The sequence below is a fragment of the Chanos chanos genome, chromosome 9 (genome assembly GCF_902362185.1).
Source record: "Chanos chanos chromosome 9, fChaCha1.1, whole genome shotgun sequence".
Classification (NCBI taxonomy): Eukaryota; Metazoa; Chordata; class Actinopteri; order Gonorynchiformes; family Chanidae; genus Chanos; species Chanos chanos.
In genome coordinates this window covers 29927949-29999692 of record NC_044503.1, presented here as the reverse complement: position 1 = coordinate 29999692, position 71744 = coordinate 29927949, and the positions used below count along the sequence as shown (strand labels likewise).

Genomic DNA, 71744 nt, shown 5'->3' with positions numbered 1-71744 from the left:
GGACAGTAAAACAGCTCTCGTAACGGACAAAACCTAAAATTAAACTGGAAAAGATATACTTGGAAATGGCTGAAATGCCATTTGGTTAGCGGCACGGACCGAGAGTAACTAAGAGACTGCAAAAAGCTAGGAAACTGGTTTCAGTCGTCCTGAACTCAAAGTTCAGGATGGCTGCGAAACGCGTTTTCACTGATGAAGATTTTACGTGCCCCGTGTGCCGTGACATTTTCACAGATCCTGTTCTTTTGCAGTGCAGTCATAGTGTATGTAAAGCCTGTGTGGAGCAATACTGGATCACTAAACCGTTTCGACAGTGCCCTCTTTGCAGAAGTAGATCAACAAGGAATCCACCCATTAACCTGGCGTTGAAGAACCTATGCGAAGCTTTCCTTGAGGACAGAAATCATTGCGCATCTGAAGTGCTTTGCGCTGTACACGACGAAAAACTTAAGCTTTTCTGTCTTGATGATAAATTACCTGTGTGTTTGGTATGTCGAGACTCCAATAAACACACAGGCCATAGGTTTCGACCTGTGGATGAAGCAGTTCGCGACGTAAAGGTAAGTAAATGATGGTATTGGATTAGTCGTGTACCATATTGCGCATCAGTTTACTGATACCCCCTAATACGACTATCAAGGTGTTTTGACTTCTCATTTTAAGTGCCGTTACAGCAAGCTATCAGGCGTGGAGCCTGTCGGTGCAGATGAGGGACAGTATATAGGTTCTTTCCTCTGATAAAGTAGTGTCATTTCAGGAGGAGATCCGGAGAACTTTGATTCCACTGAATGAGAAAAAGAGAGTACTTCAAAAAGCGAAACAAAGGTTTATACAAAAGGAACAGTATGTCCAGGTAAAAATAATAAGACGTGACCACCCTTGTGCTGATAATTTGAACATAATCATTTTTAATATTTTCATAATTCATGCATCTGTCTTTTAGAGCCTGGCTAAGACAACAGAGAAGCTGATTAAAGAAGAGTTTCTAAAACTCCGTCAGTTCTTGTTCAAAGAGGAAAAGTCCAGGATAGTTGCTCTGATGAAAGAGAAAAGACTGAAGTGTGAGATGATTCAGAAGAAGGTGGAGACAGTGGATAGAGAGATATCTTCTGTTATTCAGATTATCAGAGAGGTGGAGAAGAGATTAGGAGCCGACAACATCTCAGTTCTGAAGGTCAACACCGACTTCTGTCTTGTTTACGGGTCTATATACATTTGTCTGCTAAGTCAAAGTCACATTTTTACTAATTTATGTTTTCATCTTGTTGATTACAGAACTTTAAGGATACCTTGAAACAGTAAGTATCCTGACTGTCTTTTTCCATGTGGATCTGAACCCAAAAGCCACAAAAGTACTGACTCCTGAATATCATTGCAGAGCCCAGTACACACTGCCAGATTCAGACATGGTTTCAGGAGAGCTGATTGATGTCGCCAGACACTTGGGTAACCTAAAGTGCAAAGTTTGGGCGAATATGATGGACGTTGTCCAATACAGTGAGTACTGTAAAATAAACATTTTTGGCTATTTTTAATAGGGATGTGCTGATACCAGTACCAGTATCAGGTATTGGGCTTACACTGTGCTCATGTACTTGTACTAGTACTCCGATACCACTTCATGGCAACATGACATTAAAATCAAGGCTGCGGTCAGGAGGTCTTCTGTCATTTTTTTGCCGCTCTATCAGATTTGCCCCCTGGAAACAGCTGGTAGCGGGATTTTATGACTGTCTGCCTTTTTTTTTTGCATATTCATCAAAAAGGAGCACTCACTTTTCCAAAAAAGGCTTAGTTCTTAGAGACAATGCCGTTGTACTGTGACATTTTGTTTAACTGAAATGTGGAGACAGTGCCAGTGTGGAGGCTGTTTGTTTACGCAAAGTTTTATATGTATTTTTCGTAGGAAATACCCCCCCCCTTTTATATATTTTTTTTTATATTCGTATTAGTATTTTTATTTTATTTTGTAACAGCCAGAGCGCATCTGATGAAATTAAAACCTGTCTTCAAATTCATTGCACTTTGATAAGCGGTAATTGTTATTTTTATAATATAAATACTGCCTTGTTAAGTACTCGTATCAGAAATTGGTATTGGCAAGTACACAAATGTGAGTACTTATACTTGAACTCAGTCTGAAAAAAGTGATATTGGTGCACCCCTAATTTTTAACTTTACTTTTAATTATTTTAGTAATACATTTATAATGCACTTGTTCCAGTAATGTTCATTAGCAGTCTACATCTGAGCTATGTATAACTGGGTACATAGTTAATGTTCGAATATTAGCTTTAAAGCATTGTTTCTGAGCAAGTAAAATTGCGCTTTCACTTTTGTTTGTTGGGGGATTGGTAAGGTTGGTATTTTAGCAACATCACAGCAAAAATGTTCAGGACTGCCTTCTCTCTACTGAGCTTCATTGCTCTTCCATAATGTGCTTGTTGCTTAACAAACGTTTGTAACAATCATCCGCTAACAGAAGAATTTTAGCTAGTATTTGTGAGCATTGTCCTTATTTTGCTGTGATGAATCTTACCGTTGTTTGTCTTCAGCTCCCGTGATTCTGGACCCCAACACCGCTCATCCAGATCTCATTTTCACTGAGGACTTAAGCAGCGTGAGAGACAGGGACGAAAGCGAAGAGGTCGAGAGTGGAGAAGAGTCTGGGAATATACTCGAGCTTCCTGCTAACCCAGAGAGATTTAATGCAAGTCCTTTCGTGCTGGGATCTCAGGGATTTCGATTTGGGATACACAGCTGGGATGTGGAAGTAGGGGATAATACATTTTGGATGATTGGTATAGCCACAAAGCCTGTTAAAAGAATGGGCCAAAGATTTTTCCCCAGCAAAGTTTGGAGTGTTAGGTGCGATCACGGAAGATTAGGTTCTCGCTCCCCGGGCCAGCCTTACGCTCCGATCTCCCTGAACGGGAAACTCGAGAGGATCCGAGTGAGACTGGATTTGCAGCACAGAAAAGTGACATTCTCAGATCCACTAACCCACACCCACTTGTACACTTTCTCAGATTATTTCACAGAGGCTGTCTTTCCATTTTTCTACACTTTGTGTAGCGACTGTCCTCTGAGGATTCTCCCCCAGGCGCCGCTTGGAATTCTAAAATAGTTAAGACGTCAGATGAGCCAGAACAGATTGGAAAGGGCTGTGGCTTCTGGAACCACTTCTATAACAAAGAAATTTATGAGGCGTTACACTTGATTTTTTTGTTGTCTCCTTTTTTTGCCTTAAATATGGCTAATGTGACCCACAGAAGATAAACCTCCACAAATCACAAATCTGCCTTATATCTTTTGGTTTTATTCCATTTTTCCTTCAAATGTCTTATACGAAAGCAACGCTGCTCCAGGCGATAAGGGACATTTTGCTCTGTGTTATTGTTATAAGTTTCGAAATAAATAAGCAGCACTTTGTTTACAACATTTGACTATGTCCGAACTATGTTTAAGTGGGTTCATGATTAATGTTCAAATATTAGCTTTAAAGCATTGTTGCTGAGCTAGTAAAATTGCACTTTCAGTTTGTTGGGGGATTGGTAAGGTTGGTATCTTAGCAACATCATAGCAAAAAAATTGTTCAGGATTGTCTCCTCTCTACTGAGCTTCACTGCTTTTCTGTAATGCACTCTTTGTAATTCTTTCACAACATTTGACTTTTTCAGGCTTTTTGGTTTGTTGACAAGTTTTTGTTAAACCATGCCTTGAGTCTGTTCTAGTGTCATGCTCCAGTTAAATATAATCATTCCTTCTTTTCCATGTTCCACTGAAATAAAGTCGTTCTGTATCATCAGAGTTAGTCTTGGGAATTGCTCATTTTTTTTTTTAAATCTAGCAGCAGTTTTTGTTTTGCTTTCTTACTGATATGCAACAATGAGGGTAGGTACAGCTGGCTAGCCAGTAACTTAAATCCAAACCTCAAATCTCAAAGTGGATGTGTGTCTTTAACACAGTTACCGGGGAACGTAAAGTTGATGTGACACACTAAAAATTAACACTCCTTTAGTTTTGACATTAGTTCTGAAGACAAAGCTCTGTTAGCCCTGAAATGAGGCTTTGGATGGGACCAGTAAACTTATTTATTGATTTATTTGAATTATTTTACTATAAAACCTTTGCCTGACTGTTTCCAGTTACATGAAACAGTGCAAATTGTGTGAGTAAGAGACTGACAGTGTTTGAAGGTATCAAACATCTAGCCATGTTAAGGTCAGAATAATCTTTTAATCATAATAATATATATTAATCTTTTAAGGCGTGTAATAATATATATTAGCGTTACGAGTGCTTTTTTGAAACTTGAAATATTACACTTCAGTGCATTCTTTTACACAATTTCTATTCCAGATTCAGGCTGAGGATACAGAGAGAAAGATGTGGGAGGAGTTTAAGAAACTCTATGACTTTTCACTTGATGAAGAGGCAGGCAGGATAGCTTCACTGAAAGAGGAGTGGAAATTGAAGAGCTGAATGGTGAAGGAGAAGATCGTGGAGATGAATAGAGAAACATCTTCTCTTTCAGCATCTATCACAGCCATAGAAGAGGCATTAAGAACTGACAACATCTCTTTCTTACAGGTTATTGTTTGATTTCACACACTTAAAAGTGAGCCATATGAATGTATAAATTCTATTTATTAACACTCATTTCTCTCTCTCTCTCTCTCTCTCTCTCTCTACAATTTACAATTTACAATTTAGTTATTTGGCAGACGCTTTTTACCAAAGCGACTTACAATCAGTGCATCAGTCGGATTTCTAATACCTTGTGAGCAGAGATCACAATAAAACTGAGCGTCAAATTGCCCCTTCGCATTGCGCCCCTGGAATACTTTGACAAACACAGATACAAGACAAAGGTTTTTTTTGGGGTTTTTTTGTTTTTTTTTTTAGGAAAGGGAGGTTAGGCATTGGGAGACAGGTGTGTTCTACAGAGGTGGGTTTTCAGTTTCCTGCGGAAGATGGTAAGAGATTCCGCAGTCTTGACTGCATGGGGGAGGTCGTTCCACCACCTCGGGGCAATGGCGGAGAAGAGGCGTGGTCGGGAGGAGCGGCTGCCGGGTTCCCGGAGTGAGGGGACCGTCAGTTGACCAGAGGTCATAGAGCGGAGGGTCCTAGTTGGGGTGTACGGAGTTATAAGAGACTGAAGGAAATGATGGGGCGGAGCCTCTTGTGGCCTGGTAGGCCAGCACCAGTGTCTTGAACTGGATGCGGGCTGCTCCCGGAAGCCGGTGCAGCGCAGTAAGCAGTGGAGTGACATGAGAGTGCTTAGGGAGGTTGAATACCAGGCGTGCAGCGGCGTTCTGCACGAGCTGGAGCGGCCTAATGGCGCAGGCCGGCAAGCCAGCCAGTAGAACGTTGCAGTAGTCCGGGCGGGAGATGACAAGCGCTTGGACCAGGAGCTGGGTCGCTTGTTGTGTGAGGAATGGGCGGATTCTCCTGATGTTGTATAGGGAGAATCTGCAGGATCGAGTGACTGCTGCGATGTGACCGGAGTAGGTCAGCTGGTTGTCGAGGGTTACGCCAAGGTTTTTGGCTGCTGTGGTGGGGAACACCACAGATCCCTGGATGGTGATTGCAGTGTCAATCGCTGGGGAATTCTTAGCAGGAAAAAACAGGAGCTCCGTTTTCTCCGGGTTGAGTTTGAGATGGTTAGCAGACATCCAGGAGGCAATGTCAGCTAGGCAGGCTGCGATGCGAGGTTGAACCTGGGAGTCAGAGGGGGGGAAGGAGAAGAACAGCTGTGTGTCATCAGCGTAGCAGTGGTAAGAGAGGCCATGGGTAGAGATAACTTGACCGAGTGATCTGGTGTAGAGAGAGAAGAGGAGTGGACCAAGTACCGAACCTTGTGGGACACCCGTGTGTAAAGGGCGGATGGAGGAGACCGATTCCCTCCAAGAGACCTGGTAGGAACGGTCAGACAGATAGGACTTGAACCATGCGAGTGCAGAACCCGCGAAGCCCAGCCCAGCAAGGGATGAGAGGACGATCTGGTGGTTGACCGTGTCAAATGCTGCGGAGAGGTCTAGGAGTATGAGGACAGAGCTGAGAGACTTCGCTCTGGCCAAGTGGAGCTCCTCTGTGACAGCAAGGAGGGCCGTCTCGGTGGAGGGCCGTCTCTCTCTCTCTCTCTCTCTCTCTCTCTCTTTACAGAACTTCAAAGACATAGTGGTAAAATGTGTAACCTTTGTTGGGACTTTTTTCCAATCCCAAACCACTCATAATGCTGATTCCTAATTGTGACATTTGTTTTTTCACCAGTTATTCCAGTGCACACTGCAGGATCCAGAGATGCTTTCAGGAGCACTGATCAATGTGGCAAAGCACCTGGGCAACCTGAAGTTCAAAGTCTGGGAGAAGATGCAGGACATTGTTCAGTACGGTGAGTTTTGCCTTAAGTTCATGTTCTGCAGTAATACCGCAGTACTACATTATTAAAATAATATACAGCAATGATACATCTTATTACGTGCAATATAATAAAACTGTGTCAGTTATTTATATCTGTACTCACCTCTCCAGCTCCTGTGATTCTGGACCCCAACACTGCGTCACCAGATCTCATCCTGTCTGTGGATCTGTCCAGTGTGAGAGACAGTGAAGAATATCACAGGGTCCTGATAATCTGAGATTTGATACAAATGCATGTGTCCTGTGCTCTGAGGGCTTTAAATCAGGGACACACTGCTGGGATGTTGATGTTGAGGACAATACATACTGGTCCTTGGGTGTGGCCACAAAGTCAAACCAGAGAAAGGGAGATACATTCTTTCACACTGGTGTCTGGTGTGTTCAGCTCATTGATGGTAAATAGTGGTCAAAGGACTTAGGTGGGTCATGGACTCCACTGAGAGTGAATAATAAACTCCAGAGGATCAGAGTGAAACTGGAGTGGGACAGAGGAAAACTGTCATTCTCTGATCCTCTAAATAACACACACCTACGCACCTTCACACACACTTTTACTGAGAGAATATTTCCATTCTTTTATAATCACTGTAAACTCTCTCCTCTGAGGGTCTTACCAGTGAAGTGTTGTGTAACAGAGAAACAGCACAAATACATCACATGTGTGACTGTAAATGAGAAGCAATTTTATTTCAGTGTAAAATTTCTGTTTGTGATGTTTGATTTAGAAGTGTGTACAGGTCAAGAACATTAATGTCACATTTTTATAAAACTCAGAGTGAGTCTTTGTGATGTCTAATATTACATATAATATTACACATTACAACATTCTTAAATGATACAAAACAAAGTCAAGTCAAATAAAATCATGCTTTGTTTTTTTTCTAAGACTTCGTCTCAAAGTCATCTACCACAACCTTCCTCTTGCTCCGTCATCTCACTGGCTCCTCATTGGTCAATAAATATGATTGTAGTTATTACAAACCCATGTCTGGAAAATCGCTTATTCATGTCTGTCAAAAACAGTGAAGATTCAAAGCTCAGATGTGCTTATTTTAACAATGTGAGTTGCTAAACAAATAACCTACTGTAGACCACAGTATGCCATATAAAACAGATGACCTCTTAAGAAATGTACCACTATAAATCATTTTCTTATTCTTCTGTCTTTTGCAAAAAAAAAAAAAAAATCTTTAAGAACAGAAACCAGAAAACACTCTCTCCTGGTTATCTAATCTCTCAGCACATATATCAGATTATATGCATCCTTCTATCTGCCCATTCATTCATCTGTTTCTCCCTCTCTTTCCCTCTCTCACACACATGGAGATCCTCTTGTAACTGTGTGGTGTGAGTGAAGCATTTAGTTCAATCTCTCTCTCTCTCTCTCTCTCTCTCTCTCTCATGTTTACTGCAGAAAAGTTGACTACTGTGATTCATGTGTCTTTGTCAAATAAACATAAATTTGAGAAATTTTAAATATTAAGTAAGTACATACATAATGTGTGTGTGTGTGTGTGTGTGTGTGTGTGTAGTATGAAGGAGAAAATTGAGTTAATAATTCAGACTGCTATACTATACAGACTGTACTTACCAACAACTCCAGCAGTATTCTCCTAGAAATGAACTTTCGTTACTGATTAATCAAATATTACTGATTTCACATTACGGATCATTGATTAATATTTTTCTAGAAGGTTTAAGTGGGATAATACCCACTTCATCATGATTAATGTATGTATGAATTACTGTGTAATGTAAATGTGAATTTTACTTCAAATAAAACGTAATATAAATGTTTTGCTCCACATCACCGATTCTTTTATACCAACAAATCAAGGGATTGTAGGAACATTTAATTATTCATCTGCTGTGTTTTAAACAGTCTTCTGCAGACCCTTCAGTCTCCATGTGGTGAATCCTAATAACACAGTCGACTTTACAGAAGAAAAGTGTTTATATATGAATATAGTATCTATAAATTATATTTTATTATTTCTGTAATGTATTTTATGCCTTATTATTTATTGTTGATATACTAAGGTGTAGTTATAGTCTAGTCAGTTATCACAGCATGTTCATAGGAGTTCCTTATCCTGAATATAATACAGTTGAATATTAAATTAAATAGTGACTGAAGACTTTAATAAACTGAGTGGCAGTATCGCTGGAGAAAAGCCTTAATGCTTGATCCTCAAGGGGAGAATGTGATATTTGAAAACACAAGACCTTATAAACCAATCAGAAACCCTCATCTGAAACCCCACACTCTGAAGAAGAGCGAAGTCAGGAAGTGTCAGTTGGTTTGAAATAGAGGAAGAGCTTTACTTTTCAAATTAAACCAAACTTAGATTAGTTTCTTTAATGTTAAACAAACAGTGACTAAAGGATCTATAGAGTCTGTAGATCAGGGTGGGATACAGGTAGAAAACAGAGGATACAATAAATTTACGGTTTGTTTTCTAATCAAAGATCAGAAAGTGAAAGTAGAGTTGAAATACAGGAAGTCACTCCAAGCGTGGAGCTTTTTAAAATATGGCTTCATTAGAAGAGGAGTTGTCTTGTCCTGTGTGCTGTGACGTCTTTAAGGATCCTGTTGTCCTGTCATGTAGTCACAGTGTGTGTAAAGGCTGTCTGCAGCAGTTCTGGGAAAAGAAGGGAACTCAGGAGTGTCCAGTTTGTAGGAGAAGATCATCAAAACCTAATCTTCCTCCCAACCTTGTGTTAAAGAACCTGTGTGAGGCTTTTTCACAGGGAAAATTTGGAAAAACTTCATCAGGGTCCGAGGAGTTCTGCAGTCTGCACAGTGAGAAACTCAAACTCTTCTGTCTGGAGGATAAACAGCCTGTGTGTGTGGTGTGTCAGACCTCAAAAAACCACAAAAACCATAAACTCCGTCCAGTGGATGAAGCTGCACATGAGAGCAGGGTAAGACAAATACTGTGGTTTTTAAACACTACATTTATTTATTTATTTATTTAGTTTGTTAGTTAGTTATTTCTTAAAGACTTTAAAAAAAGAAATAACATTTATTCTGCAAAGTACTGTGAAAATTACTTCAAATTTGGGGAACAAAGAAATCAACACACTTATGGTGTTCTGCATTGAATCACTATATATAATGTTGTATTTGGGATAAATAAGACAATAAATGTGATATGAAATAGAACAATTAGTACTAATAAAATCAAAAGAGTCAAGTCAGTTTATTGTTGACGCTATATAGAAGTAAAAGGTAAGATGAAGTGTGTGTGTGTGTGTGTGTGTAGCTCTGGATCTCTGATCTGTGGAGATCAGGTTGGTTACACTAAGGTGCTCATTCGCTTATCTTGTCAGATGACTACAATTTGCAGAGATCTGGCCATTATATCACACACTCTACAGAATCCAACTGGAAACCAGAGACTTTCTCTAAAAATCGACTTATTTATTTCAGGAAGAGCTGAAGACTGCACTGAAGCCCTTACAGGAGAAACTGGAGATCTTTGAAAAAGTCAAACTGACCTGTGATGAAACAGCAGAACATATTAAGGTGAGAATGACAGTTACAAATCCTACAGTTTCATACAAAATGGCAATTCACTAAAAATTCTACAATGCTTATATGACACACAACAAAATTAGGAAATTTTTACAAATTAAAACTAACCTAAATGAACCAGAAGACCACATCATGGCAACGATATCAATAAATTCAAAGAGTGTACGTTGATATTACAAATGTTTTAACGTTTCTCATTTCAGACTCAGGCTAAATACACAGAGACACAGATTAGAGAAGAGTTTGAGAAACTTCACCAGTTTCTACGAGATGAAGAGACAGCCAGGATAACTGCACTGAAAGAGGAAGAGGAGCAGAATAGTCAGATGATGAAGGAGAAGATTGAGGAGATGAGTCGAGAGATTTCCTCTCTCTCAGACACAATCAGAGCCATAGAAGAGGAGATAAAAGCTGAAGACATTTTGCTCCTGAAAGTAAGAACCAAAACACATCTCACACTCTCTGTCACTGTCTCCGTTTTTGTTGCTCTCTCTCTCTCTCTCTCTCTCTCTCTCTCTCTCTCTCTCTCTCTCTCTCTCTCTCTAACTGTCTGTTCCTCTTTGTCTGTTTGTCTTACAGGTCTGTCTATCTGTCTGTGCTTCTCTGTAATAAATCCTAAACTAGATACCTGGTGAATAACTCATTTAATCTTCTTTCACAGAACTTTGAGACCACAAAGAAAAGGTAAGTAACCTGTCTCTTAACTCTCTTCTTTTTCTGTGATACAAAACCCACAGCAGCACTGACTCCTGAATGTTATTCCAGAGCCCAGTGCACACTGCAGGATCCAGAGATGCTTTCAGGAGCACTGATCAATGTGGCAAAGCACCTGGGCAACCTGAAGTTCAGAGTGTGGGAGAAGATGCAGGACATTGTTCAATACAGTGAGTTTACATAAGAGATAATTAGATGAAAAAAGAAAAAAAATGAAAAGATTTCATATGTCATTCAGTATTGCACTTTGCTCATGTATTCATGATCACTTTCTGGCAGTTTTCATCAGATACTGGTCTGAATGCAAGTTAAAAGACTCTAATGAGAAATTGGAGTTAATGTGAGGCCGAGAGAGGGGGGCGAGAAAAAAAAGAGAGACAGAGAGAGAGAGTGAGAGAGAGAGAGAGAGAGAAAGAGGGAGTGAGAGAGAGAGAGAGAGAGAGAGAGATGTGACAGTGGTTTCTCCTAGTCACAGTCACATTTGTCCTGTTTTTTCCTTTTTTAAAATGTTTCCTTTTCAGATTCTAATGAATAAAAGACAGGAAGTTATGTGGAAGTGTGTAGGAAAAACACACAAATCAAAACACAGGACAAATGTAAAGACACCAGGCATTACTGCGTTTAAAACACAAACACCACACAGCTCATCTTAACATGAAATCAAATACGGTAAATGAAATACATATTGTTACAGACCCAAAGCTCACATGTAACTGAACAGGGTGGTTTTAACTCCAGAGTATAACAGGGTGGAATACGAGGAGAATCTCAGAGTGTTAGACCAGACTAAACCAACTCTCAATACACAACTAATACAACACATGCAACTAATACTAGACACACACAAGAGCCGCCTCCCTTTTCCATGGATGCAGTGCCCTTGAGCAAGGCACTTAACCCCCAACTGCTCCCTGGGCACTGCGGCTGGCCACAGCTCCTAGTGTGGGTTAAATGCAGAGGATAAAATTCGCGATCTATAGAAGTCTGATTACTGTAGAAGCCTGATTATTAACACAATACACACATCACTAATAACAACTAATAATCACTATTACAGCTAATACAACAAACACACAATACAACAATCTCAGTGATCAGTGAAGATAAATTAAAATCAACAAAAACATTACAACATACTGAATATTCAATCTCTCCCTCTGTCTCTGTTCTCTGTCTTCAGCTCCTGTGATTCTGGACCCCAACACTGCAGGACCATGGCTCATCTTGTCTGAGGATCTGACCAGTGTGAGAAAAAGGGATGAATATCAGCAGATTCCTGATAATCCAGAGAGATTTGATGAATATCCATGTGTTCTGGGCTCTGAGGGCTTTAACTCAGGGACACACTGCTGGGATGTTGATGTTGGAGAGATTACACACTGGTTTCTGGGTGTGACCACAGAGTCAAACCAGAGGAAGGGAAGGGCATTCATTAAGACTGATGCTTGGTGTGTGTTCTTATATGATGGTAAATTCTGTGTAAAGGCCTCAGGAGAGTCATCTACTCCACTGAGAGTAAATTATAAACTTCAGAGGATCAGAGTGGAACTGGACTGGGACAGAGGAAAACTCTCATTCACTGATCCTCTAAATTGCAAGCACCTACACACCTTCACACACACTTTTACTAAGAGAATGTTTCCATTCTTCTATAATAACTGTGAACTCTCTCCTCTGAGGATCTTACCAGTGAAGAGTTGTGTAACAGTTGAAAAGCACAGTTAGGTCAAATGTAAAATAAAAAATGAGCAAAAATTTCACATCAAAAGCAAACATATGAAAATTATCAAGATAATCAGTTTCATATTTCTAAGATCACACGGTGACTGTTTTTAAACTACAGTACTCTGTACTATCCTAAACTACAGTCTCTGAAAGTATCACAGATTTTCAAACTTGTGTTTGACTTTATTTTAGTCATAAAGTGCAGTAAACATATTAGTTAAGCAAAAACTCCTCTGACACAGTAATAATGTTTCCTGCATTGACTAAATTAGTGTGTAATGTATGTGTTTGATTTGGACAGTAATTGTGCTGTATGTCTCACTGACTGTACTGTATATGTTATAGTGTGTGATGAGTTTGAATAAAGCCATTATTAATCCTTCATTATGTTATCATTGGATCAGTTCTTTATACTGAGTAGTTTGCTGTAGGTTAAACCAAGAATATCAGAGTAATCAGAGTTTACAGGTTCCTGTTTTTAAGAGTAAGATGAGTCAGTGAGGGTCAAAGTTTTAATCAGTCTGTCTGTTAACACTGAGATCCAAGAGTAAGATAAGACAGTGAAGGTCAAAGTCAACAGCTCTGTCTCATCCATCTGACTGCGTCCTTTACAGAATACTCCATCACATTACCTCAACATTTTATTTTTCAGTTTTGAGGTTTACTGTACAAACACGGTGTAATTCAAAGCTCTCCAGTGTCTTATTTCAGCAACAAATAAATCAGATTTCATAGATTATGAAAATATGAAGTATTTTTAGTATTATGAATTATATTTGTACTATTTTCTCACATGACACTGTTTTACCGTGTCGCTGTGTGATTTAATAATGGGATTTAACATGTGACAAACTATTCTAATGTAGAATAGGTATAGTCACAATGGTGCAGATTCTCTACAATAACAGAAATATCAACATGTCCACCTCTCTCTCCCTGCCTCTGTTCTTTCTCTACAGTTACTCCATATGGCAGTTTTATAGGAGAAGAGTGTGAAAGCTTCACCCAGATCTGAGGAGCTCTGCAGTCTACAACTCAGACTCTTCTGTCTGGAGAACAAACAACTCGTATGTTTTGTGTGTCAGATCTAAAAAAAACCCACATCAACCACAAATTCTGTTCATCTGATGATGAAGCTGTATTTAATAAAATTTTAGGATAAATAAACTGGTAGCTCAATTTTCTTAAATGTGACACAGGGCTTTTCTTAAATCTTTTAAATGTTATGAGTCAAAACAATGTTTATGTACAGTCACTTCCAAAATTACCTAAACCCCATCACTTAGACATCAGAAAACCAAACTTTAAGCTAATCCACTAGCTTTGTCTTCTCACAAATAATAAACCAAGTAATGAAACATGGCACCATGGCGCAAAAGGTTGTACTTCCACAATACACCTGTGTGCTGATGATAGTGACACGCTGAACTTGTCAGGTATTTCTCAGAAGTTAGTTTGGTTGGCCATGTACCAAAGAAAGAGTGGAACCTTTTGCTTGAGAGGAACCTCTGGAGGACCTGCGGCCTGGTGGTTCTGATTTAGACCCTGCTGTTCCAGTACATCCGTGAACTAATCAAACTGAGAACGGGTGGTCCGAAGATGCCTGAAAGATGTCAGCCCATCCATGTGGAAAAGTATCTTCCATTCACTGCCGCTCTTGAGGATTGTTGTCGGTGGCATTACAAATTGGTCAAGTTTCGGATTTCTGAAAAATTTCAAAGAGTGAATTAGTCAAATGAATAGAATTCTCATGATGAAATGAATATTGTTTGTTTAAATTAGTAAATGATGTCTAAAACATCCCAGAGTATGCTGTATTTGTCATGGGTTGGACTATTTCTGACCTCTAGAGGTCGCCATAGACTCTTTGTCCTGGCTATGTTTTCCCTACCCTCTCGTTACCTAGTTCACTTGTACCATACTGTCTCTGTCATGTGCTTGTTAACACAGTGTATTTAAGCGCAGTCCTTTGTCTATGTCCTTGCTAAATCTTCGTGATTCTCTGTGTCTCTCAAGTCCTAAGCCTTTTGTCCATTGCGATTTTTTTGGGTTGCTCCTGGTAAGACTCTGCCTGTTCACGATACCTCTTCTGGATTGTCCCTCGTAAATGGGTTTTTGACTGATTTTCCTAACCTGACTCTGGCCTGCGTTTTGGGTTCCGATTTTGGACTTTGTTTTGGACTGGCTTGCCTGCGTACTGTTTTTTCCCCTGTTTTGGATTTGTCTTTTGCTTAGATTTTTTGTTCCTTTGGATTTTTTGAGATTTTTTTTTTTTTTTTAAATAAACCAGTTGAACCAATTCTTGTGTTGCTCTGCACTTGAGTCTCTATCAGTCTCTGGTAGCTCAGTGGATAAATGCTTAACTAACACCTTGGTGACCTGGAATCAAACAGTAAGTCTCAGAACATTTTGACTTTTTCAGGCTTTTTGGTTTGTTGACAAGTCTTGAGTCTGTTCTAGTGTCATGCTCCAGTTTAATATAATCATTCCTTCTTCTCCATGTTCCATTGAAATAAAGTCGTTCTGTATCATCAGAGTTCGTCTTGGGAATTGCACATTTTTTTTTTTTTTAATCTAGCAGCAGTTTTTGTTCTGTTTTCTTACTGATCTGCATTGTTATGTGTTCAGCAATGAGGGTAGGTACAGCTGGCCATCCAGTAACTTAAATCCAAATCATTCTTCATGTGAAACACTGTGCAAATCAAGTTAGTGGAGGTTTGTCTTTAACACAGTTACCAGGGAACGTAAAGTCGATGTGACACACTGAAAATTAACACTCCTTTAGTTTTGAAGACAGAGCTCTGTTAGCCCTGAAATGGGCCTTTGGATGGGACCAGTAAACTTATTTATTGATTTATTTTATTGTAAAACCTTTGCCTGACTGTTTTCAGTTACATGAAACTGCGCAAATTGCGTGAGTAATCTGGTTTTGCAGGTCCTATCAGACACTTCTACATATGTTATGGACCCTGTGATACAACAGTTTCTGCTCAACAGAGAAGGCAGCATATGACAACAAGGTAAGAGAAACAAAGTGACAGACCAATAGTTCAACCCAACTAAGCATTGCATTGAATATTAGTAGTAAGTTAAAGAACACAGGATATAAACTGAATGCATGTAGATTTTATTTTTGACTTCAAGATGTAAATACACACACACACACACACACACACACACACATATATATATTAGTGTAGGTTAATGAATGATTTATCTTAAAAATATTTTGTCTCTACATCAAGGAGTTATCTAGGCCTTAGTCCGAGCATGGTGTTTATATTTAAAAAAACAATGTAAACTCTGCATTGCTGAATTTTTATGTGAGTGCCAACATATAATTTGCATAATATAATCCAGGTGGAACTGAAGGTTTTTCTGAAACGCTCGCAGGAAAGACTGGCAGTGTCTGAAGATGTAAAACTTATATGTGACAAAACAGCTAGCCACCTTAAGGTCAGAATAATCTTTTAATATTTATAATAAAATATGTCAGTGTTATGCATGCTTTTTTGAAATAATTTTGAAAATGTTACACTTTGGTACATTCCTTTACACATTTTCTATTGCAGATTCAGGCTGGGGATACAGAGAGAAAAATTAGGGAGGAGTTTAAGAAACTCTATGACTTTTTACTTGATGAAGAGGCAGGCAGGATAGCTTTACTGAAAGAGGAACGGAAACTGAAGAGCTGAATGGTGAAGGAGAAGATTGTGGAGATGAATAGAGAAACATCTTCTCTTTCAGCATCAATCACAGCCATAGAAGAGGCATTAAGAACTGACAACATCTATTTCTTACAGGTTAATGTTTGATTTCACACACTTAAAAGTGAGCTGTATAAATTCTATTTATTCCCACTCATTTCTCTCTCTCTCTCTCTCTCTCTCTCTCTCTATCTCTCGCTCTCTCTCTCTCTTACTATCTCTTTCTCTCTCTATTTCTCTCTCTCTCTCTCTCTTTTTTTTTAACAGAACTTCAAAGACATAGTGGTAAAGTGCGTAACCTTTGTTGGGACTTTTTTCCAACCCCAAAGCAGTCATAATGCTGATTCCTAATTGTGACATTTGTTTTTTCACCAGTTATTCCAGAGCCCAGTGCACACTGCAGGATCCAGAGATGCTTTCAGGAGCACTGATCAATGTGGCAAAGCACCTGGGCAACCTGAAGTTCAGAGTGTGGGAGAAGATGCAGGACATTGTTCAGTACAGTGAGTTTTGCCTTAAGTTCATGTTCTGCAGCAATACCGTAATACTACATTATTAAAATAATATTATACAGCAGTCATACATCTTATTATGTGCAATATAATAAAACTGTGTCAGTTATTTATATCTGTACTCACCTCTCCAGCTCCTGTGATTCTGGACCCCAACACTGCAGCACCATATCTCATCCTGTCTGAGGATCTGACCAGTGTGAGATTCAGTGATGAGAAACAACAGATTCCTGATAATCCAGAGAGATTTGATAGATATGCATGTGTTCTGGGCTCTGAGGGCTTTAACTCAGGGTCACACTGCTAGGATGTTGATGTTGGGGACAATACATACTGGTCCTTGGGTGTGACCACAGAGTCAAACCGGAGGAAGGGAGATACATTCTTTAACGCTGGTGTCTGGTATGTTCAGTTATGTAATGGTAAATACAGGCCATGGTCCCCAGGAGAGTTATCTACTCCACTGACAGTGAATAATAAACTCCAGAGGATCAGAGTGGAACTGGACTGGGACTCTCATTCTCTGATCCTCTAAATAACACACACCTACACACCTTCACACACACCTTTACTGTCAGAGTGTTTCCATTCTTGTCTTATAACTGTAAACTCTCTCCTCTGAGGATCTTACCAGTGAAATGTTGTGTAACAGTGAAGCGTGGTGTGAAATTTCTGTTTTTGATGTTTGATTTGTATATGGGTCAAGAACATTAGCTGTGTTTTACACAGTCTTCTGCAGACCCTTCAGTCTCCATGTGGTGAATATTAAGCCTTATTATTTACTGTTGATATACTAAGGTGTAGTAATAGTCTAGTCAGTTATCATTGTCTGTAACAGCATGTTCATAGGAGTTTCTTGTCCTGAATATAATACAGTTGAATATTAAATTAAATAGTGACTGAGGACTTTGATAAACTGAGTGGAGGTATAGCTGGAGAAAAGCCTTAATGCTTGATCCTCAAGGGGAGAATGTGATATTTGAAAACACAAGACCTTATAAACCAATCAGAAACCCTCATCTGAAACCCCACCCTCTGAGAAGGCGGGAAGTCAAGAAGTGTCAGTTGGTTTGAAATACAGGAAGAGCTCTACTTTTCAAATTAAACCAAAACGTAGATTAGAGTTTCTTTAATGGTAAACAAACAGTGACTAAAGGATCTATAGAGTCTGTAGATCAGGGTGGGCTACAGGTAGAGAACAGAGGATACAGTAAATTTACAATTTGTTTTCTAACCAAAAATCAGAAAGTAAAAGTAGAGCTGAAATACAAGGAGGCACTTCAAGCGTGGATCTGTTAAAACATGGCTTCATCAGAAGAGGATTTCTACTGTCCTGTGTGCTGTGAAGTCTTTAAAGATCCTGTTGTCCTGTCCTGTAGTCACAGCGTGTGCAAAGACTGTCTGCAGCAGTTCTGGAAGAGAAAAACGTCCAAGGAGTGTCCAGTCTGCAGAAAAAGATCTTCAAGACATCTTCCTACCTGTAACCTTGTGTTGAAGAACCTGTGTGAGGCTTTTTTACAGGGAAAATTTGGAAAAACTTCATCAGGGTCCGAGGAGTTCTGCAGTCTGCACAGTGAGAAACTCAAACTCTTCTGTCTGGAGGATAAACAGCCTGTGTGTGTGGTGTGTCAGACTTCAAAAAACCACAAAAACCATGAACTCCGTCCAGTGGATGAAGCTGCACTTGACAGCAGGGTAAGACAGTTATTGTGGTTTTTAAATAATACATTTATTTATTTAGTTAGTTAGTTGTTTAGTTATTTATTTATTTCTTACAGACTTTAAAAAAAGAAATAACATTTATTTTACAAAGTACTGTGAAAATTAATTCAAATTTGGGGAACAATGAAATCAACACACTTATGGTGTTTTGCATTAAATCACTATATATAATGTTGTATTTGGGATAAATAAGACAATACATGTGATATGAAATAGAACAATTAGTACTAATAAAATTAACAGAGTCAAGTCAGTCTATTGTTGATGTTATATAGAAGTAAAAGGTAAGACGAAGAGTGTGTGTGTGTGTGTGTGTGTGTGTGTGTGTGTGTGTGTGTGTGTGTGTGTGCATGTAGCTCTGGATCACTGATCTGTGGAGATCAGGTTGGTTACACTAAGGCGCTCATTCACTTATCTTGTCAGATGACTACAATTTGCAGAGATCTGGCCTTGTGTCACACACACACACTATACAGAATCCAACTGGAAACCAGAGACTTTCTCTAAAAATATGCTTATTTATTTCAGGAAGAACTGAAGACTGCACTGATGCCTTTACAGGAGAAACTGGAGATCTTTGAAAAAGTCAAACTGACCTGTGATGAAACAGCAGAATATATTAAGGTGAGAATAATTGTTACAAATCCTACAGTTTCATACAAAATGTTAATTCACTAAAAATTCTACAATGCTTATATGACACAGAAAAAAATTAGGAAATTTTTACAAATTAAAATGAACCTTAATGAACCAGAAGACCATATCATAGCAACGATATCAATAATTTCAAAGAGTGTACGTTGATATTACAAATGTTATAATGTTTCTCAATTCAGACTCAGGCTAAATACACAGAGAGACAGATTAGGAAAGAGTTTGAGAAACTTCATCAGTTTCTACGAGATGAAGAGGCAGTCAGGATAACTGCACTGAAAGAGGAAGAGGAGCAGAAGAGTCAGATGATGAAGGAGAAGATTGAGGAGATGAGTAGAGAGATTTTCTCTCTCTTAGACACAATCAGAGCCATAGAAGAGGAAATAAAAGCTGAAGACATTTTGCTCCTAAAAGTAAGAACCTAAACAGGTCTTACACTTTCTGTCACTGTCTCTGGTATTGTTTCTCTCTCTCTATTCCTCTTTGTCTATTTATCTTACAGGTCCGTCTATCTGTCTGTGATTCTCTATAATACAAACTAGATGCCTGCTGAATAACTCATTTAATCTTCTTTCACAGAACGTTGAGGCCACAAAGAAAAGGTAAGTAACCTGTCTCTTAACTCTCTTCTTTTTCAGTGGTACAAAATCCACAGCAGCACTGACTCCTGAATGTTATTCCAGAGCCCAGTGCACACTACAGGATCCAGAGATGCTTTCAGGAGCACTGATCAATGTGGCAAAGCACCTGGGCAACCTGAAGTTCAGAGTGTGGGAGAAGATGCAGCAGACTGTTCAATACGGTGAGTTTACATAAAAGATAATTAGACAAAAAAAGAAAAAAAAAATGAAAAGATTTCGTATGTCATTCAGTATTGCACTTTGCTCATGTATTCATGATCACTTTCTTATGGTTTTCATCAGATACTGGTCTGAATGCAATATAATAGACTCCAATGAAAAATTGAAGTTAATATGAGGCAGAGAGAGGGGGGAGAGAAAAAAGAGACAGAGAGACAGAGAGAGAGAGAGAGAGAGAGAGAGAGAGAGAGACGTGACAGTTGTTTCTCCCAGTCACATTTGTCCTGTTTTTTCCTTTTTTAAAATGTTTCCTTTTCAGATTCTAATGAATAAAAGACAGCAATTTATGTGGAAGTGTGTAGGAAAAACACACGGATCAAAACACAGGACAAATGTAAAGACACCAGGCATTACTGCAAGCTTTTAAAACGCAAACACCACACAGCTCATCTTGACATGAAATCAAATACGGTAAATGAAATACATATTGTTATAGACACAAAGCTCACATGTGACTGAACAGAGTGATTTTAAGCCCAGAGTGTAACCGTGTGGAATAAGAGGAGAATCTCAGAGTGTAAAACCAGATTAAACCAACTCTCAATACACAACTAATACAACACATGTAACTAATACAACACACCCACACACAACTAATACAAGACACACACAAGAGCTGCCTCCCTTTTCCACGGATGCAGTGCCCCTGAGCAAGGCACTTAACCCCCAACGGCTGGCCACTGCTCCTAGTGTGGGTTAAATGCAGAAGATGAAATTCGCTATGGCGATCTATAGAAGTCTGATTATTGTAGAAGCCTGATTATTAATACAACACACACATTACTAATAACAACTAATAATAACTATTACAGCTAATACAACAAACACACAATACAACAATCTCAGCTAAAAAAAACAAAAACAAAAACAAAAGCAAACAAACAAGCAAAAAACATTCAAACAACTAAATAACGCACACAACTAATAAAACACACACACAACTTATCTGAGTATGGTACTCTTTAACACATTGTCTGAATACTGTGAATCTCAGTAATCAGTGAAGACAAATTAATAAAAATAAAACCAATTTTACATTATTACAACATATTGAATATTCAATCTCTCCCTCTGTCTCTGCTCTCTCTCGACAGCTCCTGTGATTCTGGACCCGAACGTTGCTCATCCATGTCTCATCCTGTCTGAGGATCTGACCAGTGTGAGATTCAGTGATGAGAAACAGCAGATTCCTGATAATCCAGAGAGATTTGATGAATATCCATATGTTATGGGCTCTGAGAGTTTTAACTCAGGGATACACTGCTGGGATGTTGATGTTGGGGGGAATACACGCTGGTTTCTGGGTGTGACCACAGAGTCAAACCAGAGGAAGGGAAGAACATTCTTTAGCAGTGGTGTTTGGTGTGTGTGGTTATATGCAGGTAAATACAGGTCATGGGCCTCAGGAGGGTCATCTACTCCACTGACAGTGAATAATAAACTCCAGAGGATCAGAGTGGAACTGGACTGGGACAGAGGAAAACTCTCATTCTCTGATCCTCTAAATAACACACACCTACACACCTTCACACACACTTTTACTGAGAGAATGTTTCCATTCTTCTATAATAACTGTGAACTCTCTCCTCTGAAGGTCTTACCAGTGAAGAGTTGTGTAACAGTTGAACAGCACAGTTAGATCAAATGTACAATAAAAAATGAACAACAATTTTACATCAAAATTAAATATATGACAATCGTCCTCATCAGTTTATGAGATCTAATTGTGAAAGTGTATGAAGGTCAAGATAATCAGTTTCATATTTCTAAGACCACACAGTGACTGTTTTTAAACTACAGTACTCTGTACTATCCTAAACTACAATCTCTGAAAATATCACAGATTTTCTTCAAATCCAAGTTGTGTGTTTGACTTTATTTTAGTCATAAAGTGCAGTAAACATATTAGTTAAGCAAAAACTCCTCTGACACAGTGATAATGTTACCTGCATTGACTAGATTAGTGTGTAATGTATGTGTTTGATTTGGACAGTAATTGTGCTGTATGTCTGACTGTACTGTACTGTATATGTTATAGTGTGTGGTGAGTTTGAATAAAGCCATTATTAATCCTCCATTATGTTGTCATTGGATCAGTTCTTTATATTGAGTGGTTTGCTGCAGGTTAAACCAAGAACATCAGAATGATCAGAGTTCACAGGCTCCTGTTTTAATAAGTCTGTCTGTTAACACTGAGATCCAAGAGTAAGATGAGACAGTGAAGGTGAAAGTCAACAGCTCTGTCTCATCCAAGTGACTGTGTCCTTTACAGAATACTTCAACACATTACCTCAACACTTTATTTTTGAGTTTTGAGGTTTACTGTACAAACATTGCACAACCATATCTCATCCTGTCTGAGGATCTGACCAGTGTGAGATGCAGTGATGAAAAACAGCAGATTCCTGATAATCCAGAGAGATTTGATTGGTATCAGTGTGTTCTGTGCTCTGAGAGTTTTAACTCAGGGACGCACTGCTGTGAAGTTGATGTTGGAAACAGAACAGTCCTGGGGTGTTACCACACTGTCAAATCAGAGGATGGGAGATACATTCTTTAACACTGGTGTCTGCATAACTACTGTAAACTCTCAGTGAAGTGTTGAGTAACAGTAGAAACAGCACAGTTAGAGCCTACACTGTCTCTGTTTAAAGTGAAACATTTCTACTGTTATTGTCAGCTGTACATGTTCCTCATATGAGGCTTTCTTTGAGACTGCTCTTTGTGTTTGAGAGTTCCAGGAGTTTGACAGAGTGGGCATGCTTCTCCAAATCACTGGCTTGGGATTTTTGGAGTGAGTCAAACATCATAGGTGGTTGTGACAGAGTTGGTAAAGCTAGAGTCCTGTCTCCTTTAAGACATAATAGAAAGAGAGATCTCTGCATTGTGTTCCGCATCAATGCACTCACTCCACTACTTGTGACTTTGACACGACTGAACTAAGAAAGCGTTTCTACTGTCAGACAATCCAGTCTCTCCAAGTACCTGACTGTTGTGTTACACGAAACATAACACACATTTGAAATATGTGCTTCACACTTAGTAAAGGGGAGCAGTCAGTCAGAATTACACGTAACCTAAGCTCCGCTTTGCAACATACGATACCTGAGAGAAATCAGTACCTCTAGATACACACATTTTCCATCATAGGGCCAAGTTTGACTTTCGCTCTTTCCAAATATGTACAAACTGGCAGAAACATGTAATGTAGAGCGTCAGCAATGTCTGGGACTCCACAGATCAATAAAGACGGAACACAGAAAGTTCAGTCACCCCCCCCCCCCTTTTCTTTTAAACATCAAAATTTAGGAAGTGAAAGTAAAGTTTTCATTAAGGGAACAGACAATGTGCACAACACACCCAGCTACCTAAGCAACAAAGGCAAAAACTGTAACTGTCAGCGAAAATGGCTTTTAAATTATCACTAAAAGAGAAGACCTTCTCCTGTCCAGTATGTGGTGACATCTACAAGGATCCTGTCCTACTGTCGTGTAGTCACAGTGTGTGTAAAGTCTGTCTGCAGCAGTTCTGGGAAAATCAAAGGATCTCGAGAGTGTCCAGTTTGCAAGAGAAGAGCTTTAATGGATCTTCCTGTGAATCTAGCCTTAAAAGACTTGTGTAGGGCAGTTTTACAGGAGAAGAGTGTGAAAGCTTCACCCAGATCTGAGGAGCTCTGCAGTCTACAACTCAGACTCTTCTGTCTGGTAGTTCTGATTTCGACCCTGCTGTTCCAGTACATCCGTGAACTAATCGAACTTAAAAACGGGTGGTCCGAAGATGCCTGAAAGATGTTAGCCCATCCATATGGAAAAGTATCTTCCATTCAGTGCCACTCTTGAGGATTGTTGTCTGTGGCATTACAAATTGGTGAAGTTTCGGATTTCTGAAAAGTTTCAAAAGTGAATTAGTCAAATTAATAGAATTCTCATGATGAAATGAATACTGTTTGTTTAAATTAGTAAATGATGTCGAAAACATGCCAGAGTATGCTGTATTATGTTTAATATACTAAACTGATATGTTTTATTTCTGTTAAGCCTTTATATCCTCACAAATTTATATCTCTGTCTAAAGTTAATACTTGTCCTTAATTTATTTCATTTTACATTTACTTTGTTTTCAATGTCATGTCATTTATTTCCTCTCTTGTACAGTTCAACCAATAGGGGGGAGGGGTAGGATGTATTTGTAGACAACTGCATTTGAATTAGTGAATAGAATTTTTAGACACGTTCCCAAGTGTAAAAGTGCCGTAAAAGAAAATGTATAATACATCATGTGTCGTTTTTCCTCCTCTGTTTCGTTCATATGTGTGCAAGGAGGCTGCACTGCTGACAGTTCAATTGTCTATACCAGGGGTGGGCAAATCCGGTCCTGGAGGGCCAGTGACCTGTCGGGGTTTTGTTTTCACCTCTTAGTTACCTGTTGATTTTCACCTTGAAAACAGGTGTGCCCTCTCTTCAGCCAATCACAGATTGTATGTAGTTAGCTGACAAGAAAAACAGCAGGACCATGGCCCTCCAGGACCGGATTTGCCCCACCCCTGGTCTGTACACTTTCCAAAAAAACAAAAACAAAAAAAAAACAAAACACCACCAGCACCACCACCACCAATAACAGTAAAAACACCAGTTTGTCATGGTCAGCAACGTTTTTTGTTTACGTTTGTTTTGTTTGTCGTGCACCTGGAACGCTTGGATGTCGGAAATTGGAAATTTCATCTGGGAAATTCGGATTTCGGACTTTGAAGGGAACGCAGGACAAAAGCCCGGTCCTTTGGGAGGAGAGCAGCACAAACCAAGCGTACAGTATTTTGTATACTTTCACTTTAAACGTACGTCTCTGTGATCCTTGAACATTCAAGGGGAATTCAGTGCGCATGGTATCATCTGCCTTGCGATTCTGCTGGTTCATGATCACGATATTCACATTTCTCTGAAAATGTAGAATGATGAGCTGTTTCTGGATGAGCTTAAAATGTGCCCTCTGCTGCACGGCTCAGAGTCGTCAACTGCCATGCGTCAAAACTTCCGGAACACAAAAGGGAGATTTTCATTACTGTGACAACAACGGATGATGGTGCCAGGAACAAAGAATATTTGCCTCGCTAAACGTTTGCATGGACATAAAAACAGTTCTCGTATTGGAAGAAACCTAAACTGGAAAAAGTATACTTGAAACTGGCCGAAATGCCATTTGGTTAGCGGCACAGACTCAGGAAGAATAACTGAGAGACTTACACGAGCTAGGAAACTGGTTTCAGTTTTCCTGAACTGAAAGTTCGCCAGGATGGCTGCAAAGCGCATTTTCGCTGATGAAGATTTTACGTGCCCCGTGTGCTGTGACATTTTCACAGATCCTGTTCTTTTGCAATGCAGTCATAGTGTATGTAAAGCCTGTGTGGAGCAATACTGGATCACTAAACCGTTTCGACAGTGCCCTATTTGCAGAAAAAGATCAAAAAGAAATCCGCCCATTAACCTGGCGTTGAGGAATCTATGCGAAGCTTTCCTTGAGGATAGAAATCAACGCGCATCTGAAGTGCTTTGCGCTTTACACGACGAAAAACTTAAGCTTTTCTGTCTTGACGATAAAGAACCTGTGTGTTTGGTATGTCGAGACTCCAGTAAACACAAAGACCATAGGTTTCGACCCGTGGATGAAGCAGTTCGCGACGTAAAGGTAAGTAAATGTTGGTATTGGATAAGTAGAGTACCATACATCGCATCAATTTATTGATTCCCCCTAATACAAGTTTTAACTGTCAGTGCGTTTTGACTTCTCATTTTAAGTGCCGTTACAGCAATCTATCAGTTGTGCAGCCTGTCGGGCGATGCAGATGAGGGACAATTTCTAGGTTCTTTCCTCTGATAAAGTTGTTTCGTTTCAGGAGGAGATCCGGAGAACTTTGATTCCTTTGAATGAGAAAAAGAGAGTGCTTGAAAAAGCGAAACAAACGTTTATACAAAAGGAACAGTATGTTCAGGTAAAACTAATATGACGTGACCACGTTTATGCTGATAATTTCAACATAATCATAATTGATATTTTCATAATTCATGCATCTGTCTTTAAGAGCCAGGGTAAGACAACAGAGAAGCTGATTAAAGAAGAGTTTCTAAAACTTCACCAGTTCTTGTTCAAAGAACAAGAGTCCAGGATGACTGCTGTGAGGGAAGAGAGAAGAATAAAGTGTGAGATAATTCAGAAGAAGGTGGAGACAATGGACAGAGAGATATCATCTGTTATTCAGATTATCAGAGAGGTGGAGAAGAGATTAGGAGTGAACAACATCTCAGTTCTGCAGGTCAACACTGACTTCTGTCTTGTTTATGGGTTTATATACATTTGTCTGCTAAGTCAAAGTCACATTTTTATTAGTTTATGTTTTCATCTTGTTAATTACAGAACTTTAAGGATACCTTGAAACAGTAAGTATGCTTTATCCTGACTGTCTTTTTCTATGTGGTTCTGAACCCAAAAGCCACAAAAGTACTGACTCCTGAATATCATTCCAGAGCCCAGTACACACTGCCAGATTCAGACATGGTTTCAGGAGAGCTGATTGATATGGCAAAACACCTGGGTAACCTGAAGTGCAAAGTCTGGGCGAATATGATGGACGTTGTCCACTTCAGTGAGTACTATAAAATAACTGAACTGTTTTAGTAATTTTTTTGTAATACGTTTGTTCCAGCATCTACATCCAAATCACGTTCAAGTGGGTACAAGATTAAATTCCACTTTCAGTTTTGTTTGCTGGGAATTGGTAAGGTTAGTATCTTAGCAACATCATAGCAAAAATGTTCAGGATTGCCTGCCTGAATCTTATTGTTGTTTGTCTTCAGCTCCCGTGACCCTGGACCCCAACACCGCTCATCCAGATCTCATTTTCACTGAGGACTTAAGCAGCGTGAGGGACAGTGACGAAAACGAAGAGGTCGAGAGTGGAGGAGAGTCTGGGAATATACTCAAGCTTCCTACTAATCCGGAGAGATTTAACGCAAGTCCTTTCGTGCTGGGATCTCAGGGATTTCAATTTGGGATACACAGCTGGGATGTGGAAGTAGGGGATAATACATTTTGGATGATTGGTATAGCCACAAAGCCTGTTAAAAGAATGGGCCAAAGTTTTTTCCCCAGCAAAATTTGGAGCGTTAGCTACGATCACGGAAGATTAGGTTCTCGCTCCCCGGGCCAGCCTTACGCTCCGATCTCCCTGAACGGGAAACTGGAGAGGATCCGAGTGAGACTGGACTTGCAGCACAGAAAAGTGACATTCTCAGATCCACTAACCCACACCCACTTGTACACTTTCTCAGATTATTTCACAGAGGCTGTCTTTCCATTTTTCTACACTTTGTGTAGCGACTGTCCTCTGAGGATTCTCCCCCAGGCGCCGCTTGGAATTCTAAAATAGTTAAGACGTCAGATGAGCCAGAACAGATTGGAAAGGACTGTGGCTTTTGGAACCGCCTCTATAACAAAGAAATTTATGAGGCGTTACACTTGATTTTTGTGTTGTCTCCTTTTTTTTGCCTTAAATATGGCTAATGTGTCCCACAGAAGATAAACCTCCACAAATCACAAATCTGCCTTATATCTTTTGCTTTCATTCCATTTTTCTTTCAAATGTTTTATACAAAGGCAATGCTGCTCCAGGCCATGAGGGACATTTTGCTCTGTGTTATTGTTATAAGTTTCATAATAAATAAGCAGCACTTTGTTTACAACATTTGACTACATCTGGGCTATGTTGAAATGGTTTCATGACTTATGTTCAAATATTAGCTTTAAAGCATTGCTGCTGAGCAAGTAAAATTGCACTTTCAGTTTGTTGGGGGATTTGTAAGGTTGGTATCTTAGTGTGACCAAGTGATAATTGCACAGAATAATTACCACAGAATATTTAGAGTTTATTTTATTTCTGAGGGCAAAGTTTTTGTTGTTTTTGTGTTTGTCACTAGGGGGGCGGTGTAGCACGTTTAGATATGGGCTTGCCTAGCAGAAGTTGTTTTTTGTGGATTGCATCAGCTGTGAAGTAGCGTGCAGATGTTCATGCGATGCGATGTTTAAATAAAGGCCACTGCCGTATTTCGGTTGTTACAACTTTTATTTTACTTTATAAAGCAAAGGTTTTGCCATCGCCACATCCGAACTCAAAGTAAAGAACCCAGATGAAAATTTTTTGCCTCCTGAGTCTTCCTGAGATCCGCGGGTTACATTAGAAACATCACAGCAAAAATTGTTCAGGATTGTCTCCTCTCTACTGAGCTTCACTGCTCTTCTATAACATGCTCTTTGTAATGCTTTCACAATATTTGACTTTTTCAGGCTTATTCATTTATTGTAAAATCTTTGCCTGACTATTTTCAGTTACATGAAGCTATGCAAATTGCGTGAGTAATCTAGTTTTGCAGGCCCTAACAGACACTTCTATATATGTTATAGACCCTATGACACTTCTGTAACACGCTAAATGAATTACAGTGCAGCAAACAGCTTTAATCACTGTTGGGATATTACATTTAAATGTTAAATATATTTAATCACTGTATGAATTATAATTAAACTCTGTTAAAGGTACATTCCTGACACATTAGTACGGCTTGTGCGAGTGTTTTATGGATAGCACAAGATACGGTCTGCACTCTGCCCATTTATTACTCTATCAACTGATCAGAGATCAGTAATAGAAATTTTCTTAAAATAATTCAGTTCTTGAGGTAGACAGCAGAAACTGATCTTGGATCTGCAATGAAAAGAAGCAGATAACTGGAGCCAGGTTGTTGAGGAGACGTACCTTATAAAAATCTTAAAATAAACTGGGGATACATGATATGATACCAAACATACACACAGAGGCACAACCTCTCGTAGATAAAGGGAGACCCTCACTGGATTAAACAACAACATGCTCAATGTTTGCCACTGTAATGAAGAAAAATGAAGAACTTTAACTGCCACTAAGATTATATAAAGGGTTTTAGCTCCATTTGTTTTTTTTAAGGCTTTTATTTGAATATTTCAAAGCTAAATAATGAGGTGTTAGTTACTTTAGTTAAGAACATGGCCTCCAGAAATCCTTTTTCTGAAAAGGATTTGACCTGCATCGTATGTCAAGACATATTCAGGGATCCTGTTCTTCTCCAGTGTAGTCACAGTGTTTGCAAATCCTGTCTGCATCAGTTTTGGAATATCAAAGGTTGTCAAGAATGTCCAATTTGCGGCGAAAGATCAACAAGTCATCCAACGAGCAATCTAGAACTAAAGAAAAGGTGTGAGTTCTACTTACAGAACAGGAGACCCCTTGAAAGTTCTGAGGATCTCTGCAGTCTACACAATGAGAAACTCAAACTCTTCTGTCTGGAGGATAAACAGCTTGTGTGTGTGGTGTGTGAAACTTCCAGAAAACATATAAATCACAGTTTCTGCTCAACAGAGAGGGCAGCACATGACAACAAGGTAAGAGAAACAAAGTGACAGACTGGTACTTCAACCCAACTAAGCATTGCAGAACACAGGATGTAAACTGAATGCATGTAGATTTTATTTTTGACCTCAAGTTGTGAACACACACACACACACACACACACACACACACACACACACATATATATATATATACACACACACACACACACACACACACACACACACACACACACACACACACACATATATATATATATATATATATATATATATGTGTGTGTGTGTGTGTGTGTGTGTGTGTGTGTGTGTGTGTGTGTGTATATATATATACATATATTAGTGTCGGTTAATGAATGATTTATCTTAAACATATTTTGTCTTTAGATCAAGGAGTTAACTAGGCCTTAGTCCAAGCATGGTGTTTATATTTAAAAAAAAAACAATGTAATCTCTGCATTGCTGAATTTTTATGTGAGTGCCAACATAAAATATATGTAATATAATCCAGGTGGAACTGAAGGCTTTTCTGAAACGCTCGCAGGAGAGACTGGCAGTGTTTGAAGGTGTAAAGCTTACATGTGATAAAACAGCTAGCCACCTTAAGGTCAGAATAATCTTTTAATATTTATAATAAAATATGTCAGTGTTATGCATGCTTTTTTGAAATAATTTTGAAAATATTACACTTTGGTACATTCCTTTACCCATTTTCCAATCCAGATTCAGGCTGAGGATACAGAGAGAAAAATTAGGGAGGAGTTTAAGAAACTCTATGACTTTTTACTTGATGAAGAGGCAGGCAGGATAGCTTTATTGAAAGAGGAACGGAAACTGAAGAGCTGGATGGTGAAGGAGAAGATTGTGGAGATGAATAGAGAAACATCTTCTCTTTCAGCATCAATCACAGCCATAGAAGAGGCATTAAGAACTGACAACATCTCATTCTTACAGGTTATTGTTTGATTTCATACACTTAAAAGTGAGCCATATGAATGTATAAATTCTATTTATTAACACTCGTTTCTCTCTCTCTCTCTCTCTCTCTCTCTCTCTCTCTCTCTCTCTCTTTTTTTTTTCTTTTTCTTTTTTACAGAACTTCAAAGACACAGTTTTAAAGTATGTAATCCTCTTTGGGACGTTTTTCCAACCCCAAACCACTCGTAATGCTGATTCCTAATTTCTTTTTCTTTTTTTCTTTTTGCCAGATACTCCAGAACCAAGTACACCCTGCAGGATCCAGAGATGCTTTCAGGAGCACTGATCAATGTGGCAAAACACCTGGGCAACCTGAAGTTCAGAGTGTGGGAGAAAATGCAGAAGACTGTTCACCACAGTAAGTTTTGCCATAAGGTCAAGTTCTTCAACAAGTCTGTAATACTAGAATGTAAATTGTAAATGTAGAATGTAAATCTCTGTGATCACAAACACACACACTGTGCACAGCCAGCAGTGAGTTTGTCCTCTGCATTTAACCCATCCAACACACCAGTCATGAACACACACACCAGACACATTCCTTGCGCGTGGGGGGCATTGGGGTTTAGTGCCTTGCGCAAGGGTACGCAGGTGTGGATCCTGGGAATCGAACCGGCAACCCTTCGGTCACGAGCCCGGTTTCTAACCTCTAACCTCTGATTTTATGATATGATGATCTTATTATGTGAAATATAATAAAACTGTACCAGTTATTTATATCTGTTCTCACTTCTCCAGCTCCTGTGACTCTGGACCCCAACACTGCAGAACCACAACTCATCCTGTCTGAGGATCTGACCAGTGTGACAGACAGTGAAGAGTATCAGCAGATTCCTAATAATCCAGAGAGATTTTAACACTGGTGTCTGGTGTGTTGGGTTCTGTGATGGTCATAGAAGGTCCCTGGTTTCAGGTAGGACATCTGTTCCACTGAGAGTGAATAATAAACTTCAGAGGATAAGAGTGGAACTGGACTGGGACAGAGCAAAACTCTCATTCTCTGATCCTCCAAATAACACACACCTACACACCTTCACACACACTTTTACTGAGAAAGTGTTTCCATTCCTCTGTAATCGCTGTAATCTTCCTCCCCTGAGGGTCTTATTAGTGAAGTGTTGTGTAACAGTGAAACAGCACATGTATATGACATGTATGAGAAACAATTTTATTTCGGTGTAAAATGTCGGTTTGTGATATTTGATTTAGAAGTGTATGTGGGTTAAGAACATTAATGTCACATTCCTTGTAGTGTCTAATATTACATCAAGATTAAAACACATTATACCATTCTTAAATGATATAAAACAAAATAAAGTCAATTAAAATCATACTCTTTTTCCCTAAGACTTCATCTCAAGTCATCTACAACAATCTTCCTCTTGCTCCACAATCTCACTGGCTCTTCATTGGTCAATAAATATAATTGTAGTCATTACATTATTTTCTGAATGCTTAAACACTAACAGTGATTCTTGAAGCACTATCGCGGAAACCATTAACACTTGCAGCCAACACATTTACCAAGTGTGACAAACTAAATGCATGCTCTTTGCTTTACACTCAGTTTGTAATTTTATAATGTGATATGAGTGAAGTCTTATGGCCAGACCCACAAAGAAGGTCAGATTTAGCCTCATTTCTTTCTTTCTTTCTTTCTTTCTTTCTGGCACAAATGTTTTTATTTTCTTTTATTGCACTTTTGTTGTTTTAGGAGAGCTAGAACCTTTTGAGAAAAAATAATTACCTTTCCCCCTTATTTGTACTGATAGTGTGTTATGTCTGGAATACACATCCATTCTTTACACATTTGGATAACTGTGTGTAAGTGTATTTACTACATGTATGACAAAACTTTACTGTAAACTGTTATGCCCTGCACACAGAAAAAGCTAAAGCCACAAGTGTTTTTCATTTATATTATCAGTGTGTAGTTGGTGCTTTGTGTGCTTATTTGTAGTTGGTTGACCCAAAAACATCATTTTTACAAGAGTTTGAAGAGTTTTGCAAGAACTGTTTGCTTTTGCTAGAGATGTATACTGTTTTTCTGGTTCGGTGTAAGGTTTTGTGGTTAGTGTGTAGAGTTTTGCAAAAACAGCCTATAGTTTCAAAGATAGGAAGCAATCAGAAAAAAACTGTCAAAATCCATGTCTGGAAAACAGCATGTTCTTTTCTGTGAAAAATAGTAAAGATTCACAGCCCATATGTACTTATTCTAACAATGTAAGTTGTTAAACATATGACCTACTGTGGACCACAATATGCCATATAAGATAGATGACCTCTAAAGAAATGTATCATTTTAAATCTTTTTCTTTTTCTTGTTTCTACTGCAAAGAATTTATTTTTTCTAAGAACAAAAACCAGAGAACACTTTGTCCTGGTTACGTAATCTCAGAGCACATCTGTCAGTTTCTATCCATCCTTCTATCTATCTGCCCATTCATCCATCTGATTCTCCCTCTCTCTCGCTCTCACACACTCATGGACATCCTCCTTTTTACTGTGTTGTGTGAGTCAAGCATTTCGTTCAATCCATCTCTCTCCTATTTACTGCATATATGTTGACTAATGTGATTTGTCTGTCTCTGTCAGATGAACCTAAATTAGTGAAATTTTAAAAATGAAATAAATACATGCATTGACTTAATGTATGTGTGTGTGTGTGTGTGTGTGTAGTATGAAGCAGAAACTGAGTTAATAATTCAGACTACTATACTATACAGACTATACCATTAACTCCAGCAGCGATCAACATTCTTCTAGAAATGAACTTTTTGCTGAGTGGATGTACAGTTGGAAAAAAGGCTTAACGCTTGATCCTCTAGGGGGATATTTGAAAACACATGAACCAATCAGAATCCTTCATCTAAAACTCCACTCTCTGAGGAAGATGAAAGTCAGGAAGTGTCAGTTCATCTGAAATGCGTGAAGAGCTCGACTTCACACATTAAACCGAACGTACGTTGGAGTTTATTTATTGTTGAACAAACAGTGACTAAAGGATCTACAGAGTCTCTACATCAGTTTGGACTACAGGTAGAAAACAGAGGATCCAGTGAATTTGCAGTTTGTTTTCTAACCAGAACTCAGAAAGTGAAAGTAAAGTTGAAATAGAAGGAGTCGCTTCAATCTATTAAAACATGGCTTCATCAGAAGAGGATTTCTCCTGTCCTGTCTGCTATGATGTCTTTAAAGATCCTGTTCTCCTGTCATGTAGTCATAATGTGTGTAAAATTTGTCTGCAGCAGTTCTGGAAGAATAAAACTTCCAATGAGTGTCCAGTCTGCAGGAAAAGATCTTCAAAATCTGATCCTCCCTTTAACCTTATGTTAAAGAACCTGTGTGAGGCTTTTTTACAGGGAAAAATTCAGGGAACGTCAGCAGGGTCCGAGGGGTTCTGCAGTCTGCACAGTGAGAAACTCAAACTCTTCTGTCTGGAGGATAAACAGCCTATGTGTCTGGTGTGTCGGGATTCGAAAAACCACAAAAACCACGAATTCTGTCCAGTGGATGAAGCTGCACATGATAACAGGGTAAGTTATTGTGTTTTTTAAACACTACATTGATTTTTGTTTATTTTATTTATTTATTCATTTATTTATCTATTGCTTAAAGACTTTTAAAAAAAGAAATAACATTTATTTTACTGACTACTGTGTACTGTAAAAATTAATTCAAATTTGGGGAACAATGAAATCAACACGCTTAGGGTTTTATGTCAAATCACTATTTAAAATGTATTTTGGTTAGACAAGACTTAACACAGGGGATCCACAGTGGTGCAGTGGGTAGTGCTGTCGCCTAACAGCAAGAAGGTTCTGGGTTCGATTCTCCAGCTAGGGATCTTGCTGTGCAGGTGTTTTATGTCCAAAGACATTCAAGTCAGGCAAATTGGAGAACTGCCCCTAGGTGTAAATGTGTTTGCCTGTGTGTCTGCCCGATGGATTGGTGACCTGTTCAGGGTGTTTCCCTGCCTTTCGCCTAATGAACGCTGGGATAGACCCTAATTAGGATAAGCAACTTTGAAAATGAGTGAATGAACGAAGACTTAATACATTTGATATGAAATAGAACAAGTAGTAGAAATAAAATGAACAGAATCTAATCACTCTGCTGCTGACATTAAATAGAAGTAAAAGGTAAGATAAAGTGTGTGCGTGTGTGTGTGTGTGTGTGTGCATGTATGAATGAGTATGCCTGATCTGTGCAGATCAGGTCAGTTCCACTAAAATGCTCATTCATTTATCATGTCAGATGATTGTGTAATTTACAGAGATCTAGTCATTATATCACTCATATACACTCTACAGAGTCCAACTGGAAACCAGAAACTTTCTCTAAAAATCTACTTATTCATTTCAGGAGGAACTGAAGACTGCATTGAGGCCCTTACAGGAGAAACTGGAGATCTTTAAAACATTCAAACTGACCTGTGATAAAACAGCAGAACACATTAAGGTGAGAATAATTGTTATAAATCCTACAATTTCAAACAAAAATATATAAAATATTTTAAAAAATGTTTTAATGTTTCTTATTTCAGACTCAGGCTAAACACACAGAGACACAGATTAGGGAAGAGTTTGAAAAGCTTCATCAATTTTTACGAGATGAAGAGACAGTCAGGATAACTGCACTGAGAGAGGAAGAGGAGCAGAAGAGTCAGGTGATGAAGGAGAAGATTGAGGAGATGAGTGGAGAGATTTCCTCTCTTTCAGACACAATCAGAGCCATAGAAGAGGAGATAAAAGCTGAAGACATTTTGCTCCTAAAAGTAAGAACCTAAACAGGTCTCACACGTACTGTTACTGTCTCTGTTTTTGACCCCCCCTTCTCCCTTTTTTAAAAAAATTCAAATAACACCTGATGATCAAGGCATTTATTTATTTATTTATAATCTCTTTTCACAGAACTTTGAGGCCACAAAGAAAAGGTAAGTAACATGTCTCTTAACTCTCTTCTTTTTCTGTGGTACAAAACCCACAGCAGCACTGACTCCTGAATGTTATTCCAGAGCCCAGTGCACACTGCAGGATCCAGAGATGCTTTCAGGAGCACTGATCAATGTGGCAAAGCACCTGGGCAACCTGAAGTTCAGAGTGTGGGAGAAGATGCAGCAGGACATTGTTCAATACAGTGAGTTCAAATATTAGATTGAGACAAAAAGAGGGAAAATTCAAACAACTTAAGCGGACATTTTACCACGGCACGTACGGTCACTAAAAGTTTTCATCAGATATTGATCTGAACGTAGGATGACAGAGTCTATTCCTTAAAGAAACTGGGATTGAGACAGTCAGTTTGTGGAATACGAGAGAAACAGATGTATTCGTAATATACATATATTATAATGTAGACAGAAAGAGCAGGAGACATTTACCGGAAAGTACAGGGGGAAAATGATTGAAGGAGGATTCTGATGACAGAAATAAGGGAAAGAACACAGGTAACTGATCACACCACACATACTTGTGTCCTAGATCATAAACTATGCAAATAAAGTGAGCAAAAGCTGTTTTTGTCATACAACATGCAAGTGACAAAGGAAAAGACACAATGCTGTCAACCCCCTCCACCAGTATGGCCAGACTCTACTCAGAGCCTGGAGTAAAGAAACACACTGGATCACGACAAACAGTAATAAAAAAAGGGATGAGACAGAACATACCCAAAGATGACATAAAGATGACAGGTTACTGAAGACCTGGGGACACAATGGGCCTGCATTAGGACCACATAAGTGCCAGTGACTCAACAGGCAGTTTGTGGCAGGGTTCCTGCATGAACTGGTTTCTCTGTTGTGACCCTGCTGGTCATTTCTGGTGTTGGCTGTCATTTGTTTTGTTTTTTTTTTGTTTTTTTGTCATGTGCTTTTGTTTATTTTGGTTTTCAATGTGTTCTGGCCCCGCCCCTCACTTGTTGTGTCATTGTGCTCACCTGTCTCTTGTTGGAGTATTAGTCTGTCTGTTTAAACCCTGCCTGTTCTACCCTTTGTTTGTCAGTTCGTACTGCTTTCCCTCCAGTATTAACCTTCTGTTATTCTGATAGCCTTCCGTGTTTGACCTCTGCCTGTTTTTTGACTGTTTTTTGCCTGTTGGATTTTGCTACCCCTGCCTTCCTGTCTTGCCCTGCACCTGTTTTTTGAACCCTCTGCCTGTCTCTGGAATTTGCCTTTGTCTGTTGTTTTGGATTGTTCTCCTGCCTCTGACTGCTCTGTGGTATGACCTCTGCTTGTTTTTTGGATTCCGCTTTCTGTCAAGTGTATTGAAAGACTGTTGCCTGGCAAAATAAACATCTCAGACTCATTCATTGGTGAGTCTGCAACTGAATCCTAAGTTTTCCCTGACAGTTTGGGTCCTCTGTTATGAAGGTATTTGGAAGAAACTAAATCAAACGTAACTAACATAAAACGATGATGGGTAATAACAGAGAAAGAAAGAAAATACAAGTGAATGAGCAAAACTGGACTTAAAACTAGTAAAAATAAACCACTTCTGATTATAAGCAATATAATTAGAAGTAACATACCTCTATGCAATGCAAACACCTCCTGTTTGGAAGAGGCACAAATACACAGAACGTGTATATGCAGCACAGTAAAATAAATCAGACCAATATGAATAACCTGACATGTTACCTTTGGGAGAGTTTTATACTGACTCTTCAAGGACATCTCTGCTTTACCAGACAGTCCCTCCTATTCCAAAGTAATATGTGAAGGTAAGTTAAAGGAGAGAAATTAACAACAGCATAGACATATAAACATACAGAATATTCGATCTTTCCCTCTGTCTCTGTTCTCTCTCTTCAGCTCCTGTGATTCTGAACCCCAACACTGCAGCACCATGGATCATCCTGTCTGAGGATCTGACCAGTGTGAGATTCAGTGATGACAAACAACACATTCCTAATAATCCAGAGAGATTTGATGAATATTTATGTGTTCTGGGCTCTGAGGGCTTTAAATCAGGGACACACTGCTGGGATGTTGATGTTGAGAACTGTACAGACTGGACCCTGGGTGTGACCACAGAGTCAAATCAGAGGAAAGGAGAGACATTCTTTGACACCGGTGTCTGGTATATTGAGATAGATGATGCTGGTAAATACAGGTCATGGGCCTCAGGAGGGTCATATGCTCCACTGACAGTGAATAATAAACTCCAGAGGATCAGAGTGGAACTGAACTGGGACAGAGGAAAACTCTTTTTCTCTGATCCTCTAAATAACACACACCTACACACCTTCACACACACTTTTACTGAGAGAATGTTTCCATTCTTCTATAATAACTGTGAACTCTCTCCTCTGAAGATCTTACCAGTGAAATGTTGTGTAACAGTGAAACAGCACAGTTAGATCAAATGTGTGATGTTGAATGAGAAAAAGCTTCATATTAATGTGAAACTTAAAAGTGTGTACAGATTTAGAGGATTTATTTCAGAAAAGACACAATGAGCCTCTCCTTGTGTAATGTTTTACAAATAAGATTAAAATTACATTCTAACAAATATAAATGATCCACAGCAAAATCAAGAAAAATAAAATCATACTTTTTCTATAACTTTATTTCAGTTCATTTACCACAACCATTTTCTTGTCCCACCAACTCACTTGCTCCTCACTGATCAATAAATATGACTGTAGTGACTAAAAACCCACGTCTTGAACTCTATATATTCACATCTGTCAAAACGATAAACTTTCGGAGTCCAAATATCTTTATTTTAATATGAAATCTGCCGCCCTTTCCATGTCTCTTCATCAACCCCTGCAGAGAGAATGTCTGAGACGAGAAGCCAATCTTGTATCTGTGCACAGTGCAACTGAGCAGAATTTGCTTAGGCATTGGGCAAACCTTCACCGTGGCCACTTCTGGATAGGAGCGCAGGATGCTTCTAAGGTAAACCATGTGCTCTTTCTGACCCTTTGTAGGCATGCTCTTTTTAGTTTAACTTTAGTTTAGCTCTAACTTGGACTCTAACTTGGACTGAACTCTATTACTGAATAAATTAATTGTTCATACTCACTGACAATATACAAACTCAGACACAAAGAACTAGCTAGGGTGTGGTTAATATTAGTAGGTGTTTCTACTGGTCATCATCCCTGACAATCATTTCACAGGAGGGAGTGTGGCTGTGGAGTGATGGGTCCAACCTTGATTACTCTGGCTGGCATAGGGGTGAACCTAACAATGCTGGGGGCCGCGAACATTGCATGGGGATCCATGGAATGGGTATGATTTAGCAACAATTTTTTATAATCACTCAGTAAGAACAATAAACACAAACTACAGATGTGTCAGTCATGTGTGATTTGCTGACATGCAGGGATCTACATGAGCATTTATTAAAGTGACATCTGAATAAATAATTCAGAGGTGCTGATAGTAAACTGTGAATATTAAAAAAAAACTTTAAGTATACACCTTGCCATGACAATTTGTACACTCAGTAGGCTCATTTAAAGGAACAAATTAAAATTCCAATATTTTCATGTGCACTGTTATTTCTTTCTTTCTTTCTTTCTTTCTTTCTTTCTTTCTTTCTGTCTTATTCTGGTTCTTTTATTTCTGGAGTGTGCCTTTGTGTTGTTATTTTCCTTTAAGTTAAATTTGACCATTTCTTTTGCAGGCTGAAATGATATCCCTTGTTCAGTGAGACTCCCATTTGTGTGCAGCCTGAAGATGTAATGGGGAGATCTTGGCAGCCTCTAATAACCTTCAACAGTTGATTGACTATGATTGTATTTCACCTCCTTTTCTATCAACAGAAAATCACAAATCAAAACTGTAAACGAAAATGAAAAAAAAAAAAAAAAAAAAAACCCCAAAAAAACAAAAAACAAAAAAAATGAACTGTTGTACTGGTTCCCAAAAAAAAAAAAAAAAAAAAACCCTCATGAAAATGACTCCTGATTTTCTTCTCTTTCAATTTTTGTCTTTAAATCACATTTGAAATCAATAAAAGCATCAGCAAATTTAGATTCCCTGTTTTGGTCTCTGTCTTTTTCCGCAACATATGTCTGTGTATGTGTGCCTGTGCACACGCGTGTGTTTGTGTTTATTTAGAAAGATCAGTAAAAAGTGTAGTGTTCATTAAATATCTAGTTAGTAAGAAATAATTCATAGCAGAGTTCCTGTGCACTGGGGGAACAATGATTAATGTAACAGAGTCTACCAACACAGATTCACAACTAATACGAAAATACTGTTGTTTTCAAATGGCCGTATGAGACTGTCCATAGGCATCATTTTGAGACAGCTGTCATATCATGTGCTATGATTCAATTTCTGCCTGAATTGACCACCTCAAATCTCTCAAAAATTAGGGTGACCATACGTCCTCTTTTTCAGACCCAAAAAATGCGCTCGGCCGGGATTTCTAAAACGCCAAAAATATCCGGGATTTGGTTTTTACTTTCCTCAGTCACCATTCATTGTGTGTGTATTTGCATTTGCATCGCTTTGACCCTTTTCTTTAAGTTCTGCCCTCTCGCATGCCACCATCTGATGGTCATGTACACTATCACGCCATAACTGCATCTCATTCATTACTGTTAACACTGCAGCAACAGCCAAGAGACCTTAAGAGTGCCGTAACGCCACCAAAAGTTGAATGGAAAGAAATAAGGTCATCTTGCCACTGTTTTATGCTAGCAGTTATTTGTGTTATTAAAGACTAACCGGCTATGCATTGCAACCGTTAAGTACAGACGCAGTTTTACATTGCATTGTCAACCATCAGCCTTACATGTGCAATGACTGGAACCAAAAGTGACATACACTTGAATTTCCCCGTAAGTTAGGAGTGGAATGCATCACATATCACATATGAATCAATTTTAGGAAACATAATGGCTCACGCACAGACATGTTTTTCCCGAATAATAACAAGCGACCTTGGATAAGAGAAATATCTATTTCCATTGCATTATTCGTGCTTTCCCGAGTAACGTATTTGGATTCGGGTACATCCCAAGTACTTGCAGTCCAAATGTCCTTACTTTAACAATGTTAAAAGCTTTAAACCATATAATCTGCTTAATACTTCAATATGCTATATAACTGAGATTATCCCTAAAGAAATCGGTCATATATTATGTTCTTTTTCCTATTTTCTTTTCCTTTTCTTTCTTGAAAATGAAACAGGAAGCCTTGTCTTTGGAACAGACTCTATTATCAAAAAAGATGTTGCCAATACATAGTGCGTGTGTGTGTGTGTGTGTGTGTGTGTGTGTGTGTGTGTGTGTGTGCATGCTCATGTGTTAAAACTGACTAGTTGTCACAAATACCAGATGAGATGAGATGCATGTGCCAGTCTTTATTACAAAATGTAATCCAAAACCAGAGTGACTAAACAGGCCAGCTTAAAAACGCAATAATCAAGCTACTGATAGCAGGACTATGAATCAGTGACAGTAACAGTAATAGGCAATTGTCAACGCACAACAAAGCTAGACAGAACAGCTAAGCTAAAAGGGTCAGGGAGGCTAACAGGAACAAGGTAACTAACAGAGTACAGTAAATCTAAACAGGGCAACTACAGCTCAGTGCACTACGAGCAGTAAGAGACTTTGCAAGGAAGACAGAAAAACAATGGGTTTATATTTACACAGGAAGACAAACCAAAGAAAATGATTAGATAATGAGACGCTTAGTCAACAATCAGGTAAAAACAACATCTTGAGAGGTTGGTGCAGAGAGGGAGGTGCAGTTGAAAGCACCACAGCACATTCAAATTGTAATGTGATCCTAAAAACACACTGTACTGATCTCTTGCATCTTCTCCCAGACTCTAAATGCCACATTGGCCAGTACTCCTGAAACCATTTCTGGATTCTGCAGCATGTACTGGAGTCTATAATACCATTATGGAGTCAGTCCTGCTGTGTTCAGAACCACAGAAAGGAAAGACATAAAGAGAATGGAGGCAACTTATGTACCTTTCCAGTGTGACCTTAAAGTTCAGAGAGGGGAGCACAACACTGCTGGGATGTTGGGGAGAACACACACTGAAACATGGGTGCAACCACAGAATCAAAGCAGAGGAAAGGCAAGACATTCTTTACACCTTCACACACACTTTTACTGAGAGAATGTTTCCATTCTTCTATAACTACTGTAAACTCGCTCCTCTGAGGATCTTACCACTGGTGTGTGGTGTAACAGTGAAACAGCAAAGTTAGAGCAAATGTACTACAATTATTGAGCAAAAATTTCACATCAAAAGCAAAAATATGGCATTCATCATCATCAGTTTATGAGGTCTAATTCTAAAAGTGTTCGAAGGTAAAGATAATTAGTTTCATATTTCTAAGATCACACAATGTGTGTTTTAAACTACAGTATCCTAGCAACAGTGTCTTTGATTTTCATTCACATCATACCAGGACGGACTTCTGCACTTTAATAATTTAGGACTTTCCTTATTCTCTCTTTATGTTTAAGTTGACTGTACATACCTGAACTAAACCCGAACTAGCCCTTATCAGGGCTAAACTGACTGATCTGTTTGACTTTATTTTGATCATAAAGTGCAGTAAGCATATCAATTTTTTCAAGCCATATCACATTGATAATGTTACCTGCATTAACTGGATTAGTGTGTAATGTATGTGTTTGATTTGGACAGTAATTGTGCTGTATGTCTGACTGACTGTAAACACACTGTATATGTTATAGTGTGTGGTGAGTCTGAATAAAGCCATTATTAATCCTTCATTATGCTGTCATTGGATCAATTCTTTATATTGAGTGATTTGCTGCAGGTTAAACCAAGAACATCAGAATGATCAGAGTTCACAGGCTCCTGTTTTAATCAGTCTGTCTGTTTACACTGAGATCCAAGAGTAAGATGAGTCAGTGAAGGTCAGAGTTTTAATCAGTCTGTCTGTTAACACTGAGATCCAAGAGTAAGATGAGTCAGTGAAGGTCAAAGTCAACAGCTCTGTCTCGTCCAACTGTCTGTGTCCTTTACAGAATACTCCATCACACATCTCAACCAGACAATGTATCGGTTTTGCCAATATATTGGCCATTATCGGCCCCTTTTGACGTTTATCGGTCCAAAATCGGAATCTGCCTCCTCATATCGGTTTTGCCGAGATTACATCTTGGTTCTCCGAAAGTAGGATTATTGAGAAGTGTTATGTGATGTCTGAACACGTTATAATGGCTCGACAGTGCACTTGCATTTGCAACTAAAAACAGATGTGTGCAAACTGCAAAATGTATTTAGGAGTATAAAAAGTATTACGAAATTCAGCCCAAGCAGCCTCTACTTTTTTTCTCAATAACAAAAAAAAAATTGATAACACAACTAGGGCTGCATCTAATGCCATTTTTTTGCCAATTGAATTTTAGCAAACCTTTTTTGAACAAAGCTTTGAATGTTTGTGATGTGATGTCATTGTTCTGGCCTGTTGTTTTGGGAGACTCTACTTTCTATTCAGTAATATGAATGAAGAGATGGTGGGTATGGGAAACTGCAAGTCACACTCTTTTTTAAGTTTAGCAATCTTTAACAGACACTTTTTACATCATTTGATCCAGAGTTCACTGTCTTTGCGGTGTCGACGGTTGGCATTCCTTGCAACTGAGGATGCACCTAAACATTCACAAATAATACAGTGATTATCTGCCAGTAGGCTAAATTAAACTTACACGTAACCAACGATATTGTAGACCTCAATTTACGAACATAGCCATTTTACAAATTCAGAAATAAACTTACACTTTTCAAATGGTTTCCCAAATTTGCTGTTGAGTGATGGTACGCAAGTTTTATCTTGCATATCTGGCACTCCACTTTTTATCAGCTTCCAGTGTCACAGCCTGCACCTCCATTTTGGACTCTTGTTTTGTTCTGTCTTTTGTGCTCCTGTTCTGTGTCTGTGTCCGACCCTCACCTGTTCCTGTTTGTCTCATTTATTAACCTCATTAATTTGTACCAATCATGTTTTGCCCTGTTTAGTTCTCCCTCTGCATTTAAGCCCTTGTGTTTGCTTTGTCCTTTGTCTATCGTTGTTTGTGTTTATACACACTGTTTTGCTGCACCTTTTTGTTATCGGCTTGGTTCCTATTTGCACCTGTATTTTAATCTTCATTTTGTAAGTAAAGTCCTCCTTTTTGTCACCTTCATCAGTGTCTTGCACTTGGGTCCTGCACCACTCCACCAGCGTGACATCCAGACCGGAGACTTTTTGGACATGTTTTGTCCAGGACTGAGAATCACAAAAGAAAGCTATTCCTAGCTTATGCACGAATTTATGACGCCTTGATGGAGAGCAACAGAGGCTTTCATTACTGAAATTCAAAAAGTGTAATTGCGTTTATTGGCAAAATTGCTTCTGTTAAATGATAATAAAAGCAGGCCGCTTTAACATCTGAATTTCTTGTATTACAGTAACAATAACTTTAAAATTGCAACCGAGCACCCATCCTAATAATTGAAAGCTTAATTTCACAATCGAATACCAATTCAATAACATTGATGATGATACTGTTGCTGCGATGAACCAATGCTGTACGTTGAAAAAAATCACATGGTCCACTCGTCTGCACAAAGGGCTCTTTGGACGCCACTTTTTTCTAGACCGCTGGTTGAGCTCAAAACAGGCCGGATGACTTGCTTAGAAAAGCTGCTGGACCAGTGATGTCCTTTGTTCCTAAATGGACTGAACAGACTTTTTTTTGGCATTTAAAACTAAGAATTACTTTATTGTATAGGTGTTCATACCATTTATACTGTTTATACAGTTGATGGTGTAAAATACAAATAATTACATAACTATTAAATAAATACAGTTTGAGGCAGAAATACTTTAAACCTAGTATACTTTTTGTATTCAAATAAATGAAATCATTTTGCTTGTAAATGTCTCCACATACCCTTTTATTTAGTAAAAACACATGATCTGATCAATTTTCATTGCTCCTTTAAAGTTCTTTATGCACTCCTAAATTTTTCAAGTTAGGAGCACATGTGATCATTAGGGGGGAAAAAGTAAGTGTCAAGCCCTGATTCTTAGTTTAAACAGTTTTTTTTCTCTCTTTAGGTTTTTTCCACATTGCGTAGGCAGATTTTTTCTATTTTTAAGTTTGTTAAAGAATATTTACTCAATAAGTAAACAGGTATTATTAAATAGGTATTATAGGTATATTGCCTGTTGTTCCTTGTAGGAGGTATTTGAAAACAAATTCATTATAATTCCCTTTATTTAGTTTTCTTATTAAAACAGCCAAATATGATAAATGAATATTGGCCCAAAATATTGGCCAGATATCGGTTGTTTGAGTTTTGAAGTTTACTGTACCTTCTAGCTAAAGTCTGAGGGTGTCTGTTTTGAGATGACTGTTCCATACACATTATGTCCCCTTTAAAGCATGTGATTTTGTTTGTGTATACAGGTTAAGGGAGTGAAGGACAGATGTGACATATGATTGTCATACCTCGCTATGACAGAAGAGGGCAGAGCAATGCAATGGAAAACGGGGGGAAAATGAAGTGAATGTGCAATTTTTATAGCAAATTCTTATGGAACACACATTGTCTCATCCCTTATCCAATGAGTGCACCTGCTGGTTACATCTTGCAAATTCTGTAACGCCCCCTATTTCCGTCATGCTCATTATTTTCAATGAAAATAATCAGAATCTATCAACAATCTTTATCGCTCTATTCCTTCCTATAATGAACGGGAAAACAAACCATGTAGCCGTCAAATTTAATTTTTCTTTAAAAAAAGAACTTGACCATTTACTTTAATACGAACGATTATATATCTAAAAATTCTTAATACAAACAATTGCATCAATTAACTCACATAAAAAATGGCTACGCAACTGTTACAGTGATCTTCATAAAACTAAGAAACAATTTTTTTCTCCAACACTACCGCTGTGTGGAGACACTGAACCAGTCCCTCTGTTCCACTCTGTTTAAGATCAGCCTTGAGTGAGGATGTCATTCGACTGTTCTGTCTTCCTCATACCACATGAATAATGCAACACGCAGTTAACTCATTTCCCATTCACCAAAAAAAAAGAAAGTTCAGTTCAGTTGTTGAATGAAACAACTGGTAAAGGTAAAACTGTAACAGAAAATAATATGGAAATATAAACCAAAAGAACCCAATGTGTACAGTAAATTATAGCTGTTAAAAAAAATTACTGTTATGTGTTAATACCACTACTATCATTATCTGGGACCTAATATACAGACCATTTCAAAATTACATGGGAATTTCAATTGTAGCAAACTCCTTCAGCCATGAATAAATACCCTATCATACAATAAGATGCGCACATAAGAAATCTAAACATGCTAGCCATGCTTAGACAGGCTTGAATGAATGACAGAGGGAACAAGATGAACAAGTGCATGCAACCATGCTTTTCTTAGGGTGTCTTTACACAAGCTGCTTCTGAGGACATCATCAAAAGGTGACAGGTCAAAGGAAGGTCAATTAGCCATACAAGCCGCTATGCCACAGAAGTCCAACAGGGGGGAAATAAAACTCTGTTAAACTACAATGAAACACTAAGATATTTCTCTCATGATGTGCGTATTAGCGAGACAGCATAATAATGCATGATATCATATCAGTCAAAGTCCATTTCAGACCAAATATGTGATTAAGCAATAAAAGATCAGAAGTTGATCCTGCTTAGACTTTGACTCTTCCGTCACCTAAGAGACAGACCTGTCAAAGTGCCTTAGGGAGTCCTCGCGGTTTTCCTCATTTACGTTTTCACATTTTTAAAAGAAAACCATGGCTTCCAAATTTTCAAAGCGAGAAGAGGATCTCTCCTGTCCTGTATGCTGTGACATATTCAGTGATCCTGTTGTCCTGTCCTGCAGTCACAGTTTGTGTAACGTTTGCCTGAGGCAGTTCTGGGAGAGTAAAGGAACTCAGGAGTGTCCATTGTGTAGGAGGAGATCTTCAAGAACTGAACCACCTATTAACCTTGTGTTAAAGAACCTGTGTGAGACTTTCTTACAGGAGAGAAGTCAGAGATCTTCATCAGGGTCTGAGGAGTTCTGCAGTCTGCACAGTGAGAAACTCAAACTCTTCTGTCTGGAGGATAAACAGCCTGTGTGTCTGGTGTGTCGGGATTCGAAAAACCACAAAAACCATGAATTCTGTCCAGTGGATGAAGCTGCACATGAGAGCAGGGTAAGACAAATACTGTGGTTATAAAACTCTACACTCAATCTTTTGTTTGTTTGTTTGTTTGTTTATACAAGACCATATAAACAAAGACATGATATCAATTTTAAAAGATACTGTGAAATCGGGGATATAACATCTGCACATACAAAACATCTGTTTTTGGGTTGTTGTTTTTTTTTTTTTAGTTCAATGCTTTAAAATGTGTGGAGCATTAAAATCAACACACTTAAGGTGTTATGTTATATTGTTATTTAAACCACTGTATTTGGGTTAGATGTGACTTAATGTAATTTACAGAGATATGGTTATTATGTCACACATACACACTCCACAGAATCCAACTTGAAACCAACTGGAGACTTTCTCCAAACACATACTGATTTATTTCAGGAGAAATTGAAGACTGCACTGAAACCCTTACGGGAGAAACTGAGGACCTTTAAAAAAGTCAGACTGACCTGTGATGAAACAGCAGAACACATTAAGGTGAGAATAATTATTACAAATCTAGAACTTCATTCAAAATGTTAGTCCCACAAAATGGCCAGACCCACAAAGAAGGTGAGATTTAGCCTCATTTCTTTCTTTCTTTCTTTCTTTCTTTCTTTCTTTCTTTCTTTCTTTCTTTCCTTCTTTCTTTTTGATATGTTTACTGCACTTTTGTTGTTTGAGGAGAGTTAGAACATTTTGATGAAAAAAAAAATCACTTTTCCCCTTTATTTGTATTGATAGTGTGTTATGTTTGGAATGCACATCCATATTTTACACATTTGGATACCTGTGTGTGTGTGTGTTTACTACATGTTTGACAAAACTTTATTGTAAACTGCTATACCCTGCACACAGGAAAAGCTAAAGCCACAAGTGTTTTTCATTTATACTATCAGTGCGTGTTTTGTGTGCTTATTCGTAGCTGGTTTGTGTGTTCTGTATTGACGCAAAAAACAACGTTTTGAAGAGTTTCGCAAGAATTCTTTGCCTTTGCAAGAGATGTATAATGTTTCGCTGATTTGGTGTAAGGTTTTGTGGTAAGTGTGTAGAGTTTTGTAAAAAAAATAGCCTATAGTTTCAAAGATAGTGCTTAAGCAATCAGAAAAAAACTAATAAATTCAAACAGTGTAGAGTGATATCAAACATGTTTTAATGTTCCTCATTTCAGACTCAAGCCAAACACACAGAGACACAGATTAGGGAAGAGTTTAAGAAACTTCATCAGTTTCTACGAGATGAAGAGACAGTCAGGATAACTGCACTGAGAGAGGAAGAGGAGCAGAAGAGTCAAAGATGATGAAGAATAAGATTGAGGAGATGAGTAGAGAGATTTCCTCTCTCTAAGACACAATCAGATTTATGAAAAAGGAAATAAAAGCTGAAGACATTTTGCTCCTAAAAGTAAGAACCACTCTCTCTCTCTCTCTCTCTCTCTCTCTCTCTCTCTCTCTCTCTAATACGTCACAAACATTCAGTTGATACCTGATGATCAAGGCATTTATTTATTTATAATCTCTTTTCACAGAACTTTGAGGGCACAAAGAAAAGGTAAGTAACCTGTCTCTTAACTCTCTTCTTTTTCTGTGATACAAAACCCACAGCAGCACTGACTCCTGAATGTTATTCCAGAGCCCAGTGCACACTGCAGGATCCAGAGATGCTTTCAGGAGCACTGATCAATGTGGCAAAGCACCTGGGCAACCTGAAGTTGAGAGTATGGGAGAGGATGCAGAACATTGTTCAATACAGTGAGTTTATGTACTAATAATGAGATATCAGGTAACAAGACGAAAAAAGACAGTGAGAATGTCTACTGTTATTCATTCTACACACACACACCCTGGCTGAATAAGCCCAGTAATGGCATAACTGTACTTACACAATTGACTTATTATTATACAAACCGCTACTCTATTAATAATGTTTTCAGTTTAGGATTGGTTTCATTGGCTCTCATTTACGAAATGAAGGTACGACAGAAAACTGAGCATACGGTCATTTCCATGCAAAGCTCGGCATTTATCAGTATGGACGTGAGCAAACCTCTCGTCAAGTCTCAACTTGTGTACGCGAGAGTCTGAGTCATGGATTTGCGGTGCAGCATAGTGACGAGTCTGAGAATTGTTAAAAGATATATCTTCTGACTGGCATCTTAAACATATGCAGGCACTTATTCATCACTGAAAAATATGCAGCCTATGGGAAAATATTTTATTCTATAAGAGCCTGCATCGACTAGTATGTTTCATATATCCTGACATAAATAGGTTTCCAATGAACGGGGTTTACAGTTTATTTGTTGTAAGATTAATTTGTCTTTTACTTTGTTTTCTCGATATCTTGAATTAATTATGTCATTATCTCGAGAAAACAACGTTTCGTTATTTCATGATGATGACATAAATGAGTCGAGATCTCGAGAAAACAGAGAAAAATAACATGAGAAAATGGAATTTAAATTAAATGTAAATTCATGGCATCTTTGGGCTTCCATAGGTAACCGATTTGCAATGTGATTGGTTCAATTGGACTTGCGATGTCATAGTTTTTATTTTTCTTCATCTTTATCTTTATCTTGTTGGATGTATTACACCCCTCCATGTCGTAAACTCAAGGTGTGAGGCCTTGTAGGGGTGTGATATTTAAGAGAGCTTGTAGGGGTGTGATATTTAAGAGAGCATGTAGGGGTGTAATATTTAAACGATGATCGTTTTCGGCTGCCACATTTATCAACGCCCAATCATTCTTTCGCTGTAATTTGCGAGATACGAATGTTTCGTGAACTCTGTTGTAAGATGATTTCTGCGCTTGGATCTGCGCTATTCTCTGCATTAGATTGATAAATGATGGCCATTTTCTTTCTTTTCTGTTTTCTTTACTAATCAGTGTCTCAACAACAATCCATGTAGATACACTAATAACAGTATAAACATGTAAACACACTGAATATTTAAATTCTCCCTCTGTCTCTGTTCTCTCTCTTCAGCTCCTGTGATTCTGGACCCCAACACTGCACAACCACGACTCGTCCTGTCTGACGATCTGACCAGTGTGAGAGACAGTGAAGAATATCAGCAGATTCCTGATAATCCAGAGAGATTTGATAAATATTCGTGTGTTCTGGGCTCTGAGGGCTTTAACTCAGGGACACACTGTTGGGATGTTGATGTTGGGGAGAATACATACTGGTCCTCAGGTGTGACCACAGAGTCAAACCAGAGGAAGGGAAAGACATTCTTTAAAACTGGTGTCTGGCGTCTTCGGTATATGGATGGTCAATATGAGTCACAGGCCTCCGGTGAGTCGTTAACTTCGCTGACAGTGAATAAGAAACTCCAGAGGATCAGAGTGGAACTGGACTGGGACAGAGGAAAACTCTCATTCTCTGATCCTCTAAATAACACACACATATATGACTTCACACACACTTTTACTGAGAGAATGTTTCCATTCTTCTATAATCACTGTAAACTCTCTCCTCTGAGGGTCTTACCAGTGAAAAGTAACAGCGAGACAGTGGAATAGCACACTTAGATCAAAAGCACAATAAAAAAAATTCCACTTCAAAAATAAAGATGTGAAAATCATCATCATCAGTTTATGAGGTCTAATTCTAAAAGTGTATGAAGGTCAAGATAATCAGTTTCTTATTTCTAATACCAAACAGTGAGCGTTTTTAAACTACAGTATCATAGCAACAGTGTCTTTGATTTTCATTCACATACCAGGACAGAGATCTGCACTTTGATAATGTAAAAGTTTCCTTATTCTCTCTTTATGTTTTAAAGTTGACTGTACATATCTTAACTGAAAAGAGGAACAATTTCCTTATCGGGGCTCTCTGAAAATCTCACAGATTTTATTTAAAGTTGTGTTTGACTTTATTTTAGTCATAAAGTGCAGTAACCATATTACTTAAAAACTCCTCTGACACACTGAGAATGTTACCTTGGCTGGATTTGTGTGTAATGTATGTGTTTGGTTTGGGCTGTAATTATGCTGTATGTCTCACTGACTGGCTTGTAAACACACTGTACGAGGTGTGGCGATTAAATAACGAGACTTTGCTTTTGTCAGTCAAACCACAGCGCACATGCGTGAACCATGTGGTATACGTTGACCCCTGAATAAATATAAGCAAAGTTTCCTGAAAGTTTCATATTGCTCACATCTTTGGTTCACTGTTACGCATCGCTTGAAGTAGACATGTTTTTTCTGACGTGACGTAAAAATGGTCAGTTCAAAAATCGAGCGAGGCATCAATTTGACATTTTTGGTGAAATTGAACAAAACATCAACTGAATCTTTTCGTACGCTAACTGAGGTTTATGGGGAATAATGCATGTCACGGTCATGTGTGTTCGAGTGGCACGAGAGATTTTGTGAAGGTAGAGAGGATGTTGAAGATGAACGTTGTGGACGTCCCTGCACATCAAGAACCGGCGTTCGAAATCAACAAATCCTTCAAAATAATCAACGACTCACCATCAGAATGACTGCAGAAATGGTCCTCATCGATAAAGAGACTGTTATTAAACAATCATTGCAACTCAGTTGCAGCATTACACCTTGTATATGTTATAGTGTGTGATGAGTCTGAATAAAGCCATTATTAATCCTCCATTATGTTGTCATTGGATCAGTTCTTTATACTGAGTGGTTTACTGCAAGTCCAAGAACATCAGATAATCAGAGTTTACAGGTTCCTGTTTTAATCAGTCTGTCTGTTAACACTGAGATCCAGGAGTAAAATGAGTCAGTGAAGGACAAAAAGTCAATAGCTCTCTCTCATCCATCTTTCTGTGTCTTTTCCAGAAAACTCCATCACACAATCTCAACTCTGATGGTGGATCCAGGGTGTTCTCTGATTGGACACATTAGACATTGCACCTTGAGTTTTCAGGTTTACTGTGCACAAGTCTGTGTAAATGCGGTTGTTTTTGAGATGGCTGTTCTGTTCACATTTTGTCCTCTATAAATGTATGAGATTGTGTTTGTGTTTACAGGTGAAGTGAGAGAAGCACTGATGTGAAATATGATTGTCATACCTCATTACGACAGCAGAGGGCAGAACATCCCAGTGAAAAAACAGTGAGGATGAGCAGGGATTCTACTGTAAATTCTCAAATAAAAACCAGGTCTCAACTAATGGCCAGGTTTCAAATCATAGTCAGGGCTGCTGCGTGTTTGAGCAAATAAAGTCTGGTTCCAAATATAGGCCGGGTAAAAAAAAAACAAAACGAAATATAAATTACAGAAAGGCTCAGGAGCTTTCAGACTCAGGCTAAAAACACAGAGACACAGATTAGAGAAGAGTTTGAGAAACTTCCCCAGTTTCCACAAGATGAAGAGACGGTCAGCACCTGGCAAAGCACCTTGGTAACCTGAAGTTCAGATTCTGGGAGAAGATGGAGGAGATTTTTCAATACGGTGAGTTCAAATATTAGATTAAGGCGAATAGCGAAAATTCAGGTGACACTTCAGGTGACATTTCACACATGCAGAGTTTTTTTTTTTGGTCTGCCTTAAAGATAATGGAGTCAGTTTGTGAAATATTAGAGAAAGAAACAGATGTATTTATAATGTAGACAGAAAGAGCAGGAGATGGGAAAATTGATTAAGGGAGGACTGTGTAGAAGTAATGGAAAGAAGCCCAGTGAATTACCGCACCACATGTATTTGTGTCCTAGATTACACACTCAAAAATTGAGCCCAATGAGAACTCGCATTCTCTGATCCTCTAAATCACACACACCTACACAACCTTCACACACACGTTTACTTCTGTAATTGCTATACTTACTGTACTCTCTGTCCTCTTAGGATCTTACCAGTGAAGTGTTGTGTAACAGTGAAACAGCGCAGTTAGATCTGATACAGTCTCTGTTTAAAGTGAAATGTTTGAACTGTTATTGTTTCTGTCATTACTGTTATTTCTGATCAATTATGTGATTTTCTAAAATCTGATGTAAATCTATTTATCTTGTTTGCCTTGATGATATTTCTGCAGCACATATCTCTCATACCATAAGAAGTATTGTATGTAGTGACATATGAATCTTATATTTTGAATCTGCTTTTCGTCTAGTTTTGAAATGTTGGAATGGAAGGATGTTTTAAAACAATTTACTCTTTGATACTAACTAACCTTTGATACTTAACTCTTTTATTGAGAGCAGGTATATCAGGAGCACAGTCAGGGCCCTGGAAACACTGACAAACAGAAATACACCAGACAGGACTGACAGACAGGTTCACAGGTAAATACAAGTGAAGGGTCTGTGTAACAGTGGAACAGCACAGTTAGATCAGAGGTGTAATAGTAAATGAGAAACAGTTTTATACAAGTATGAAATTTCTGTTTGCAATGTCTGATTTCTTGGTTATGTATTCTCACATCACATATATCAGTTTTTATTCATCCTTCTGTCCACCTGTCCATTCATCCATCTGGTTCTCCCTCCCTCTCCTTCCCTCTCACACAATGAGGTCCTCTTTGTTACTGTGTGGTGTGAGTCAAGCATTTAGCTCAATCTCTCTCTTTCATAGTTACTGCAGAAATGTTGACTTGTGTGATTCAAGCGTTTCTATCAGATGGACATAAAGAAGTGAAACTGAAAATGAATAAAAAAAAAGTGTGTGTGTTTGTGTGTGTGTGTGTGTGTGTGTTTGTGCTGTTCTGAGATCAGTGAGGTTCCTGCTCTCTGCCCCCATGTCTCTGCACACAGGGTTAATGACTTCTGACTTATGAGGAGCAGTACTGAAGTACCAAACCTGTCTGAACACCTGTAAAGGAGATTTCTCATTCTCTCCTGATCCAATCATCACTGGAGCTTTATGTCAGATGGTCCAGTATGACTGCACACTGTATATTAATTCACTCTTTTATTGTGTGGAGAATGGGTTAAGGACGTCTAGAATTGTTGGGTGTCTCCCATTCTCACCTTATCCAATCATGTCTGTCTATCTGGATCACACACTACCGGGTGATTAAAAACTGTCCATTGATTTTCTTTGTTATCACATGGAGGATGAGGGAGAGGATTTTGTGAATACTAGTGTGATGTCTACGTCACTGTAGACTTAGTAATGGCCAAAGTTTCAATAAATAATTCATTCATTCATTTAGCAGACGCATTTATCCTAGGCAGCTACTGAAACTGGCAGAATACATTCAGGTCACCTTCCACCCTGAAACACTGACTCACTTGAACCCCCATGGAGAAAATGAGCAAGAGATAAGCAAGTCAAACATCTCACATGTACGTTAGGTATAAGATGGGAAAACAACTAGGAGATTTTCAGTGTTGAGGGTGGCAAGGTAACAACCCAAAAATAAAGGTATGAACCCTATAGAACCCATAGGACCAATGGAAGACACACATAGAGGACTTATTCACACATCATTAAGAACAATATATTTATTGTGAGTTGTTTTGTGACTTTTTTTTTTTATCTATCAGTCCATCATAAAAAAGAACGGTTAACTCGAAGTGTGAAGTTGTCGCACCAGTTTTCATCAAGAGGAAACAACACAATAGAACAAAAACTGAGCAAAAATAATATTTCCATTAAGGGTTTTCGACTTGTGTGAAGGTTTCAGAAAAATCCAGACTGGAGGCTCATTCATGTGAAAGTCAAGTTCTGTGTATCACATCATGCAATATAACCCTTGCCACCATTCAAATGTGTAATTATATTTATTTATTTATTCATTCATTTGTTTGTTTGTGAGTCATTCAGATGACTACACAGGTTAAATTGGCTTAAAACACGAGACCAAATTAAGTTCTTTCCAAGCCTTGTGATATCAACTTAATTTCAGTTTACTCCCTCATTAGATCCATACATACATTTACATAGTCAATACTGTATATTTACAACATATCATAATAGTGTCTTTTGTGTGATGAGAAAAATTCCTTTGGTATGTAGGTTTTAGGTTACATACATAATAAACTAGGAAACAGGAGATCCATGCTAATACAGACAAATTTGATCTGATGTATCTGTAGTGTGCTGGGCTCTGACAGCTTTAACTCAGAGACACACTGTTGGGTTGTGGTCAGAGAGACACTGCTGAGTTGTGGTCAGAGAGACACTGTTGGGTTGTGGTCAGAGACACACTGCTGGGTTGTGGTCAGAGACACACTGCTGGGTTGTGGTCAGAGACACTGCTGGGTTGTGGTCAGAGACACACTGTTGGGTTGTGGTCAGAGAGACACACTGCTGGGTTGTGGTCAGAGACACACTGCTGGGTTGTGGTCAGAGACACTATCCATTAGATCCTGGAGGTGATAACACAGTGTGTTCAAACAAACACTGTGTGTTCAGAGGATGGGATGGTCTCTCTGGAGTTTGTGGACAATGATGATGAAAAAATTTCGCATTCTCCAGCACAGAACTGGACTCACCTCACAGTAAATAATACACTCCACAGGATCACAGTGGAGTTTGGACTGAGAAATATTGTCGTTCTGTGACTTTCTACATAGCACACAGAGACATTTTCAAACACACATGTTTGTAGAAAAAGTCTTTCCATGTTTCTTTGATGAGTGTAAAGGCTGTCCTCTGAGGATTATACCAGTAAAATTTTCTGTAGTGTTTATAAAGAGTCATTGTCAAATACTGAACTCTGAACTCTAACAGGACTGAATCTCATTACATAAACCTCAGTGATTTTTTTTTTACTGCTCTGACATCTTCATCCTTATTCCAGTCAGAGAAATTATAATTTGGGACAGTTTTACCTTCATGATTTATCTGATTACTCTATAACTGATTTTAAGACATACTGTTCACAACAGAGTCTTATTTCTAACACAACACAGATGTCCTTGTTAATTAATTAAGTTATGAAAGGCCAAATCAAAATGAACTAGCTGCCCTCTGGTTTCTTTTGCAAGTCTACAGTTTTTCTTTAAGATTCATCCTTAGAACTATTTATGAAGGTTATTTTTCTGATTGGATGACAGTGTAAAAATGACTTCATTTAAATGAACTCTGATATCCATATGAAAATATGAGAGGGGTTTTGTTTTAACCATGAATGTTAATATTTGATTTCTGTAAGAGACTTTCTTTAAAATAGTTGTTGGTTTTATTAGACATGCTCGCCATTTTACTCCAGCAGGGGTCAGCATTCTTCAAAAAAACTTTTTGTCACAGATTAATCAAGTATTACTGATTAAACAGTACAGATCAACGATTAATCTTTTCCTAAAAAACTACAAGTGATAAGCAACTAACAGGATAATACCCATTTCATCTCGATTAATGTACAGATTAATTTCTGTGTATTTAATGTAAACGTTTTGCCCCATACCACCTGTCCTTTTATATCAATAGACTTATTTTACCAAATCAAGGCATTGCAGAAACATTTGATTATGTATTAGCTGTATTTTAAATGGCCTTCCATGTGGTGAGTCCTCATAACACAGTAGAAGAGAGCCTGTAACTGTGAGAGTTCAGACCATAATGGTTACGATGGAAATAACACAAATGATGAAGACAGAGAGGGATGTGATTATGAAAGCAGTGAAAATGAGGATGATGGTGAAGAAGATGAAGATAAGGATCTTGCTGGAGAATGTGAAGATGATGTTGGGAAAAAGACGAAGATGAGAAGACTGATATTGGAGATGAGGGTGATGAGTAATATGGAAATAATGACATTAATAAAGATGGAGAGGACTGTTTCAGTGAATCAGCGCACTTTAAATATATGTGTCCCACATGGTCAGAACAAAACCTGTTCTAATTGCTGTGAAATGGTAATCACTGTACTGATCTTAAACAGGCATTTAATTCTGCAAGGTTCTAGTCCCAAGCGTCTGCTCCCAGAATGAGGCCTATACACTTCTGTCCCTCCTGCCCGGACCTCCTGCAGGCCCCTGTTCTGAGCCAGCAGCCCACCTGTGATGCTACTCAACTTGACTATGAACCAAGAACAACCTGTATTTTAGCCATTTCAAAATCTCAGTTTTAACTATAGCAAAGCTAATCGCTCTCAGCCATTATATGATTGGTCTTTAAGATAAATGTATGGATCTGAATACTGCTTGGTTATCAAAATAATATCTGATACCACCTGGAACTCCTATAACCCTGTATCTTAACTCTTTTATACTGTAAACAAATCACTATGTACACTGTATACTCACTCACTATCTAAGCCGCTTATCCCAACTAGGGTCGCGGGGGGTGCTGGAGCCTATCCCAGCGGTCATAGGGCAAAAGGTGGGCAAACACCCTGGACAGGTCACCAGTCCATCGCAGGGCAGACACACAGACAATCACACCTAAGGGCAATTTAGTGTCTCCAATTCACCTAAACTGCATGTCTTTGGACTGTGGGAGGAAACCGGAGCTCCCGGAGGAAACCCATGCAGACACGGGGAGAACATGCAAACTCCACACAGAAAGGACTCTGGCCACCTGGCCGGGAATCGAACCCGAGACCTTCTTGCTGTGAAGCGACAGCGCTACCCACTGTGCCACCCACACTGTATACTGTAAATAACTGTATAGACTATTGAATCTGTTTTCCCTGGACTGTAAATGTCAATGTGTTCCTTGTGCTGGTCAGAGGAGGATGGGCTCCCCCTGTTGAGTCTTGGTTCCTCCCAAGGTTTCTTCCTCCTATTCACTGCATTAAGGTATTTTTCCCTGCCACTATCACCTTGGGCTTGCTCACTGGGGGTTTGGGCACTGATTGCTGTAAAGTTGCTTTGAGACAATTTTTGACTGTAAAAAGTGCTATACAAATAAACTTTAACTTGAACATTTAAAAATAGCTTTAAAAAACTCTTTCTAATAGCAAATGTCCAGTGAACTCCAGCTCTGACTAGAATTGGTAAAATGCAATATAAGCATCAGAAGTTTTGTTGTTTTCATTGTTTTTGCTGTTTTTGTCATTTCAAACTTCTTTTCTTTTTTTTTTTTTTAATTCATGGATGAATGTTAAAGTAAGGGTGAAGTATGTTTTGCATGGTTCTAAAGCAAGCAAAATAAAGTCAATCGGTTTCAAAAGTGCTGATATAAGTATATAATGTCTATAAAGTATACTATAACATATCTGTAATCGATATCATATTTTGTTATTTACTGTTGATGTACTGTGGTATGTAGTAATCTAGGCACCTGTCATTGTCTATAACAGTATTTGTATAGGATTGTTCCGTCCTGAATTTAATACAGTTGAACATTAAATTAGAATGTGACTGAGGACTTTGATAAGAGTGCAGCTGGGGAAAAACCTTTTCACTTCATCCTCTAGGGGAAGAATTGGAGATTTGAAAACACAAGAACTTATGAACCAATCAGAAACCTTTCATTTAAAACCCCACCCTCTGAGGAAGAATGTAAATCAGGAAGTGTCAGTTCGTTCTGAATGCAAGAAGACCTCGACCTTACAGATTAAACCAAACTTATGTTTTAAGATAATTTATTGTTAAACGAACAGTGATTTAAATATTTACAGAGCCTGCAGATCAGAGTGGACTACAGGTAGAAAACAGAGGATCCAGTAAATTTACGGTTTGTTTTCTAATCAAAAATCAGAAAGTGAAAGTAAAGTTGAAATACAAGGAGTCATTCTGAGAGTGGATCTGTTAAAACATGGCCTCATCAGAAGAGGATTTCTCCTGTCCTGTGTGCTGTGAAGTCTTTAAAGATCCTGTTCTCCTGTCCTGTAGTCACAGTGTGTGTAAAGTCTGTCTGCAGCAGTTCTGGAAGAATAAAACTTCCAAAGAGTGTCCAGTCTGCAGGAGAAGATCTTCAAAGTCCAATCCTCCCCTTAACCTTGTGTTAAAGAACCTGTGTGAGGCTTTTCTACAGGGAAAATTTGGAAAAACTTCATCAGGGTCTGAGGAGCTCTGTGGTCTGCACAGTGAGAAACTCAAACTCTTCTGTCTGGAGGATAAACAGCCTGTGTGTCTGGTGTGTCGGGATTCAGAAATACACACAAACCACAAATTCCGTCCAGTCAACGAAATTGCTCCTGTTTACAGGGTAAGACACATTTTCTGGTCTCTTAATCTTAGCAAATTTTTTTTAAAAGAAAAACAAGATTTTCTTGCACCCTTTTTAGAATAAGATTGGTGTTGGTCTCACCAAAACTTTAAGTTTTTTTGTTGTGGTGCCTCTGTGTTATGGAGCATATTAACATGTGTAATGCATTAGCACCTATGACTTAAGCCCCCACCCTCCTGTATCTGCACTGGGGTCTTTTGAAGCTTGAAGATGATAAAGGAACTTCATTGACTCAAATAGGATGAAAACAGGGTTTAAAATGCACAGATAAAGTGTTTTCTATCCCATTGCTTGACCCCACCTTCACCTGTGCTGTCTATAAGAAGAGCAGTAACACAGCAACCACCAAAAATCCACTGTCCACCAACATGAATATTACTCCATCACAGATAATCAAAGTATATAAATAGGTCCAAATGAAAGAGAAATCATTTTAACACATTTCACATGGGTGTCCCTCCAGTCTGCATATAGAACAGAGACAGGGTGAGCGGTGCACCCTGAACATATGAGAGACGTGGAATAAGCAACACTGTATATACTTTGATACTATCTATACTGTCAAAATACCAGTGACTCAAACAGCAATTACAGTTACATAGTAGACTAAATCTATTGTCTGTTTACAAACACTATGGAGAAATGTCCGGTACCAATTACCTTTAAAAAAAATTAAATGAAAAAAATTCAGAATGAACTCATAGTTAAATATCTGTAGTTGAAAACACACCATTTTCACTATGGCCTCACTGTTCATACTTTACACTGAGCTTCTCCAATACAAACACCTGATAAGAGGCTTACAGACCAGTCAAGAGCAGTGTTTTAGTTCCGACAAACCGGCATCTTTTTGCTCCTCAATTCTGCTTGGATGAACACACATGACACCTCACGGTCCATGACAACAACTCCCAGTCTCACCCAGTTTACAGTTATTATTCCCACATTCCCAAATCCCAACAACAGCAACATCAGTGTCAGAGGAGATGTGCTCATCTTAAGAGTCTGAAAAACAAAGCACATATAAAACCATCCATTTACGCACATACACACACACAAGCACAGAATGCACAGACTAATGTGCACACACTGTAAATAACTGGACTAATCACTAGTAGATCACTCCATAGTGGCTGTTACCTCCTTGACCAGGGGTGGCAGTACAATCAGATTACCACACTTACTTTACCTGTTAGTGGTAGTGTTCCTTAATCAATTACAAGTTAATGTTGCTGATAGGGCCTACTGAAAGCCAGTGCAGAAATTTTAAAGACTTACATTTTTATCTGTACAATAAAATAGAACTTTTTGAAGTCTTGAGAACACATCTACTATCAGTCAAGGGAACACTGTATGTAAGGAGAGCACACATCTAAACAGCTGAAATTTAGAGACATTTTTCTGTAAATTGTTGCTTTATTCCAGGAAGAGCTGAAGACTGCATTGAAGCCCCTGCAAGAGAAACTGGGAATCTTTCATAAAGTAAAACTGACCTGTGATAAAACAGCTGAGCACATCAAGGTGAGAATAATGATAAATTAAGGATGAATGTGTATTGACGTTATCTAATGACTTAAAGGAGTTAAACATCAGCAAAACTAACTCAAATCTAAATATTTCTTATTTCAGACTCAGGTTCAGCATACAGAGAGACAGATTAAGGAGGAGTTTGAGAAACTTCACCAGTTTCTACGAAATGAAGAGACAGCCAGGATAACTGCACTGAGAGAGGAAGAGGAGCAGAAGAGTCAGATGATGAAGGAGAAGATTGAGGAGATGTGTAGAGAGATTTCATCTCTTTCAGACACAATCAGAGCCATAGAAGAGGAAATCAAAACTGAAGACATCTCATTCCTGAACGTGAGAAACTCTTCACCCTCCATCATTACCACTTTCTCTATCTGTGTCTCTAACACACACAGGCAGTGACACACACACACACACACACACACACACACACACACGCACGCGTGCACACACTACAATACAACACATATGTCTAATACAACATACACGCAGTGAGTACAACACACACACAACTGATGCAACACATATACACACACACACACACAGACTGAGAGAGAGAGAGAGAGAGAGAGAGAGACATTAAAAACATTCAGAAGGTGCCTACTGATTAACTCATTTGATCTCCTTTCACAGAACTTTGAGGACACAAAGAAAAAGTAAGTAACCTAACGCTTAACTCTCCTCTTTCCCTGTGATAAAAAACCCCACAGCAGCACTGACTCCTGAATGTTATTCCAGAGCCCAGTGCACATTGCAGGATCCAGAGATGCCTTCAGGAGCACTGATCAATGTGGCAAAGCACCTGGGCAACCTGAAGTTCAGAGTGTGGGAGAAGATGCAGGACATTGTTCAATACAGTAGGTTTATGTACTCATTATGATATACTGAATAACAAGATGAAAAAAGACAGAATGAATGTCAATCAGTAATGTGTTTTGCATGTGTACTTATCATCACTCTTTTACAGTTTTCATCAGGGAGAGAGGGAGAGAGACAGAGAGAGAGAGAGGGGGAGATGGAAAGACGGACAGAGAGAGAGAGAGAGAGAGACAGAGAGAGAGAGAGAGAGAGCGAGAGAGAGAGAAAAGTATTTGCAAGACAGATAGAAAAACACAATCACAACTCTGTACTGATGTGACTAATGTCTCAAGGTAGATTAAAATGAAATCTTATACAGAAAGTGAAATTCATATCAGTAGAAGCACAAATCTTACATATGAGAATGGATTTAAACCCAGAGCGTAACAGGGTGGAAAAAGAGGAGAATCTCACCGTGTTAGGCCAGATTAAACCAACTCTCAATACTAATATAACACACACACACACACACACACACACGCACACACACACATAGACGCACATGCACATGCATATGCACACGTTCACACACACAAAGCAGTACTCTTTAACAAATTTAGCAGAATAGTCTCAGTAGTGTTATCACTGTAGTTAATATGTATTTACACAATTGACTATCAATTTACAAACCACTATCTATATGAGTGATGCTTTGTTTAAAGGAATGGTTTCATTCACTGTGTGACGGAGGGCTCTGTCGGTAACCACGGCGGCACTTTTGATTGACACCCAAACGCATTACATTCCCCTCCCCGTTTGTAGTTAGACGCTTCTGTGAGTGCACGCACAGAATTAGCGGCTAAATATGTTCCATTTGCATACACGCAATCACAACCACAACATAATTCATCCCGGTCCTACATAACACAAATCTACACAGACACAAAAATCCATTTAAAGCCTTGTTTATTGTCTTATCTGTTCGTCGTTTTTGAAGATCTTCTTTTGTCGTTGTTTGTAAATGCGCGTTATGTTTGTCCACTGTCTTCCGTGTTGGCTATGGCTATGGATGCTGCAAAAGGCCAAACTAAGTCACGATTTCCCGGACGGTTTTAAAGCTTGGTGGGTAGCTCTTTCGCGCCACGAGCTGGTGGGGCAAACCATGCCCGAGTATTAGAACATAAAACATATTAAAGAAATGGCTTGTGGAAATGGTTATTTTAAATATTATGACCTTTTTATCATCACCGTGGGATGTGTAAATTGAATGTGATTTTTAGAAATGCCTCAAATTATAACAGGGGGAAAAAAGGAGGAAAGATGTATTTGGTGATCCAGCCTCCAATATGGTATGAGCTAGGGGCGGGGCTTAGGATAGAAGAAGAGCCCTGGGGTACCTAGAGGGGAGAGTAGTTGGGAGAACTCGGTCATGGTAGGACCATTGAGAGTTGAGTACATTAAATCGCATTTGTATATACCTGTAAATTTGGATTCCTTTTGTTTTTGCTTTGTCTTTTGTTTTCTGAAATTTAAAAACGTACCATTGCACCGAAGTGCTATTGCGGCGGAGCCAGTCATTTTTTTGTTCAAACCACCCACGAATCACGTCACTCCACGACACACTGTTTTCTTTGTTAATCTTGATCTCAACAGCCATCTAGACAGATTACTGTAATGTCAGTGTAAACATGTAAACCTACTGATTTCATTTTCTTTTCTTTTCTAATGTAGTGAAGTAACCCATGCAGATAAATTAATAAAAAAATAAACATCTCTCTCTCTTCATCTCCTGTGATTTTGGATCCCAGCACTGCTCACCCATGAGTGATGTTTTGTTTTTGTGACTGAATTCATTCTCTCTCTTTTCTGTTCTCTCTTTTCTCTCTGTTTTCTGTAAATAACAAAATAAACGTGTAAACATACTGTATATTCAATCTCTCCCTCTGTCCCTGTTGTCTCTCTTCAGCTCCTGTGATTCTGGATCCCAACACTGCAGCACCACGACTCATCCTGTCTGAGGATCTGACCAGTGTGAGATACAGTGATGAGAAACGACAGATTCCTGATCATCCAGAGAGATTTGATTGGCATCCATGTGTCCTGGGCTCTGAAGGCTTTAACTCAGGGACACACTGCTGGGATGTTGATGTTGGGGACAATGCAAACTGGATCCTGGGTGTGACCACAGAGTCAAAGCAGAGAAAGGGAAAGACGTTCTTTTACACTGGTGTCTGGTGTGTTGGGTGTACGGACGGTAATTACAGGTCATGGGCCTCAGGAGGGTCATCTACTCCACTGAGAGTGAATAATAAACTCCAGAGGATCAGAGTGGAACTGGACTGGGACAGAGGAAAACTCTCATTCTCTGATCCTCTAAATAACACACACATACGCACCTTCACACACACTTTTAATGAGAGAATGTTTCCACACTTCTATAGTCACTGTAAACTCTCTCCTCTGAGGGTCTTACCTGTGAAGTGTTGTGTAACAGTGGAACAGCACACTTAGTTCAAACAACTACACAATGAGTGTTTTTGAAGTACAGTATCATAGCAAGAGTGTCTTTGATTTTCATTCACATCATACCAGGACACAGTTCTGCACTTTGATAATCTAGGAATTTCCTCATTCTCCGTGTATGTTTCAGTTGACTGTACATATCTGAACTGAAAAGGGGAACATTTTCCATATCGAGACTAAATCTCTGAAATGTCAAAGATTTTTCTCAAATTAAAGTTATTTTTGACTTTTTTCAATCTTAAAATGCAGTAAAAATATTAATTAAAAAAATGTTAGCTGCATTGACTGGATTAGTGTGTAATGTATGTATTTGATTTGGACAATAATTGTACTGAATGTCTGACTGACTGTACTGTAAACACATTGTATATGTTATAGTGTGTGATGAGTCTGAATAAAGCCATCACTAATCCTTTATTATGTTGTCATTGGATCAGTTCTTTATATTGAGTGGTTTGCTGCAGGTTAAACCAAGAACATCAGAATGATCAGAGTTCACAGGCTCCTGTTTTAATCAATCTGTCTGTTAACACTGAGATCCAAGAGTGAGATGAGTCAGTGAGGGACAAAGTCATCATCTCTGTCTCATCCATCTGTCTGTGTCCTTTACAGAAAACTCCATCACACTATCTCTACAGTGACTGTGGATCCAGGGTGTTCTCTGACTGGACACATTGGACATTGTGTTAGAGTTTTGAGGTTTATTGCACAAACACAATCTAATTTGAGACTCTCCAGTGTCTTGGCTCTGAGGGTGCCTGTTTTGAGCTGACTGTTCTCTCCTGTTGGGGAGGCTATGGGAATGCTGGCTTGATAGTCGTGATCACTGAGTGGGTATCGGTCAGAATGTGTTTTTTTTTTTTTTTTTTTTTGAAAACAGGATAACAAAAATACGAAGTACAACAATGCTTCACAATGAAAACAAAACAAACAAACTATCACAGAAAAAAAGCAATAACAACAATAAGATCAACAACAAATAAAGTCAAAAAAGAAAGAGCAAGGGGAAACAAACAAGAAAAAAAAGAAGGGAAAAAAGAGAGAGAAAAAAAAATTACAAAATAATAATAATAGTTAAATTAATAAATAAATAAAATAAATAAATACATCATTCTTTGTATATATGTATTTATGTATGAAGAACAGTCAGACTGAGATAGAGAAAGACTTTCTGTTACTCTCTCACCTTCTAAATAACATGTGCTAACACGTGCACACATACACAAACACACACACACACACAAGATAATTCTCCTCTTACATGGCAAAGTTCTCAAAGTTCTCATTTAAACAGCACATTTATAACTCAAAACATCTTTAACTCAGTGTTGCGTTTTTTGGTGCTGTCATACCAGATATTCTTTGTAGTCACCCCTGTCCTGTCCTCTATATTCATTGGCATATTTAATCTAAACACTGACAAAACTCCGCTATATCCACATAAAGACAAACTAATAATACACAGGATACTGATGTGTGAATCAAACAGTACATTAGTTCTGATATAATATAACTCAAACCCAAACATAATCCAGTTTTAAACAGGCACTGACATGTGTGTCTACACTGTACTGGATCTGGATTTGTCATTATACTGAACTCTGATGCTTTGGAATAAGGAGTGGCTGTTGGTTTGACAGAATTTTATTTATGTATTTTGCTTTGTACAGGCTCTTTAGACCAACACCATCATGAGCCATAGAATCATAAAATGAGACAGTAATAAAGTCAAGCACATTTACTGTTCAGAGGATATTATACAGTTTTAAAACACATACGTGTCTCTTATTGGGGGTGTGTATCAGTCAAACACTGTAGTAATGTGTAATATATCTGTTTTGAACAGACATGGTTTGTGCCTAATGAGAAATCTACGAGATGCTGACATTAAACAGAACATGAGCGACTTTACACACAGGACCCTGAATATCCATATTGAGGGGAAGAGGTTGTGTTAGTCTGAGTGTATATGAATCAAATGGAGTCTTGTGTTCAGTGTTCTTATATGAGTAAGCCTTTTACCTACAGCTTTAGGTTTAACTATCAGGACTGATTCTTTAACGGTTCTACTAATCAAAGCTTTTCAGTTCACATTACTGCAACACTCAGAGAAAGAAACCTCAGACAGTAATGCACCATAAAACACAGATATTGAAGTGAACTGTGTGTGACCGAGTGAAAGAGGATGTACCCAGTCAAAGTCCATTTCAGGCTGAGTGTGTGATTAAGCAATAAAAGAACCTGCTTAGACTTTGACTCTTCCACCACCTAAGAGACAAGACCGCTCAAAGTGCCTTAAAGAGTTCTCGCGGTGTTTTATCCGTTTACCTTTTCACATTTTTACGAGAAAAAAAAAAAAAAGTATGGCTTTCAAACTTCCAGAGCAAAAAGAGGATTTCTCCTGTCCTGTGTGCTGTGACGTCTTCAGGGATCCTCTTGTCCTGTCCTGCGGTCACAGCGTGTGTAAGCTTTGTCTGCAGCGGTTCTGGGAAAAGGGAATTCAGGAGTGTCCACTTTGCAGAAGAAAATCTTCAAGAACTGAGCCTCCTTATAACCTTGCGTTACAGAACCCGTACGAGACTTTCTTGCAAGAGAGAAGTCAGGGACCTTCATCAGGGTCTGAGGAGTTCTGCAGTCTGCACAGTGAGAAACTCATACTCTTCTGTCTGGAGGATAAACAGCCTGTGTGTGCGTTTTGTCAGGATTCAGAAAAACACAGAAATCACAAATTTAATCCAATAGATGAAGCGGCTCCTCATTACAGGGTAAGAACCTCTTCAGTCGCATGACTTTTTATATGAAATTGGTTGTACTCTTAACTGTAATCTAGATCCTCTGTTGTGGTGTGTCAGTGCTGTGGAATATATTAGCATACATGTAATATATAGTAGCACCTGGGACTTAAGTCCTCATCCTCCTGTATTGATGGTTGTGTCATGTGGGTACATTTTCAGCCAAACTGTGTCTTCAAACGAAAACAAACATCGATAGACAAGAGACAGGTTAAACACAAGGGCTTAAATACAAGAGGAGAACTAAACTGGAGAAACATGATTGGTGGAACTTCACGGGGTGAACGAGGTTAATAAATAGAATAAACAGAAGCAGGTGAGGGGCGGAGACAGACATGGAATAGGAACACAAGACATTTCAAAACAAAAGTCCAAAACAAGGTGCAGGCTGTGACAGTGGTTTATGGGCCAGTCAAGAGCAGTGTTTTATCTCTCACAGACCAGCATCACTTTACTCCTCAACTCTGTGTGGATGAACACACAGGATACCTCACAGTCCATGACAGTAATTCCCAGTCTCAACCAGTTTACACTTATTATTCCCACATTCCCAAATCCCAACAACAGCAACATCAGTGTCAGAGGAGACGTTTATTTTAAAAGTTTGACAACAAAGCACATATAAAACCTCCTCTGTATAACCCCCCCCCCCCCCTCCCCCGTCACACACACACACACACACACACACACACACACACACACACACACTAACATGCACACATGCATGTTTATCATTGTTCCTGTTGGTGCCTACGGACAGCATTACAGAAATAATAATCATCTTAATATATGACAAAGGACACTGTTGTCAATCTATGAGGTAAAATACAAATTTTAGAAACATTTCTGTGTGTTGATTAAATTACTACAAGAAACATGTCTTGCTTATATCTCAAGGAAACTTCAAAGCATTAGGAAATAAAACATTTTTTTTTTCTGTTATATTGCAGGAGAAACTGAAGACTGCACTAAAGCCCTTAAAGGAGAAACTGAAAGTCTGTAACAAATTTCAACAAAACTGTTATGAATCAGCAGAGTACATTAAGGTGAGAATAGTGAGAAATGAGGAATGGATGTGTATTGACAATATCTAATGACTTAATACAGAAGGAAGAGATATGTTTAAGAAAATCTCACACAAATCTAAATATTTCTACTTCCAGATCCAGGCCCAACACACAGAGAGACACATTAAGGAAGAGTTTGAGAAACTTCACCAGTTTCTACAAGATGAAGAGACAACCAGGATAACTGCTCTGAGAGAGGAAGAGGAGCAGAAGAGTCAGATGATGAAGGACAAGATTAAAGAGATCAGTAGAGAGATGTCATCTCTTTCAGACACAATCAGATCTATAGAAAAGGAGTTAGGCACCAGTGATGTTTCATTCTTAATGGTAAAAATCACAACTCTCTCCCTCTCCCCCTTTCTGTGTCTGTTTCTCTGTGATCTCTTAAAATACACAGCTGTATACCTAATCATTACACACTCTTTGGTTTTTCCACAGAACTTCAAGAACACAATGAAAAGGTAAGTTTTATCTCTCTCCTCTGTGATTCAGTACTCAAACCCACATCCGCACTGACTCCTGAATGTTATTCCAGAGCCCAGTGCACACCGCAGGATCCACAGATGCCTTCAGGAGCACTGATCAATGTGGCAAAGCACCTGGGCAACCTGAAGTTCAGAGTGTGGGAGAAGATGCAGGATATTGTTCAATACAGTAAGTTTAGGTACTAATAATGTGGTATAAAATAACAAGATGAGAAAAGACAGAAAGAATATCATTCAGTAATGTATTTGACATATGCACTGATGATCACTCCTTTACAGTCTTCATCAGATACTGATCTGAGACCAGGCCAGAGTTATTATGAGACAGTGTAGTCATTATGGGACAGACAAAATGTGAGTGTTAGAGAGAGACAGACAGACAGACAGACGGACAGAGAGACAGAGAGAGAGAGAGAGAGAGAGAGAGAGAGAGAGAGATGTTTTTGTAATATATATAGAAAAATACAATCACCACACAGCTAGTCTTCATGTAAAATAAAATCATATACAGTAACCGTAAGATATATCAATAGAGAAACCAATCTCATGACTGAACAGAATGGATTCAAACCCACAGTGTAACAGGGTGGAATAAGCGGAGAAGTGTTGGACCAGATTAAATCAACTCTCAATACACGACTAATACAACTGACACACAACTAATAAAATACACACAACTACGAGAACAAACACACAACTATTACAACCCTTACAACTAATATAATACACATATACAAATAATACAATACACAAAACTAATACATCAGACACAACCAATACATCACACACACACACACACACACACACACACACACACACACACAAGTAATACAACACACACACAACTAATCTAACAGATATTAACAGACAGGGAATAGCCATGAGATCTGTGTTTCGCCGCTAATGTTATTCATTCTTTATATACCTGTACACCCAAACACACATACACACACACACACACACACACACACACACACACACACTGAGCTGTCCTCTTTGACAAAGTGATGTCATTACTGAGATTGCAGAATAATCTCAGTAATGACATCACTGTAGTTCATATGTATTTACACAATTGACTTTATCATTATACATTTTGTTTATAGGATTGGTTTCATTCTGTCTATTTTCTGTTTCCTTTACTGATCTGGGTCTCAACAACATTCTATGTAGGCACATTCATATTAGTGTAATCATGTAAGCATACTGGTTTAATTTTCCTTTCTTTTCTCTTCTTTCCTTTCTTTTCCTTTCTTTAATGTGAGTCTCGGTAATCAGTGAAGATAAATTAGTAACGCTATAAACATGTAAACATATTGAATATTCAATCTCTCCCTCTGTCTCTGTTCTCTCTCTTCAGCTCCTGTGATTCTGGACCCCAACACTGCAGCACCATGGCTCATCCTGTCTGAGGATCTGACCAGTGTGAGACTCTCCGATGAGAGACAGCAGCTTCCTGATAACCCAGAGAGATTTGATTGGTATACGTGCGTGGTGGGCTCTGAGGGCATTAACTCAGGGACACACTGCTGGGATGTTGATGTTGGGGACAGTACACTCTGGGACATGGGTGTGGGCACAGGGTCGATCCCGAGGGGGGGAAAACTACTCTATAACACTGGGTTTTGGTGTGTGTGTTTAAATGATGGTGAATACAAGTCAAAGGCCTCAGGAGAGCTATTTACTCCACTGACAGTGAACCATAAACTCCAGAGGATCAGAGTGGAACTGGACTGGGACAGAGGAAAACTCTCATTCTCTGATCCTCTAAATAACACACACATATGCACCTTCAGACACACTTTTACTGAGAGAATATTTCCATACTTTGCTACTGCCTGTAAACTCTCTCCTCTGAGGGTTTTACCAGTGAAGTGTTGTGTAACAGTGAAACAGCACAGTTAGATCTGATACTGTCTCTGTTTAAAGTGAAATGTTTCTACCGTTATTGTATCTGTCATTCATGTTATTTCTGATAAAGTACAATGTCTAAAACCCAATATAAATTTTGTTAGCTTGTTTGTGTCACTCCTTGGTGCTCTCTTTCCCCCTCTGCTGGCCATTTTATGTTAGCTTTGTTTTCGTTCCTGTTCTCCTTTGTTTCCTCTTGTTTATTGAATCATTAGTTGCACCTGTTTTTGGTCAACCTCGTTCTGTTGTGTTTTGTATGAAAACCCCTAGGACCCCTGACATGTTTTTTTGGGAATTTTGTTGTTGATGAGTTATGAATGAATCACGTTGGGGATATTCCTACAGCACATGTCCTATAATATTAGAAGACAATGTCAGTTGAGAATTAACTTAATAAAGTAGAATAGATAATGAGCTACAGAGTGTAGGTTTAATGCAGGTGACTATTAATCTTTTTTTTTTTTTTTAATCTGTTTTCAGTGTTGTTTTGAAGTGATGTTGGATTAGAAGGATGTATTTAGTTCATGTTTATGAAATTTCCCCTCTGATACTAGTTAATCAGGATCTTTTATTAAGAACAGGCATGTCAGGAACACAAGCAGGGCCCAGGAAACACTGACAGATAGTAATACACCAGGCAGGACTGACAGACAGGTTCACAGGTAAATACAAGGGCCAGGGATCAAGGCTCTGAAACAGAGGGAGACAGACAGTCCTTTACAGACGCAATATTTTAGAGCACAGGTGTCAAAATCCAGCCCTGGAGGGCCATGGTCCTGCTGGTTTTTCTTGTAGACCAACTAAATGGAATCCCCGACTGGCTGAAGAGTGTCCACACCTGTTTTCAAGGTGAAAATCAACAGGTAACTAAGAAGTGAAAACAAAAATCAGCAGGACCCCGGCCCTCCAGGACCGGATTCTGACACCCCTGTTTTAGAGTAACAGAGTCTCGGTCTCAATTTAACCCAAGACTTCACAAAAAGCCGAAACAGAAAACAAACGTGAAAACCATGCTTGAATGATTACATTAATGTGATCAGACCAGTGACCAGTGGGACTGGATGGAGGTGGCGCTGGTGAAGCTTCAGACATCACTGAAACACCAAGAAGGGTTTGGCCGAGTCGATGGTTTGGTGTTGTCCCATACCCCAGAAGGTAGCAGTGAGCTGAGAGATACTGAGATATAAAACATGGAGATTACAAGTAGAAACAGGTGATTGCGAGTGTGTCAACATTTCGATCTGTTAGTCACCAACAAATACTATTTTCCTTTAGTATTAGGACTTTTGAAACAAATATCAGTAGTTGTTGTTGACTTTTTATTCTTTATTTTGAAACCGAGACACCCTCAACTGAAAAACGGGCATAGCAAAAACTGTTAATATGGAAACATCATGACAAATTTCAAACTTAATGAAGTGTAGGATGAGCATAATGTTTGTGTGGTGTCATAACATGTGTTCCATTAATAGGTCAAATATGATTTGAGGGAATGGTTATGTTGTAGTAAACTGAGACATATAGCAACATATACAATTCTGGCAGCACTATAATGAATGACCAATGGTTACTAGAAGATGCTGTGGGGCCCAGCTGAATGTTCTGTACCATCACCGGCCGTCTCTAGGCTTTCAGAGTGGTGTAGGGGTAAACATGATCACAATATATCTTGTTAAGTGCTGTGTGGACATACTCTTTCATCTTATGTTACAGACATGCGTTCGCCTTCTCTCGCTTCTCTCACACAGCTTGTCTCACACACCTGCCCCACAGTTTAGAAGTTCTCATTATCTATGGGCGTCAAGGTCAAAGGCCCTTGGCTGCACGGGTGTATCTGTATGTGTGTGTGAACTTGTGGTCTAGTCTTCCACCATCAAGACTCTGTCTGGGTGCCTCTGATGACCTCCTCTCTGCTTTTGCTGTATGCTCTACCTTTTGTTCAGTAAAGACAAAAGAGCTGCCTTAAGTCATCATCATGCCTGTTTATTATTTTCAACACTTTTAAAAACATTGATGCCCAACAATGCAAATGAACAGACATGGCGTTCTTAGACTTTAAGTGTACACATCGTATCGAAACTCGAATTAACAAGGCATTGTATGTGTTCTCTCTTCACAATCTTGAGTTCATGGCTGCTATAATCTCTGCAAACCACCAGAT

At 38.7% G+C, this 71744-nt stretch overlaps 5 protein-coding genes and 3 pseudogenes across 6 annotated transcripts; all 8 read left to right on the top strand.

Annotated features, from left to right (window-relative positions):
- LOC115821609 (zinc-binding protein A33-like) overlaps positions 1-3127 on the top strand; it is a 9306-nt pseudogene extending 6179 nt beyond the window's left edge.
- Positions 3128-6303: 3176 nt separating this feature from the next.
- Positions 6304-7177, top strand: LOC115821608 (E3 ubiquitin-protein ligase TRIM39-like; annotated as a pseudogene).
- Positions 7178-8958: 1781 nt separating this feature from the next.
- On the top strand, positions 8959-21497 carry LOC115821607 (uncharacterized; annotated as a pseudogene).
- A 3650-nt stretch (positions 21498-25147) lies between these two features.
- On the top strand, positions 25148-26293 carry LOC115821606 (E3 ubiquitin-protein ligase TRIM17-like). Its single transcript, XM_030785415.1, has 4 exons — positions 25148-25540; positions 25749-25844; positions 25935-26165; positions 26267-26293. Exons 1-4 carry the CDS (start codon positions 25148-25150, stop codon positions 26291-26293), a joined length of 747 nt encoding a protein of 248 aa, XP_030641275.1.
- A 111-nt stretch (positions 26294-26404) lies between these two features.
- LOC115821605 (zinc-binding protein A33-like) lies at positions 26405-27278 on the top strand. Its single transcript, XM_030785414.1, has 2 exons — positions 26405-26495; positions 26707-27278. Exons 1-2 carry the CDS (start codon positions 26405-26407, stop codon positions 27276-27278), a joined length of 663 nt encoding a protein of 220 aa, XP_030641274.1.
- Positions 27279-33411: 6133 nt separating this feature from the next.
- Positions 33412-49966, top strand: LOC115820224 (tripartite motif-containing protein 35-like). Its single transcript, XM_030783709.1, has 7 exons — positions 33412-33804; positions 34634-34729; positions 34815-35045; positions 35182-35204; positions 40791-40796; positions 48071-48189; positions 49428-49966. Exons 1-7 carry the CDS (start codon positions 33412-33414, stop codon positions 49964-49966), a joined length of 1407 nt encoding a protein of 468 aa, XP_030639569.1.
- An 8100-nt stretch (positions 49967-58066) lies between these two features.
- LOC115820223 (tripartite motif-containing protein 35-like) lies at positions 58067-63316 on the top strand. Of its 2 annotated transcripts, XM_030783708.1 has the most exons (6): positions 58067-58459; positions 59906-60001; positions 60110-60340; positions 60641-60663; positions 60746-60864; positions 62772-63316. In XM_030783708.1, the coding sequence occupies exons 1-6, from the start codon at positions 58067-58069 to the stop codon at positions 63314-63316; spliced, it is 1407 nt and encodes a 468-aa protein (XP_030639568.1). The 2 variants fall into 2 exon arrangements, with proteins under 2 accessions (XP_030639568.1, XP_030639567.1); XM_030783707.1 differs by lacking the exon at positions 60641-60663 and having other exon boundaries at positions 60110-60385; positions 60753-60864.
- Positions 63317-65691: 2375 nt separating this feature from the next.
- LOC115821604 (tripartite motif-containing protein 35-like) lies at positions 65692-69577 on the top strand. The gene is made up of 6 exons (XM_030785412.1): positions 65692-66093; positions 67071-67166; positions 67284-67514; positions 67626-67648; positions 67723-67841; positions 69033-69577. Exons 1-6 carry the CDS (start codon positions 65692-65694, stop codon positions 69575-69577), a joined length of 1416 nt encoding a protein of 471 aa, XP_030641272.1.
- Positions 69578-71744: the final 2167 nt, after the last annotated feature.

Excerpts from the sequence above, each read along its gene's own strand:
- LOC115820224 (XM_030783709.1), top strand. The coding sequence starts at position 33,412 with ATGGCTTCATCAGAAGAGGATTTCTCCTGTCCTGTCTGCTATGATGTC. Across the intron at positions 33,805-34,633 it reads AAGCTGCACATGATAACAGG|GAGGAACTGAAGACTGCATT; the intron begins GTAAGTTATTGT and ends TATTCATTTCAG. Across the intron at positions 34,730-34,814 it reads AAACAGCAGAACACATTAAG|ACTCAGGCTAAACACACAGA; the intron begins GTGAGAATAATT and ends TTCTTATTTCAG.
- LOC115821606 (XM_030785415.1), top strand. The coding sequence starts at position 25,148 with ATGGCTGCAAAGCGCATTTTCGCTGATGAAGATTTTACGTGCCCCGTG. Across the intron at positions 25,541-25,748 it reads AAGCAGTTCGCGACGTAAAG|GAGGAGATCCGGAGAACTTT; the intron begins GTAAGTAAATGT and ends GTTTCGTTTCAG. Across the intron at positions 25,845-25,934 it reads AAAAGGAACAGTATGTTCAG|AGCCAGGGTAAGACAACAGA; the intron begins GTAAAACTAATA and ends TCTGTCTTTAAG.
- LOC115821605 (XM_030785414.1), top strand. The coding sequence starts at position 26,405 with ATGGTTTCAGGAGAGCTGATTGATATGGCAAAACACCTGGGTAACCTG. Across the intron at positions 26,496-26,706 it reads GATGGACGTTGTCCACTTCA|CTCCCGTGACCCTGGACCCC; the intron begins GTGAGTACTATA and ends GTTTGTCTTCAG.
- LOC115821604 (XM_030785412.1), top strand. The coding sequence starts at position 65,692 with ATGGCTTTCAAACTTCCAGAGCAAAAAGAGGATTTCTCCTGTCCTGTG. Across the intron at positions 67,167-67,283 it reads AATCAGCAGAGTACATTAAG|ATCCAGGCCCAACACACAGA; the intron begins GTGAGAATAGTG and ends TTCTACTTCCAG. Across the intron at positions 67,515-67,625 it reads GTGATGTTTCATTCTTAATG|AACTTCAAGAACACAATGAA; the intron begins GTAAAAATCACA and ends GTTTTTCCACAG.
- LOC115820223 (XM_030783707.1), top strand. The coding sequence starts at position 58,067 with ATGGCCTCATCAGAAGAGGATTTCTCCTGTCCTGTGTGCTGTGAAGTC. Across the intron at positions 60,386-60,752 it reads TTACCACTTTCTCTATCTGT|TGCACATTGCAGGATCCAGA; the intron begins GTCTCTAACACA and ends TCCAGAGCCCAG. Across the intron at positions 60,865-62,771 it reads GCAGGACATTGTTCAATACA|CTCCTGTGATTCTGGATCCC; the intron begins GTAGGTTTATGT and ends GTCTCTCTTCAG.